Raw genomic sequence first — 69854 nt, 5'->3', positions numbered from 1 at the left:
AAGATACTGTACATCAAGGCTCTACATTGCACAAGGCGCCCACCACTATTCACACCATTGGAGCCTTTTTGAAAGCTGAGGCTCGAAACACTAATGCCCCCTAAAGCTACCATGCACTCTCCTTTCTTCATAGTCCCCACGTGGCTCTTGTGACAAAGAAAGTGGACCTAGCCATGATTCTTAACATGCAAAGCACCACAGCCGGGCATTCAAGGGATATCAACAGAACTGGGTCCCAGTTAGTTATAGACTAAACCAGTATATACAGTTATTTGTATTTAGTATAGTTAAGTGAACCATTTCCCATTGATTTGATTGTCTTCCTATCCATGCTCAGTGGCATTTAAAGGAAATTGTATATTGCCAAGGCAAATTATAGATGCATTTTTAGGATAACATAGGATGTACAAGATACAATGCATCTCACTTTTCAGTTCCTAGAAATAAATGTTATCAAATAGGCTATTATTCAACATATGGAATTTCTAAACAATTTTCACATTTTCTGTGTTTTGCATCTAGATGTTGTGAAAGCAACATGGGAAGCGGTAAGTGGGAAATCATTTATTCTTATGAAAGAACATGGAAGTAGCGTGGAGTTAAGATAAGTGAATTTATGTTTCTTGTGGATTTTAAAATATTCTCTCTCTCTGTGTGTGTGTGTGTCAATTTTTAAAACAGAATTTAAAATAAGGCAACAAAAATACATCGACACAAATATAACATACAAGAGCTGGGTTTTTCGCATGATTACACATATCTAGTCCCACCCCTTTTTTAAAAAAAAGTGGGTAGTATTATTGTTTGTTCCAGTTGCTACCCACAATTTGTAAGAAAGTCTCTGTTTGTGTTCTGTAGTAGCCTACTGGGGTTATTCTGTTATTACTAGACAGACCGCCCAACCTAGCAGGCATATTATTTAGCCACTGTCTTATGAATCCAGGCACTCACTGTGTGTTTTTTAAAAGTATTTATTTGCAAAACAACCGTTAAATGTGTCTACCATGAAACCCCTGGAGCTGCCCACTCGCAATCTGGCAGGATTAATCCTCTCTGTAGGGACTACCATGTCTGCAAATTTTGTTTCGCAGTTTGAAAAATTTGTACCTGTTCTAACCGTGGAATAATTTAAACTTTAAATGAATGAATGAATTTATTAATACGGTCACAGACCAGCATCAACACACACAATATCACAGATCATTAAAAAAAAAATCAGAAATACAGAGGACAATATGAATAGAACAAAATTAAATAATTAATTATTAGTGTGCCCCCTGTAATTAACATTTAGGGGTTTGGTCATTATGGGATACCACTTGCTTCCTGTGATTAATTGCAGACGCACAGAATTTGGCTACATTTAATGTAGTCTTGGGATTCTTGTCCTCTAGCAGTAGTTTTAAACTATGGTGTTCCGATTCTTTCCTGGACTTTTGCAAAATAGGTGTAATAAAAGTCAAACATATATCCTCATAAAGACGACAACGTAATAGTACATGTGAAGCAGTTTCAACTTCCAACGAGCCACAAGGGCAGACCCATGCTGTGTATGGTTTACCCTCAAATCTGCCCTGAAGTAAGGCAGAAGGGAGAACGTTGAATCTAGCGAGGGTAAAAGACCGTCTGTATTTGGGTACCTGAAGACCTGACAGATAGTTAGCTGGAGAGAAACCTCTCCCATGGTCCCTTATTGCTGGATGTTTGATCATTTCGCTCATGTGGCATTGTAATTCTACATCCCAGATACGCTGGTGAATTGTAGTCCTAGCTTTCTCGAAGCCTATCGCTATCAGGGTCTGCTGTGAGATCCCCAAGCCTTTAAGCTTTTCCAGCAGTGTAGCTTTCCATTTGGATTGGCAGGTATCTAATAAGGTTAAAGGTGCCAGCCCAACCGGGAAGAAAATAAGCTTTAGCCAATAATGGATCTTCAATATCCATATCTGAGTACCGATAGGAATTTGCCCAACCTCCAAACGGACCGCTATGTTGGATACGCAAGAGGGGATCCCCAGCAAGCAGCGGAAAAACTTAGTTTGGAATGCCTCTAAGAGAGTAAGGTTTTTAAAGCTGCAGATCTGGGATCCATATAACAATTGTGATAGTATTTTGGCAGCAAAGACCTGGGAGGCTGCCGGTATGTGTTGGCCCCCTTTCCCATAGAAGAATCTTATTAACGCTTTGGTAGATCTTTCTGCATTTGCAATAGTATTATTAATCTGAAAGCACCAGGAGCCCCTTTCCTGGAAGGTTACACCCAGGTATTTAAAGGTTCTATTAAGCTGTTCTATTAACCTGTTCTATTAAGCGATTGTCTATTCTCCATTTGTGCCTCCTCCTTTTTTTAGAGAACACCATGACTTTGGATTTGTTGTAGTTAATTGTTAGTTGTTCGATGCTGCAGTATTTGGTAAGAGATCTCAAAAGTTTTCTTAATCCAACACAAGAAAAGGAAATTAAAACTGTGTCATCCGCATATAAAAGGACCGGGAGGGGCGTACCAGCCAATTTGGGGGGATGGGCATTTTATTTTTCCATATTTCCTACTAGCGAGTTGATATAGAAGTTAAATAAAGTAGGCACAAGGACACACCCTTGCCTGACCCCCTTATGGATTTGGATTTCCTTGGATAGGTGGCCCTGTCGGTCACACCTTACCCGGATCCATGTATTTTCATAAAGACTGTGGATGAGATACAGTAGACGTTTGTTTATATTTGCGGTGCTTAGCTTTCCCCAAAGCCTGTCCCTCGGTATTAAATCAAAAGCAGATTTGAAATCTATAAAGGCCACGTATAGGGAACCTCCTTCTCTTGATGTATATTTCTCCGCAAGATGTTGGAGAACAAGGTCTTGGTCTAAGGTTGACCGATTTGCCCTAAAACCAGTCTGTGCTTCTGAAAGAATGTGGTCTTGTTCCAACAGTCCACTAATTTGTCGCATAAGTGGGCAGCGTACAATTTGCTAATGATACTTAGGAGGCTGATTGGCCTGTAATTAGCCGGGTCTGATCGGCTCCCTTTCTTGAATAAAGGGATGATGATTGCTAATCCCCAGTCCTCAGGGATAGTGGCCGATTGATCTATGCTGGTAAATAGGGCAACTAGCACAGGGGCCCACCATTCAACATTAGCCTTAAGGAGTTCCGGTGTAATGTTGTCTACGCCGGGTGCTTTTCCAGGTTTAAGGGATTGGATGAGCCTATAGATCTCTTCAGTTGGTACTGGGGGCCATTCGGCGCCAATATCACTCGGAGCTGGGGGCAGGGCCTGCAGATGTTGATTTGGTGTATATAAAGATAGAAAGTAAGCCTCCCAAATCCCAACTGGTATAGTATAATCAATTTCAATCAGGGAGTCTTGCCAGCTTTTCACGACTATTTTCCAAAAAGTGGCTGAGCCTTTCCTTCGAGAGGCCTCTAATAAACATTGCCACTCCCCCCTTTGGGCCTGAAGCTTTTTCTTTTTAATCAGATCTTTATATTTACGTTTGGCTTTGAACCATTCCGCAGGAAGCAAGAGTAAATTCGCTGATTTGTAATTCCTGTACTTATCCAGCAAAGAACGCTTTGTAGCAATACATTCCTGATCAAACCAGGGTTTGGATTTGTTGGGGAATAAAGGTTGGTGCGATGTCTTTTTTTGAATCAGGTGGGGTTGCAAAAGTGAGATCAGATCCAGGAACAAGATTATTCTAGATTCAGAACATGGTGAGTTTAAGAGATTATCTCTTCTCATGAGGAATATGTCCGAATATAGCCTTTCAGATGTTTCGGCATTCAGCTTTTCGGACCATCTAATACGTGAGTATCTCAACTCCATGTTGGAGGACCTGGGGTCTTCAAGTTTATCGTTGCAAAATAAGTCTTTTCTTGCATCCAGGAGAAGGCAGAGCGGTAAGTGATCACTATCAACCCTCTCCTCCACTTTGCACTCAAGGGCTCTATTTAGGAGATTAAATGATACCATAACATAGTCGATAGTGGAAGCTCCTGCATTAGATATAAAAGTAAATTCCCCACAAGTCTTCCCATTCTTGCGCCCATTTAGTATGACCAGGTCCAGCTTGTTAGAAAGACGCAATAGGCACAGACCTGCTTAATTACATCCCTTGTCTTTTGAGAATCTAGTGGGTATAAGGTGGTTTTCTTCCACGATGGGTGGCGAGTCGTGGAATTGTGCATATAGTGCTTCGTCAGACTGGCCAATTCTGGCATTAAGATCACCAGCCACTAGCACTGAAGCTGCAGGGGTTTGAGTCATCAAACCATCAATGTATGTTTCCAGCCCATGCCAGGTGTTTTTAATCAGCTGCTTGCCTCTTTGGGGGGGAAGATATACATTAATCAGTAGCAGGGTGAAGAATCTACTTTTCACTAGTAAGGCCATAGCCAGGTGTTTCAGTGTCTCTAACTTTACTAAGGACACCCTCAACCTTGTAGATATTAAAATGCCTAGGCCACCCTTGACTCTCCCCCCTTTAGTGCTTGGGGATCCTGTGAGGGACATTGAGGAAAAGCCGTTAACTTCTAGGTCCCCTGTGAGCCATGTCTCCTGTAAAAATACTATGTTGTAGCCTTGGATAAATTTAGCAAAGGATGGGTCAGCTGCCTTTTTTGCCATCCTGCGATATTCCATGATAAAAAGCTAAGGTTGGCTTTACCAAGAACCACTCCTTGTCAATTATCTTCCAAGGTACTGTTGGAGTTTACCATTCTACGTGGCAGCCGACGATCATCTTTACATGGAGAACTGCCCAGGTGTTCTATGGTGTCAGATGGTAAATATAGAGTACTCACATTGGTAGACACTGGGCCTTTGCTATACAAGGCCTCCTCCTGGGGGTATTCTACCTGGTTGTAGCCTAATTCTGCTTCATCTAAGTATCTCATTTTGGACCAGAAGCCTGGTGAGGTTTCCTTAGGCATGTTTTTCCTTATAGGGAGCGATGCATTGTTCTCCTTTGTAAGTTGTACTTTCTTGATGCAAAACTTTAAATGTGTTTTGCATGAAATCCCAGGCACTGATGAGCTATAATTTGACAGGTTTAAGCCCCCGCAATGGGGCCTTACCATGTCACCAAATCACTTGCCCCAAGTGGGAACTTGGGATGAATAGAGAACAACATTATCACACAATTCCCTGCTTGCCAGGACAATAAATCAGCATTTCCCTGTGCTTTAATGCACACCTTAATATAACACTTGTTGAATTGTCATTTGCATTCCTCATCTTTGCCTCTTTCTTAGGCATGTCATAATCAGAAAGGTCTTGCAGTCCAAAGGTTAAGTGGGGAGGACCTTTAAAACTGTTGTGTCCTTCGTCTTCAGGAATATTGCAAAGGGCATCCAAACCCTGCATGCATCTTCGAGAAACGTCCCCACTGTGGTTCTGATGGCAAGACCAATGGCAACAAGTGTGACTTCTGCAATGCATATATGTGAGTATATCAAAGAATCATGCAGTCTAAAGGGACCCCAAGAGTCATGTATTCAAACCTCCTGGAATGCAGGAATCCTTTCCCCCCTGATACATCTTTGTTGGAAGTTAAAAAGTACTTGATTATATTTGCACTAAGCATGGTGAGATGTAAATAAAAGAACGGAAAAGAAAAAGAGAATCAGCACCCATGTGGAAGGGAAAGTCAAGCGGGGGGGGGGACACCCCTCCCCTGGACAGTGCAGGAATCATTTTGCACAATGTGGTATTCTAACCCTTGGCCCTAATTTATGTGTTGCTTATGAGGCCCAAAGGAACATGGTGAGCAGAGCTAATCTGTAGGTAGCCCTGAATTTGAAGATGGAGTGGGTTGGGAGGGCTATTCACATGCACCACCCTCCTGAAACTCTTGCTGCTGCTGCTGCTGCTGCTGCTGCTGCTAAGAGTGATCCAGGGGGACCGGGAGGGGAAATGGGCTCTATCGCCATCCCACCAGGCCAGACTCAACGCAAAAGGTAGTAGGGTTGGCCCAGAAGAAATATAACAAAAGCCCTTCAGGGAATCAGGGGATAATAAGAACATTATTCTGAAGGTATCAAAGGCCTACACTAGGTGTTTCCTTAATGTGGATCTTGGAATTGCTCTAGGTAAATGTCTGAATATTTACCGCTAGAGAAGTTTGATACAGATGTACAGTGAAGGCTGGAGAAGGGGGATCTTCCACAAAGTGATAGACCTGAAAAGGGCATTGGTCCCTCTTGCTCAATATTGGCTAGGCTGTCAGAATGCAGTTTTTCAGGGTCTCAGACAGGATCTGTCCTCAGCCCTTTCCCATCCCCAAGACTGTCAGCAATGATGGCATAAGCTTTCCCACCTATATAGTATTTGTCTTTAAAGAGTTATAATGAAAGCTGCATCTTACGAATTCTCATATTTATTTACTTCTTTTTTTCTCATCAGCGAAAGTGGAAGCAAGCTGAAACTGAAATACTATGGAGAATGCAAAAAAGCTTAAGATGCACAAGACTATGAAACATCAAAAAAAGAAGTCCCATTTCTTTTTAAGCTCCACTCATTGCATCACTACAAAACAAATCCATTCTTCTCTTTGCTTATCCTCTGTGAGCCAGTGAATATCTCGCAACATCTTAATTTGGTTTATCAATAAATAAGCTCAGGAACATTATCAAACTCTCCATACATTTATTGGTGTATTATCTTTTCTTAAAATTATTATATGATTTGGACGAGAGATTGGTGTCGAAGTTTCTTACTAATAACGCACAATCAGGGAACTGAGTCAAACAATCAGTGGAATCTTCTCCCTTTTGAGTATGACATTTCTGAGTTCTGGCAATTGAGTTCTGCAGATTAAAAAAAACCGATCCCGCTGCTATAATACATTTCTTTTCTTTTCTATTGATTTTTAATAGGGGGAAAAAACAGAGAAATAAGAGAAAAGTACACATTGAAAATTCAGTTGCCATCATATGAATTGATATATGCCATTCAAGTGGGTACCCAGCTACAACATTGCGCCAGCAGAAGAAATAATGTTAATGCAATGGGATTTCTCTCCTCCTTGCTTTCCCCACCTTGCTGTCCCACTGTGTCGCCTATGTGGCTCTGCTGGATTTTGGAAATCCCTAGGCCAGGTTAGGCTATGCAGAGGAGGAGGAAGAGGAGGAGGAGGAGGAGGAGGAGGAGAGAAGGGGAGAAGGTTCTGCTGCCCAAGGGGAACATAAGAAGCAGCTGCTGGATCAGGCCAATGGCCCACCAGATCCATCATCCTGTTCTGCATATGCCCAGTTGCCAAGTTCATTCATCTCTGAGATGCAGCAGCCATCTTGTTTTTGTGAGAGAGAAAGGCAGAAGAGCTCCTCACTTTCACAGGTATTGTTCCACAAGGAAATCTCAACAGAGCAGAGAAAATAGTGTCCATCCTTCAGCCTTTTCCACTAGAAGGCAACTCAACTGCTCATCAGAATATACACTTATGGCAGGGAATGGCAGGAAGTACCCACATGTTGTGCAAACATCTGATAAAGTGTCAGGCTTCTATCCTATTCGCTCTTCCTTGAAAGAGAATCCTTACTTTATAAGGCTTAATGCTTAGGATCAGGAGAAGTGCCTCTGAGGGAAAAAGTGGGACATAGCTCTGCCAAGATTTGGAAACCTCCAAACTCTCTGAACCCAAGGTCCAGACTTTCTCCTGCCAGCTTCTTGTTTCCATTATTGGCCAAGATCTATCATGTAAAACACATACAAACATATAAGGGAAATTGGGCAGAGAACTGCTGGTCTGGTGAATAGAGAGGGGATGTTGGTGTGGACTATACATGGGTGGCTAATAAGCAAAGGCATAAGGGTTGGAGAGAGATGCTGCGGTGGTTAGGAAGGAGATGAGACAGAATTAATGCCTCACAATTGTAGGTGCGACTCCTTAGTTTTATAGTTTTGCTGAATGATGGTTGCATCATCCTTCTTTTTAGAAGTATCAAGATCTTTCCAAACCACATATAATGAATATTGTTACCAAAGTCGAGTGCCTGCCCATTTCTCTGCCAAGTGGTAGCAACACTTCTGTGGTTTTCAAATAATTAAAGATAATTGGTGCGTTTGACGTATATAACGTATTTGTATTGCTTTCTTGGACAACCTTTACAATACCTCTTTTATTTTATAGCTTACATGTTGAACCAGTAAGGCTCTTTCCATGGGTTTTCCTGATAGCTACCTCTAAACTCCCCACCCCCGTAATATTTATATCTGAAATCAGTGTTGGCTAGGAGTACATGTAATAAATTATTTTTTGGCAAATACTATATGACATGCAATTTATCACTGGAGTCTTTTTTTCAGCCTTGTTTTGGCTTATTGTCAAGACAAGCTACTTTGCATGCAACTTCCTAAGCTACTGGTTACCATATATCTCTTGCATGTCCCTAGTGTCTGCAGAGGAAGGGAACTGTTATGCATGGTATATTACATTGCTGCCCTCTGTAATGTCCTATTTACACATATAAATATTTCTTGAGACTGGGAGATTTCATCATTGGTGCCACAATGATGTCTATATATTTAGGGAAGGAGTCCAGACCTCACTGCAGCCAGTGAAATCTGAGAAGCATCTACTGCTTGGAAAAACACTAAGCGGCAGACAGAACTAAACTCACCAGCATCATCATGAAGCCAGGCAGCTTTCTCCTCCTCACTCTGACGGTCTTCTTTTTGTACTAAGATAAGTCATATTTCATATTGCAAAATGTCTCTTTCTCAGAGAGGTGTAGGGACCAAACAGTCCATAGACTATTCATGCCTTCAAATGAGTGTAGGAAGGCTCCACCTGTGGTGGCTAAATCCAGTTAAAATCTCCTTGCAAACAATGGTGTTCGCTGTCTGAAAGTGAAAGGAAGGAGGTCAAACATTGTGGTCAAACATAGGGACATGAAGGACAGGGACACACATCTCCCCAACACACACACACCTTTCTCTCCTTTCTCTCATTCTTTTGAACACTGAAACCTGTCTGTTCTCCAAGTTCCTCCTATATGAAATGATACATGGCAGGAAGAGCCAGAATGAATGTCTTCCTATGTGAGATTTACTCTATCAAATAAAGATACTCTACATCAAGGCTCTACATTTCTCAAGGCACCCACCACTATTCACACAATAGGAGCCTTTTTGAAAATGGAGGCTTGAGATATTAATGCCCCCTGAAGCTACCATGTACCCTCCTTTCTTCATGGTCTCCACGTGGCTTTTGTGACATAAAAAGTGGACCTAGCCATGATTCTATATTTTTTTTAAAGATATTTTATTAGAGTTTTCCAAGTTATAACAAGAAAAGTGAAAAAAAAAGAAAATACAAAAAAGAAAAACATACAAAATAAAAACAGTTAAAAACACATTAATTTTCATAACATATCTTCCATACACTTATTTTCCCAGACCTCCTCAAACCTCCCTTTTTTGTATTCCAGTTCAATTTGTCAGTTCAGCAAATCCTTACCTTCAAGTTTTTACCCTATTCTAATCTTTCATTACATTACCTTACTCTATTCTCCTCATTGTCCTATAAAAACCTTAACCTAAATCTTATTTTTAGTAACTTCTCTTAACCATTATATTCTTTCCTAATCCCTTAAACTTTTATACCAGAGCCAAGCAATTTCATTTCATCCATCCATCTAGTATTCATCAATTATGTAGAATAATCCTAATAACAAAAAATAGGAAGAAAAAAGAGAAAATCTTCATCCAACGTCCCATCCCCCAGGTCCCGGGTTCGTCAGTCCATTTGTCCATTAAACTGGCACATTAACCTGATGACCTAATATCCGAGGCTCTTAAATCTCTTCCACATCCCTTCCACTGTTTTTCTTCATATTTTCTTTTCACTCGTGTAATCTCCAATTTAATAATGCTTTTGCCTCCTTCCAACCAAAAGGTCCCTTTTCCACAGTCCAAACTGAGCTCCATGTAGTACTTAAAAGCATGTTTCAAAGCCCCTCCAGACTTTGGAATCCCCATATCTCCAAACCTCTCACAGTCCACTACCAGACTCGGAAAGTCCATATGTCCCTGCTCAGGGGGGTCCATCCAACCCCAATTTCCAGTTCGATCCAAACTTCTTCTTTCCGAGTCTGATTTTTTCGAAAGCCAGTTGCCAATTCCAAAGATTCATGTTCCTGCAGGGCCGCAACCTCCGTCTGTGGCTCCATTTCTGACTCCCCAGGTTCAGCAGAATCCTCTTCTTTCTTCTGTTCTAATAAGGCACAATCTTGGTATAAATCCTGGGTAAACTCCATACCTTTTTCTACTGCCTGTCCAAGATTTCCCACAGTCTGCTTAAGGTTCCCAACCAAGTCAGTCATCAAATTCATTCCCTCATGAAATTCTTCCAGTAGAGCATTTGTTTTGAGAAAAGCGCACAACAACATTTCTGAGTACATTGTCCTTCAAGGTCACCATTCAATTCCCACAGGTTATACTGTAACGGCTGGGAAATCCCTAGTTACAGTTTCACTATCTCCCCCTAGAGGGAAAACTTCTGTTACAAATCCAGCCCCAAAGTTTCTTTTACTTTTAAATACTTTGTCAATCGTTGTTAGTTTAAAGTTACAAAAAGAAACAGTGGAATCGCAGCTTTTTTTCTTCTTTTAGCTATCTGTCAAACAGCTTCTGTCGTGGTCAATGAGCTTCAAACGTCAGTCCTGACACCCCGCTCCCTGGGTCAGGACGGCAGAAAATTACTTTATTTTAAACTTACTTCTGCAGGATAAAACAGTCCAAAGAAAGCACCCCCTTCTTCTCCTGCTGCCGAAGGGGGGGTTCAGCTATTTTAGATGATGCTATTTTAGATGATGAAATCCACTCCTTTAAAATAGTTTTCAAAACTCTAGTTTACTTTGTCTTTGCTTTGTTCAGACTACAAAAAAAGGAAGGTTGACTTCCTGTTAGACCTTCCCGTTTCAGTACAGAATTGTAGTGCCTTTTTGAGTCCAATTCCTTTCTTTTCCCAGTTCCTTAAATTGTGGTTCGATTTTCCCGAGTTTAGGTACTCACAGTGGTTGTTTTTAAAGTCCAAATTGTCCAAGAAGAAGGCAGCGCTCTCCGGCAACGGCTGTGTGGCTTCGCTCCACGGAAATAGCGGTAGACTCTCAGCACCACACCACTTCCTCCTCTTCGCTTCGGGGCCCGTTATTGAGCTCCTTTGCGGGTTGGGGGGGCACTAAGGGTGCCCGCCGAGTCCCAGGGTCACAGGCTTCATCCGCCTGTGATTTCTAAAGAGTCCCCGCTTCGCCGTAGCGGGAAAGACCCGTTTCGTGCGGAGCTTGTCCCTCCGTTTCAGAGGGAGTCCGCCATTGCCGGAGGCGCCACCCCGGAAGTCGACCTAGCCATGATGATAAACACACAAAGCACCACAGCCAGGCATTCAAGGGAAATCAACAGAACTGGGTCCCAGTTAGATATGGACTAAACCAGTATATACAGTTATTTGTAATTATTATAGTTAACAGACTGAACCATTTCCCATTGATTTGCTTGTCTTCCTATCCATGCTCAGTGACATTTAAAGGAAATTGCATATTGCCAAGGCACTTTTAGGATAACATAGGATGTACAAGATACAGTGCATCCCATTTTTCGGTTACTAGAAATAAATGTTATCAAATGGACTATTATTCAACATATGGATTTGCTAAATCATTTTCACATTATCTATGTTTTGCATCTAGATGTTGTTGTGAAAGCAACATGGGAAGCGATAAGTGGGAAATCATTTATTCTTATGATAGAACATGGAAGTAGCATGGAGTTAAGATAAGTGAAATATATTTCTTGTGGAATTTTAAATTATTTTGTGTGTGTGTGTGTGTGAATTTTTAAAATAGAATTTATAATACAGACAACAAAAACACATCAACACAAATAAAACATACAAGTGCTGGATTTCCCCCATGATTTCACATCTCTAGTCCCATCCCTTTTTTAAAAAAAAGGCGGTGGAATTATTATTAGTTCCAGTTGCTACCCACAATTTGTAAGAATGTCTCACCTTGTGTTCTGTAGTAGCCTACTGGGGTTATTCTGTTATTACTAGACAGACCGCCCAACCTTGCAGGCATATTATTTAGCCACTGTCTTATGAATCCAGGCACACACTGTGTGTTTTTTTTTTTAAGCATTTATTTGCAAAAACAACTGTTAAATGTGTCTAGCATGAAACCCCTGGAGCTGCCCACTCATAATCTGGCAGGATTACCGTATTTTTCACCCTATAGGATGCAATTTTTCCCCTCCAAAAATGAAGGGGAAATCTGTGTGCGTCCTATGGGGCGAATGCAGGCTTTCGCTGAAGCTTGGAGTTCCCACAGGGCTCCCTAGGCTGTGGATAGCAGCCTGCTGCATGGAGCGTGGGGAGCGCTGAAGCAGAGCGCCCCGCACTTCGGGCAGACATCAGGCAGCCCCACAAGCTCAGGGGACAGCGGGGAGGCGCAGCGCCGCCATCCCGCTGGTCCCCCACCTGGTTTGGATTCTCCGAACTGGTTTTGGGGGGGAAATAAAGGGAATTTCCCCCCCTTTCTTTCCCCCCCCAAAAACTAGGTGCGTCCTATGGGCCAGTGCGTCCTATGGGACGAAAAATATGGTAATCTTCCCTGAAGGAGCTACCATGTCTGCAAATTTTGTTTGGCAGTGTGAAAAACTTTGTCCCTGTTCTAACCCTGCAGTATTTTAAACTTTAAAGGTGTCTTGCATGAAATCCCTGGCACCGACAATCTATAATTTGACAAGTTTAAGCACCCACAATGGGGCCTTACCATGTCACCGAATCACATGCCCCAAGAGGGAACTTGGGATGAATAGAGAACAACATTATCACACAATTCCCTGCTTGCCAGGACGATGAATCAGCATTTCCTGTGCTTGAATGCATAACTGAATATAACACTTGGTGTATTCCTCATTTGTGCCTCTTTCTTAGGCATGTCATAATCAGAAAGGCCTTGCAGTCCAAAGGTTAAGTGGGGAGGACCTCTAAAAGTGTTGTGTCCTTCATCTTCAGGAATATTGCAAAGGGCATCCAAACCCAGCATGCATCTTTGAGAAACGTCCCCACTGCGGTTCTGATGGCGAGACCTATGGCAACCAGTGTGACTTCTGCAATGCATATTTGTGAGTATATCATAGAATCATGCAGTCTAAAGGGACCCCGAGAGTCATGTAGTCCAACCTCCTGGAGTGCAGGAATCTTTTTTTCCCTCTCAGACATCTTTGTTGGAAGTTAAAAAGTACATGATTATATTTTCACTAAGCATGGTGAGATGTAAATAAATGAAATAAAAAGAAATTGAGAATCAGCACCCATGTAGAAGGGAAAGTCAAGCGGGGGACACCCCCCCCCCCGGGCAGTGCTGGAATCATTTTGCACAATGTGGGGTTCTAGCCCATGGCCCTGAGTTTTGTCTTGTTTATGAGGCCCAAAGGAATATGGTGAGCAGAGCTAATCTGTAGGTAGCCCTGAATTTGAAGATGAAGTGGCTTGGGAGGGCTATTCACATGCACCACCCTCCTGACACTCTTGTTGCTGCTGCTAAGAGTGATCCAGGGGGGTGGGGAGGGGAAATAGGCCCAAATGGCCCATCTGTTAGAATATTCCATTCCATCTTAAGAGGAACAGGCATGACTGTTGTGTGTCACATGCCTGTTTACACTCCAGCACAGCTTGCTGCGAACTTCCGTTTGTGTGTAGCTATCGCTTAAGCTGCTTGCTTTTGGACATGAAGGGGAGAAGACATGTTTTTCCTTTTGTCCTGATGTATGCTGAATAAACAGCTTACAAATATTCTTTACAAAGCCTCTCCCTCCCGCTTCTGTTGTGCGTTTACTCTGCTGAGTTGCGTGCCCAGCTTCTGAACTTCTGAACCTCTGGGTCACAGATTCATGCTGCACAAAGGACTGAAGTTTGACCGGCATGTTGGCCCGTGGGCTAGGGCCAGCTGGGTGCTTGCCAATTATCCCCGATTCCTTAGGAGCATCCCAACACTATTGCCATCCCACAAGGCGAGACACAACGCAAAAGGTAGTAGGGTTGGCCCAGAAGAAAAATAACAAAAATCCTCATCATTGGGTAATAAGAACATTATTCTGAAGGTAACAAAGGCCTACACTAGGTGTTTCCTTAATGTGGGTCTTGAAATTGCACTAGGTAAAAGTCTGAACATTTGCTGCTAGAGAGGTTTGACACAGATGTACGATAAAGGCGGGAGAAGGGGAATCTTCCATAAATGGTAGACCTGAAAAGAGCATTAGTCCCTCGTGATCAATATTGGCTAGGCTGACGGGAAGTAGTTTTCCAGGGTCTCTGACAGGATTCTTCCTCAGCCCTTTCCCGTCCCCAAGACACATAGCAATTATGGCATAAGCTTTCCCATCTATATAGTATTTTTCTTTAAGGAGTTATAATGAAAGCTGCAACTTATGAATTCTCATATTTATTTACTTCTTTTTTCCTCATCAGCAAAAGTGGAAGAAAGCTGAAACTGAAATACTATGGAAAATGCAAAAAAGCTTAAGATGCACAAGACTATGAAACATCTACAAAAGAAGTCCCATTTCTCTTTAAGCTTCACTCATCGCATCACCACAAAAAAAAAAATCCATTCTTCGCTTTGCTTATCTTCTGTGAGCCAGTGAATATCTCACAACACCTTGATTCGGTTTATCAATAAATAAGCTCAGCAACATTATCAAACTCTCCATACATTTATTTGTGTATTATCTATTCTTAAAAATATTATATGATTTGGGCAAGAGCTCAGTCTTGAAGTTTGTTACTAATAACGCACTATCAGGGAACTGAGTCAAACAATCAGCAGAATCTTCTCCCTTTCGAGTATGACATTTCTGACTTCTGGCAATTGAGTTCTGCAGATTAAAAAACCCAAAAAAACACACCTGTACACAGACAGGTGATTAGTTAGACACTGAGACTAGGACCCACCCCCTGTCATAATACCTTTCTTTTCTTTTGATTTTTAGTAGAAGAAAATAAAAAAGAGACAGAGAAATGCGAGAAAAGTACACATTGAAAATTCAGTTGCCATCATATGAATTGATATATGCCATTCAAGTGGGTACCCAGCTACATCATTGTGCCAGCAGAAGAATTAATGTTAATGCAATGGGATTTCTCTCCTCCTTGCTTTCCCCACCTGGGTGTCCCACTGTGTCGCCTATGTTGCTCTGCTGGATTTGGGAAATCTTTTAGGGCAGGTTAGGCTATGCAAAGGAGAAGAGAGAAGGGGAGAGCGTTCTGCTGCACAAGGGGAATGTAAGAAGCAGCTACTGGATCAGGCCAATGGGCCACCAGGTCCATCATCCTGTTCTGCATATGCCCAGTTGCCAAGTTCATTAGGACTTCTCTTAGAGGCAGCAGCCATCTTGTTTTTGTGAGAGAGAAAGGCAGAAGAGCTCCTCAATTTCACAGGTATTGTTCCACAAGGAAATCTCAACAGAGCAGAGAAAATAGTGTTCATCCTTCAGCCTTTTCCACTGGAAGGCAACTCAACTGCTCATCAGAATATCCGCTTATGGCAGGGAATGGCAGGAAGTACCCCCATGTTGTGATAACATCTGATAAAGTGTCAGGCTTCAATCCTATTCACTCTTCCTTGAAAGAGAATCCTTACTTCATAAGGCTTAATGCTGAGTAAAAATACATAGGAACAGAGGAAGCTCCTTTGAACGACAAAGTGGGGAATGGCTCTGCCAAGATTTGGAACCCTCCAAACTCTCCAGACCCAAGGTCCAGACTTTCTCTTGCCAGCTTCTTGTTTCCAAATTTGGCCAAGATATGGGATCATGCCTGTGTCTCTTCTGGCCCAGCATCCTGTTTTCACAGCTGACAACCAGATACCTATGGGATGCCTAGAAGCAGGACCTGAGGGCAAAAGCACTGGACCCACCTGCTGTTTTCCCAGTAACTTGTATTCAGAAGAAAATGGCCTCAAACAATGGAAATCCAAGATGCTCACGCCATACATTCATGGCTTGTTTTCTCCTATCACCAAATCTTGTTTTCTCTGTGCTTGTTTTCCACTTCTGTGGTTTTAATCAATTAAAGATAATAAGTGTTTGACGTATATAATGTGTTTGTATTACTTTCTGGGACAACAATACCTCTTTTATTTTATGGCTTACATGCTGAAGGAGTAAGGCTCCTTTGTTTTTCTTTATACTAAAACAATTGCCTATGATCAAAAGAATCCCAACATTTCTAAAACTGATTTGTTTGTACCTCATTTCTTGTGACCTGCAATGTCATCATCCCACTAGAAGGCCGTAATGTTGCCAAATGTTTATTGCATACACGTGGAATGTGCATTGAAAGGGAAACCATTAAAACTGGTACAAGACATTGCAGCCTTGTGTAATCACATTTGCATGTGTAAATATTTCTCAAAAATTGGGAGATTTCATCATCAAGGCTGCAGAAACTTCCATAAATACATGGAAGAGATACCAGACCTCATCCATAACCAGTGGAATCTGAAAAGCATCTACTGCTTGGAAAAGCACTAAGAGGCCAACAGATCCAAACCCACCAGCAAAATCATGAAGCCAAGCAGCTTTCTCCTCCTCACTCTGATGGTCTTCTTTTTGTACTCAGGTGAGTAATATTTCATATTGCAAAAGTTCTCTTTCTTGGAGAGGTGTAGGGACCAAACAGTCCATAGACTATTCGTGTCTTCAGATGAGTGTAAGAAGGTTTCACCTGTGTTGACTAAATCCAGTTAAAATCTCCCCGCAAACCATTGTGTTCGCTGTCTGAAAGTTTACGGAAGGAGGGGACATTGTTGTTAAGCATAGGGACACTGGAGGCAGGGACACACATCCCCCCAAAACACACACACACTTGAACCTTCCTACATTCTTTTGAACACTGAAACATGTCTGTTCTCAAAGTTCCTCCTATGTGAAATCATACATGCTAGAAAGAACCAGAATGAATGTCTTGCTATGTGAGATTTACTCTATCAAATAAAGGTACTCTCCATCAGGGCTCTACACTACACAAGGTGCCCACCACTATTCACACAATAGGAGCCTTTTTGAAAGCTGAGGCTCGAAACACTAATGCCCCCTGAAGCTACCATGTACCCTCCGTTCTTCATGGTCTCCACGTAGCTCTTCTGACATAAAAAGTGAACCTAGCTATGATTCTAAACACGCAAAGCACCACAGCCGGGCTTTCAAGGGAAATCAGCAGAACTGGGTCCCAGTTAGTTTATGGATTAAACCAGTATATACAGTTATTTGTATTTAGTGTAGTTAACGGACTGAACCATTTCCCATTGATTTGATTGTCTTCCTATCCATGCTCAGTGACATTTCAAGGAAATTGTATATTGCCAAGGCAAATTATAGATGCATTTTTAGGATAACATAGGATGTAAAAGATACAATGCATCTCACTTTTCAGTTCCTAGAAATTGTTGTTGTTTAGTCGTTTAGTCGTGTCCGACTCTTCGTGACCCCATGGACCAGAGCACGCCAGGCACTTCTCTCTTCCACTGCCTCCCGCAGTTTGGTCAAACTCATGCTGGTAGCTTCGAGAACACTATCCAACCATCTTGTCCTCTGTCGTCCCCTTCTCCTTGTGCCCTCAATCTTTCCCAACATCAGGGTCTTTTCCAGGGAGTCTTCTCTTCTCATGAGGTGGCCAATGTATTGGAGCCTCAGCTTCGCGATCTGTCCTTCCAGTGAGCACTCAGGGCTGATTTCCTTAAGAATGGATGCGTTTGATCTTCTTGCAGTCCATGGGACTCTCAAGAGTCTCCTCCAGCACCATAATTCAAAAGCATCAATTCTTCGGCAATCAGCCTTCTTTATGGTCCAGCTCTCACTTCCATACGTCACTACTGGGAAAACCATGGCTTTAACTATACGGACCTTTGTTGGCAAGGTGATGTCTCTGCTTTTTAAGATGCTGTCTAGGTTTACCATTGCCTTTCTCCCAAGGAGCAGGCGTCTTTTAATTTCGTGACTGTTGTCACCATCTGCAGTGATCATGGAGCCCAAGAAAGTAAAATCTCTCACTGCCTCCATTTCTTCCCCTTCTATTTGTCAGGAGGTGATGGGACCAGTGGCCATGATCTTCGTTTTTTTGATGTTGAGCTTCAGACCATATTTTGCGCTCTCCTCTTTCACCCTCATTAAAAGGTTCTTTAATTCCTCCTCACTTTCTGCCATCAAGGTTGTGTCATCTGCATATCTGAGGTTGTTGATATTTCTTCCGGTGATCTTAATTCCGGCTTGGGATTCATCCAGCCCAGCCTTTCGTATGATGAATTCTACATATAAGTTAAATAAGCAGGGGGACAATATACAGCCTTGCCATACTCCTTTCCCAATTTTGAACCAATCAGTTGTTCCGTATCCAGTTCTAACTGTAGCTTCTTGTCCCACATAGAGATTTCTCAGGAGACAGATGAGGTGATCAGGCACTCCCATTTCTTTAAGAACATGCCATAGTTTGCTGTGGTCGACACAGTCAAAGGCTTTTGCATAGTCAATGAAGCAGAAGTAGATGTCTTTCTGGAACTCTCTAGCTTTCTCCATAATCCAGCGCATGTTTGCGATTTGGTCTCTGGTTCCTCTGCCTCTTCTAAATCCAGCTTGCACTTCTGGGAGTTCTCGGTCCACATACTGCTTGAGTCTTTCTTGTAGAATTTTAAGCATAACCTTGCTAGCGTGTGAAATGAGTGCAATTGTGCGGTAGTTGGAGCATTCTTTGGCACTGCCCTTCTTTGGGATTGGGATGTAGACTGATCTTCTCCAGTCCTCTGGCCACTGCTGAGTTTTCCAAACTTGCTGGCATATTGAGTGTAGCACCTTAATAGCATCATCTTTTAAAATTTTAAATAGTTCAGCTGGAATACCATCACTTCCACTGGCCTTGTTGGTTGCAGCGCTTTCTAAGGCCCATTTGACTTCACTCTCCAGGATGTCTGGCTCAAGGTCAGCAACCACACTACCTGGGGTGTACGAGACATCCATATCTTTCTGGTATAATTCCTCTGTGTATTCTTGCCACCTCTTCTTGATGTCTTCTGCTTCTGTTAGGTCCTTACCACTTTTGTCCTTTATTATGGTAATCTTTGTACGAAATGTTCCTTTCATCTCTCCAATTTTCTTGAACAGATCTCTGGTTCTTCCCATTCTGTTGTTTTCCTCTATTTCTTTGCATTGCTCGTTTAAGAAGGCCTTCTTGTCTCTCCTTGCTATTTTTTTGAACTCTGCATTCAATTTCCTGTATCTTTCACTATCTCACTCGCATTTTGCTTGCCTTCTCTCCACCACTATTTGTAAGGCCTCGTTGGACAGCCACTTTGCTTTCTTGCATTTCCATTTCATTGGGATGGTTTTCGTTGCTGCCTCCTGTATAATGTTGCGAGTCTCCATCCATAGTTCTTCCGGCACTCTGTCCACCAAATCTAAATCCTTAAACCTGTTCCTCACTTCCACTGTGTATTCATAAGAGATTTGACTTAGATTGTATCTTACTGGCCCAGTGGTTTTTCCTACTTTCTTCAGTTTAAGCTTGAATTTTGCTATAAGAAGCTGATGATCTGAGCCACAGTCAGCTCCAGGTCTTGTTTTTGCTGACTGTATAGAGCTTCTCCATCTTTCCTGCAGAGAATATAATCAATCTGATTTCGATGCTGCCCATCTGGTGATGTACATGTGTAGAGTCGTCTCTTGTGTTGTTGGAAAAGAGTGTTTGTGATGACCAGCTTGTTCTCTTGGCAGAACTCTATTAGCCTTTGCCCTGCTTCATTTTGAACTCCAAGGCCAAACTTGCCAGTTGTTCCTTTTATCTCTTGACTCCCTACTTTAGCATTCCAATCCCCTATAATGAGAAGAACATCCTTCTTTGGTGTCAATTCTATAAGGTGTAAGTCTTCATAGAATTGGTCAATTTCAGTTTCTTCAGCACCAGTGGTTGGTGCATAAACTTGGATTGTTGTGATGTTAAAAGGTCTGCCTTGGCTTCGTATCGAGATCATTCTATCATTTTTGAGATTGCATCCCAATACTGATTTTGCCACTCTTTTGTTGACTATGAGGGCCACTTCTTTTCTTTTACGGGATTCTTGCCCACAGTAGTAGATATGATGGTCATCCAAACTGAATTCTCCCATTCCCGTCCATTTTAGTTCACTGATGCCAAGGATGTCAATATTTATTCTTGCCATCTCATTTTTGACCACATCCAACTTACCAAGGTTCATGGTTCTTACATTCCAGGTTCCTATGCAATATTTTTCTTTACAGCATTGGACTTTCCTTTCGCTTCCAGGCATATCCGCAACTGAGCGTCTTTTCGGCTTTGGCCCAGCCGCTTCATCAGCTCTGAATCTACTTGTACTTGTCCTCCGCTCTTCCTCAGTAGCATGTTGGACGCCTTCCGACCTGAGGGGCTTATCTTCCAGCGTCATAACTTTTATATGCCTTTTGTCTTTGTCCATGGAGTTTTCTTGGCAGGGATACTGGAGTGGCTTGCCGGTTCCTGCTCCAGGTGGATCACATTTGGTCAAAACTCTCCACTATGACCTGTCCATCTTGGGTGGCCCTGCACGGCATAGCTCATAGCTTCTCTGAGTTATTCAAGCTCCTTCGCCACAGCAAGGCAGTGATCCATGAAGGGGTAAATGTTATCAAATAGACTATTATTCAACATATGGAATTTCTAAATAATTTTCACATTTTCTGTGTTTTGCATCTAGATGTTGTTGTGAAAGCAACATGGGAAGCGGTAAGTGGGAAATCATTTATTCTTATGATAGAACGTGGAAGTACCGTGGAGTTAAGATAAGTGAAATTATTTTTCTTGTGGATTTTAAAATATTCTCTCTCCTCTCTCTCTCTCTCTGAACGTTTCTGTGTGTGTCAATTTTGAAAACAGAATTTAAAATACAGGCAACAAAAACACATTGGCACAAATATAACATACAAGAGTTGGGTTTTTCCCATGATTACACATATCTAGTCCCATCCCTTTTTAAAAAAAGTTGGTGGTATTATTATTAGTTCCAGTTGCTACCCACAATTTGTAAGAAAGTCTCAGCTTGTGTTCTGTAGTAGCCTACTGGGGTTATTCTGTTATTACTAGGCTGACCGCCCAACCTTGCAGGCATATTATTTAGCCACTGTCTTATGAATTCAGGCACTCACTGCGTGTTTTTAAAAAGTATTTATTTGCAAAAACAACCATTAAATGTGTCTAGCATGAAACCCCTGGAGCTGCTCACTCACAATTTGGCAGGATTAATCTTCCCTGAAGGGACTACCATGTCTGCAAATTTTGTTTCGCAGTTTGAAAAACTTTGTACCTGTTCTAACCCTGCAATATTTTAAACTTTAAAGGTGTTTTGCATGAAATCCCAGGCACTGATTATCTACAATTTGACAGGTTTAAGCCCCCGCAATGGGGCCTTACCATGTCACCAAATCATATGCCCCAAGTGGGAACTTGGGATGAATAGAGAACAACTTTATCACACAATTCACTCCTTGCCAAGACGATAAATCAGCATTTCTCTGTGCTTTAATGCACACCTTAATATAACACTTGTTGAATTGTCATTTGCATTCCTCATCTTTGCCTCTTTCTTAGGCATGTGATAATCAGAAAGGCTTTCCAGTCCAAAGGTTAAGTGGGGAGGACCTTTAAAACTGTTGTGTCCTTTGTCTTCAGGAATATTGCAAAGGGTATCTAAAACCAGGATGCACCTTGGAATACCATCCCCACTGTGGTTCTGATGGCAAGACCTATGGCAACCAGTGTGAATTCTGCAATGCATATATGTGAGTATATCAAAGAATCATGCAGTCTAAAGGGACCCCAAGAGTCATGTATTCCAACCTCCTGGAGTGCAGGAATCTTTTTTTCCCTCTCAGACATCTTTGTTGGAAGTTATAAAGTACATGATTATATTTGCACTAAGCATGGTGAGATGTAAATAAAAGAACGGAAAAGAAAAAGAGAATCAGCACCCATGTAGAAGGGAAAGTCAAGTGGGGGGACACCCCTCTCCTGAGTTTTGTCATGTTTATGAGGCCCAAAGGAACATGGTGAGCGGAGCTAATCTGTAGGTAGCCCTGATTTGAAGATGGAGTGGCTTGGGAGGGCTATTCACATGCACCACCCTCCTGACACTCTTGTTGCTGCTGCTAAGAGCGATCCAGGGGGATGGGGAGGGGAAATATCCCCAAACGGGCTCTATCTGTTAGAATATTCCATTCCACTTTAAGAGGAGCAGGCATGACTGTTGTGTGTCACATGCCTGTTTAAACTCCAGCACAACTTGCTGGGAACTTCTGTTTGTGTGTAGCTATTGCTTAAGCTGCTTGCTTTTGGACATGAAGGGGAGAAGACATGTTTTTCCTCTTGTCCTGATGTATGCTGAATAAACTGCTTGTAAATATGCTTTACACAGCCTCTCCCTGCCACTTCTGTTGTGTGTTTACTCTGCTGAGTTGTGTGTCCAGCTTCTGAACTTCTGAAGCTCTGGGTCGCAGATTCATGCTGCACAAAGGACTGGAGTTCGACCAGCATGTTGGCCCGTGGGTTGGGGACAGCTGGGGGCTTACCAATTGCCCTCAAATCCTTAGGAGCATCCCAACACTTATCCCATCCCACAATACCAGACATAACACAAAAGGTAGTAGGGTTGGCACAGAAGAAAAATAACAAAAATCCTCACCAGGGAATCAGGGGGTAATAAGAACATTATTCTGAAGGTAACAAAGGCCTACACTAGGTGTTTCCTTAATGTGGATCTTGAAATTGCACTAGGTAAAAGTCTGAACATTTGCTGCTAGAGAAGTTTGACACAGATGTACAGTGAAGGCTGGAGAAGGGGAATCTTCCCCAAAGTGATAGACCCGAAAAGGACATTGGTCCTTCTGGCTCAATATTGGCTAGGCTGACAGGAAGCTGTTTTCCCGGGTCTCAGACAGGATTCTTCCTCAGCCCTTTCCCGTCCCCAAGACACAGAGCAGTGATGGCATAAGCTTTCCCATCTATATAGTATTTCTCTTTAAGGAGTTATAATGAAAGCTGCAACTTATGAATTCTCATATTTATTTACTTCTTTTTTTCTCATCAGCAAAAGTGGAGGAAACCTGAAACTGAAATACTATGGAAAATGCAAAAAAGCTTAAGATGCACAAGATTATGAAATATCTACAAAAGAAGTCCCATTTCTCTTTAAGCTTCACTCATCGCATCACCACAAAAAAGAAATCCATTCTTCTCTTTGCTTATCCTCTGTGAGCCAGTGAATACCTTGCAACACCTTGATTCGGTTTATCAATAAATAAGCTCAGCAACATTATCAAACTCTCCATTCGTTTATTTGTGTATTATCTATTCTTAAAATTATTATATGATTTGGGCAAGAAATCGGTCTTGGAGTTTGTTACTAATAACGCACAATCAGGGAACTGAGTCAAACAATCAGCAGAACCTTCTCCCTTTCAACTATGACATTTCTGACTTCTGGCAATTGATTTCTGCAGATTAAAAAAACCCATACCCCTGCCATGATACATTTCTTTTTTTCCCCCTATTGATTTTTAATAGTAGAAAATTTTAAAAAACAGACAGAGAAATAAGAGAAAAGTACACATTGAAAATTCAGTTGCCATCATATGAATTGATATATGCCATTCAAGTGGGTACCCAGCTACATCATTGTGCCACCAGAAGAATTAATGTTAATGCAATGGGATTTCTCTCCTCCTTGCTTTCCCCACCTGGGTGTCCCACTGTGTCGCCTATGTTGCTCTGCTGGATTTGGAAAATCTCTAGGGCAGGTTAGGCTATGCAAAGGAGAAGAGAGAAGGGGAGAGCGTTCTGCTGCACAAGGGGAATGTAAGAAGCAGCTACTGGATCAGGCCAATGGGCCACCAGGTCCATCATCCTGTTCTGCATATGCCCAGTTGCCAAGTTCATTAGGACTTCTCTTAGAGGCAGCAGCCATCTTGTTTTTGTGAGAGAGAAAGGCAGAAGAGCTCCTCAATTTCACAGGTATTGTTCCACAAGGAAATCTCAACAGAGCAGAGAAAATAGTGTCCATCCTTCAGCCTTTTCCACTGGAAGGCAACTCAACTGCTCATCAGAGTATCTGCTTATGGCAGGGAATGGCAGGAAGTAGCCCCATGTTGTGCAAACATCTGATAAAGTGTCAGGCTTCAATCCAATTCACTCTTCCTTGAAAGCAAATCCTTACTTCATAAGGCTTAATCCTTAGGATCAGGAGAAGAGCCTCTGGGGGAAAATGTGGGACATAGCTCTGCCAAGATTTGGAAACCTCCAAACTTTCTGAACCCAGGGTCCAGACTTTCTTCTGTCAGCTTCTTGTTTCCACAATTGGCCAAGATGTATCATGTAAAAGACACCCAAACTTATGAGGGAAATTGGGCAGAGAACTGCTAGTCTGATGAATGGAGAGGGGATGTTGGTGTGGACTATACATGGGTGGCTAATAAGCGAAGGGATAAGTTGGAGAGAGATGTTGCAGTGATTAGGAGGGAAATGAGACAGAATTCACGCCTCACAATTGTAGGTGCCACTCCTTAGTTCTAAAGTTTTGCTGAATGATGGTTGCATCATCCTTCTTTTTAGAAGTATCAAGATCTTTCCAAACCACTATGATCTCAATAGAATGAATATTGCTACAAAAGTCGAATGCCTGCCCCTTTCTCTGCCAAGTGGTGGCAACAGGCCATGGGGTCCAGGCGCCCACACAGGGTCTCTGTTTCTTTGGAGAATTGAGGATGCGGAGGATACTGTCTTGGCTTTAAGAAATATGTTTTCTTAAGCTATGTACACCTTCAATCTGCATGGAGGGAGTCCAGATATTACAATTATGGGCATTTCAAGAGGGACTTGTACCCCACAGCAGCAAAGGCAGCCTTCAGCCAGTCTTCCCAAGATGGATCCCTGTTCTTTTTCCTGCTTCTTATTCCCCCCAGCATCCTTTACTTCCAGACTTCCTTTTCCTGTCACCTCAAACATACACTCCATCACCTTGTTAACATCCCCATCGTGGATTCCTCCTTGTTGGCCCTTTGTCATGTTAACAGGTTTTCTCTTCACTAAGCCAACCAGGCTGGTTTGCATATGAAAGTCCAGGAATTCTCTGTCTGGTAGATCAACTTGTATTTTAATCCATATCCCAATTAATCAAAATCCTAGCATATAGTCATTTCTAGGGTTTAAGGGTGTGTCCCCCTTAAATCTATGACAATATACTGCTTCAAAGAGAATTGGAAAATGATGAAGATGACCTTGAGATAATAATCTGAGCATCGGAAGAACACAAGAATACTCCTGCTGGATCATGCCCATGTCTCTTCTGTCCCAGCCTCCTGTTCTCACAGCTGACAACCAGATACCTATGGGATGCCTGTAAGCAGGACCTGAGGGCAAAAACACTGGACCCACCTTCTGTTTTCCAGTAATTTGTATTCAGAAGAAAATTGCCTCAAACAATGAAAATCCAAGATGCTCACGCCAAACATTGATGACTTGTTTTCTCTTATCAGCAAATCTTGTTTTCTCTGTGCTTGTTTTCCACTTCTGGGGTTTTCAAATAATTAAAGATAATAGGTGTGTTTGACGTATATAGCGTGTTTGTACTGCTTCCTTGGACGACCTTTACAATACCTGTTTTATTTTATAGCTTACAAGTTGAACGAGTTAGACTTGTTCCATAGGATTTCATGATAGCCACATCTAAACTCCCCACCCCTGCAATATATATATCTAAAATCAGTGTTGGCTAGGAGTCCGTGTAATAAATTATTTTTTGACAAATACTATATGACATGCAATTTATCACTTGCTTTGGCTTATGGTCAAGACAAGCTACTTTGCATGCAACTTCCTAAGTTACTGGTTACCACATACTCTTGCATGTCCCTTGTTTCTGCAGAGGAAGGGAACTGTTATGCATTGTACATCACATTGCTGCCCTCTGTAATGTCCTATTTCCACATGTAAATATTTCTTGAGACTGGGAGATTTCATCATTGGTGCCACAATGACGTCTATATATTTATAGCAGGAGTCCAGACCTCACTGCAGCCAGTGAAATCTGAGAAGCATCTACTGCTTGGAAAAACACTAAGAGGCAGACAGAACTAAACCCACCAGCATCATCATGAGGCCAGGCAGCTTTCTCCTCCTCACTCTGAAGGTCTTCTTTTTGTACTCAGGTAAGTCATATTTCATATTGCAAAATGTCTCTTTCTTGGAGAGGTGTAGGGACCAAACAGTCCATAGACTATTCATGCCTTCAAATGAGTGTAGGAAGGCTCCACCTGTGGTGGCCAAATCCAGTTAAAATCTCCTTGCAAACCATGGTGTTCGCTGTCTGAAAGCTAAAGGAAGGAGGGGACATTGTGGTCAATCATAGGGACACTAAGGACAGGGACACACATCTCCCCAACACACACACACCTTTCTCTCCTTTCTCTCATTCTTTTGAACACTGAAACATGTCTGTTCTCAAAGTTCCTCCTATGTGAAATTATACATGGGGGGAAGAGCAAGAATGAATGTCTTGCTATGTGAGATTTACTCTATCAAATAAAGGTACTCTACATCAGGGCTCTACACTACACAAGGCGCCCACCACTATTCACACCATAGGAGCCTTTTTGAAAGACGAGGCTCAAAACACTAATGTCCCCTGAAGCTACCATGCTCCCTCCTTTCTTCATGGTCTCCACGTGGCTCTTCTGACATAAAAAGTGGACCTAGCCATGATTCTAAACACGCAAAGCACCACAGCCAGGCATTCAAGGGAAATCAACAGAACTGGGTCCCAGTTAGTTATGGACTAAACCAGTATATACAGTTATTTGTATTTAGTGTAGTTAACGGACTGAACCATTTCCCATTGATTTGATTGTCTTCCTATCCATGCTCAGTGGCATTTAAAGGAAATTGCATGTTGCCAAGGCACTTTTAGGATAACATAGGATGTACAAGATACAATGCATCTCACTATTCAGTTCCTAGAAATAAATGTTATCAAATGGGCTATTATTCAACATACGGATTTGCTAAATCATTTTCACATTTTCTGTGTTTTGCATCTAGATGTTGTTGTTAAAGCATCCTTGGAAGAGGTAAGTGGGAAATCATTTATTCTTATGATAGAACATGGAAGTAGCATGGAGTTAAGATAAGTGAATTTATATTTCTTGTGGAATTTTAAAATATTCTCTGTGTGTTTCTGTGTGTGTGTGTGTCAATTTTTAAAACAGAATTTATAATACAGACAACAAAAACACATCGACACAAATATAACATACAAGAGCTGGGGTTTTCCTCAGGATTTCACATCTCTAGTCCCATTCCTTTTTTTAAAAAAGGCGGTGGAATTATTATTAGTTCCAGTTGCTACCCACAATTTGTAAGAAAGTCTCAGCTTGTGTTCTGTAGTAGCCTACTGGGGTTATTCTGTTATTACTATACAGACCGCCCAACCTTGCAGGCATATTATTTAGCCACTGTCTTATGAATTCAGGCACTCACTGTGTGTTTTTTAAAAGTATTTATTTGCAAAAACAACCGTTAAATGTGTCTAGCATGAAACCCCTGGAGCTGCCCACTCGCAACCTGGCAGGATTAATCTTCGCTGAAGGGACTACCATGTCTGCAAATTTTGTTTGGCAGTGTGAAAAACTTTGTACCTGTTCTACAGGTACCTGTGCAATATTTTAAACTTTAAGGTGTCTTGCATGAAATCCCTAGCACCGACGATCTACAATTTGACAGGTTTCAACCCCCTGAGTCGGAACTTAGGATGAATAGAGAACAACATTATCACACAATTCCCTGCTTGCCAGGACAATAAATCAGTATTTCCTGTGCTTGAATGCACACCTTAATACAACACTTGTTGAATTGTCATTTGCATTCCTCATCTTTGCCTCATTATTAATCATGTCATAATCAGAAAGGCCTTGCAGTCCAAAGGTTAAGTGGGGAGGACCTTTAAAAGTGTTGTGTCCTTCGTCTTCAGGAATATTGCAAAGGGCATCCAAACCCAGCATGCATCTTTGAGAAACGTCCCCACTGCGGTTCTGATGGCGAGACCTATGGCAACCAGTGTGACTTCTGCGATGCATATTTGTGAGTATATCATAGAATAATGCAGTCTAAAGGGACCCCGAGAGTCATGTAGTCCAACCTCCTGGAGTGCAGGAATCTTTTTTTTCCCTCTCAGACATATTTGTTGGAAGTTAAAAAGTAAATGATTATATTTGCACTCAGCATGGTGAGATGTAAATAAACGAAATAAAAAGAAATTGAGAATCAGCACCCATGTAGAAGGGAAAGTCAAGCGGGGGACACCCCCCCCCCCCGGGCAGTGCTGGAATCATTTTGCACAATGTGGGGTTCCATCCCATGGCCCTGAGTTTTGTCTTGTTTATGAGGCCCAAAGGAACATGGTGAGCGGAGCTAATCTGTAGGTAGCCCTAAATTTGAAGATGGAGTGGCTTGGGAGGGCTATTCACATGCACCACCCTCCTGACACTCTTGTTGCTGCTGCTAAGAGCGATCCAGGGGGATGGGGAGGGGAAATATCCCCAAATGGGCTCTATCTGTTAGAATATTGCATTCCACCTTAAGAGGAACAGGCATGACTGTTGTGTGTCACATGCCTGTTTACACTCCAGCACAACTTGCTGGGAACTTCCGTTTGTGTGTAGCTATTGCTTAAGCTGCTTGCTTTTCGACATGAAGGGGAGAAGACATGTTTTTCCTTTTGTCCTGATGTATGCTGAATAAACTGCTTGTAAATATGCTTTACACAGCCTCTCCCTGCCACTTCTGTTGTGTGTTTACTCTGCTGAGTTGTGTGTCCAGCTTCTGAACTTCTGAAGCTCTGGGTCGCAGATTCATGCTGCACAAAGGACTGGAGTTCGACTGGCATGTTGGCCCATGGGTTGGGGACAGCTGGGGGCTTACCAATTGCCCTCAATTCCTTAGGAGCATCCCAACACTATCCCATCCCACAACACCGACACAACACAAAAGGTAGTAGGGTTGGCTCAGAAGAAAAATAACAAAAATCCTCATCAGGGAATCAGGGAGTAATAAGAACATTATTCTGAGGGTAACAAAGGCCTACACTAGGTGTTTCCTTAATGTGGATCTTGAAATTGCACTAGGTAAAAGTCTGAACATTTGCTGCTAGAGAAGTTTGACACAGATGTACAGTGAAGGCTGGAGAAGGGGAATCTTCCCCCAAAGTGGTAGACCTGAAAAGTGCTTTGGTCCCTCTTGCTCAATATTGGCTAGGCTGACGGGAAGTAATTTTCCAGGGTCTCTGACCGGATTCTTCCTCAGCCCTTTGCCGGTCCCAAGACACATAGCAATTATGGCATAAGCTTTCCCACCTATATAGTATTTCTCTTTAAGGAGTTATAATGAAAGTTGCATCTTACAAATTCTCACATTTACTTACTTCTTTTTCTCTCATCAGCAAAAGTGGAGGAAAGCTGAAACTGGAATACTTCGGAAAATGCATAGCAGCTTAAGATGCACAAGACTATGAAACTTCTGCAAAGGAAGTCCCATTTCTATTCAAGCTTCACTCATTATTTCACTACAAAAAAAAATCGATTCTTCGCTTTGCTTATGCTCTGTGAGCCATTGAATATCTCGCAACATCTTAATTCAGTTTATCAATAAATAAGCTCCACAACATTATCAAGCTCTCCATACATTTATTTGTGTATTATCTATTCTATAAAATATTATATGATTTGGACGAGAGATTGGTGTTGAAGTTTCTTACTAATAACGCACAATCAAGGAAGTGAGTCAAACAATCAGCAGAATCTTCTCCCTTTTGAGTATGACATTTCTGAGTTCTGGCAATTGAGTTCTGCAGATTAAAAACTCCCCCCAAAACACCTGTACACAGCCAGGTGATTAGAGACTGAGACTAGGACCCACCCCCCTGACATGATACATTTCTTTTCTTTTCTATTGATTTTTAATAGAAGAAAATTTTAAAAAAACAGAGAGAGAAATAAGAGAAACGTACACATTGAAAATTCAGTTGCCATCATATGAATTAATGTTAATGAAATGGGATTTCTCTCCTCCTTGCTTTCCCCACCTGGGTGCATATGCCCAGTTGCCCAGTTCATTCAGGACATCTTTGAGAGGCAGCAGCCATCTTGTTTTAGTGAGAGAGAAAAGCAGAAGAGCTCCTCAATTTCACAGGTATTGTTCCACAAGGAAATCTCAACAGAGCAGAGAAAATAGTGTCCATCCTTCAGCCTTTGCCACTGGAAGGCAACTCAACTGCTCATCAGAATATCCGCTTATGGCAGGGAAAGGCAGGAAGTACCCCCATGTTGTGCAAACATCTGATAAAGTGTCAGGCTTCAATCCTATTCACTCTTCCTTGAAAGAGAATCCTTACTTCATAAGGCTTAATGCTGAGTAAAAATGCATAGGATCAGGGGAAGCTCCTTTGAGCGACAAAGTGGGACATAGCTCTGCCAAGATTTGGAACCCTCCAAACTCTCCAGACCCAAGGTCCAGACATTCTCCTGCCAGCTTATTGTTTCCAAAATTGGCCAAGATGTGGGATCATGCCCGTGTCTCTTCTGTCCCAGCATCCTGTTCTCACAGCTGACAACCAGATACGTATGAGATGCCTGCAAGCAGGACCTGAGGGCAAAAACACTGGACCCGCCTGCTGTTTTCCCAGTAACTTGTGTTCAGAAGAAAATGGCCTCAAACAATGGAAATCCAAGATGCTCACGCCATACATTCATGGCTTGTTTTCTCCTATCACCAAATCTTGTTTTCTCTGTTCTTGTTTTCCACTTCTGTGGTTTTAAACAATTGAAGATAATAAGTGTGTTTGACGTATATAATGTGTTTGTATTGCTTTCTGGGACAACAATACCTCTTTTATTTTATGACTTACATGCTGAACGAGTAAGGCTCCTTTGTTTTTCTTTGTGCTAAAATGATTGCCTTTGGTCAAAAGAATCCCAGAATTTCTAAAACTGTTTTGTTTGTACCTCATTTTTTGTGACCTGTAACAGCAATGTCATCATTGCATCAGAAGCCGTATTTCCTAAGGATCTGGTTGCCAAATATTTCGTGCACACACGGGGAATGTGCACTTAAGGGGAACCATTAAAACTGGCAGAAAACATTGCAGTCCTGTATAATCACATTTGCACGTGTAAATATTTCTCAGAAATTGGGAGATTTCATCATCAAGGCTGCAGAAACTTCCATAAATACATGGAAGAGATGCCATACCTCATCGTAACCAGTGGAATCTGAAAAGCATCTACTGCTTGGAAAAGCACTAAGAGACCAACAGATCCAAACCCACCAGCAAAATCATGAAGCCAAGCAGCTTTCTCCTCCTCACTCTGATGGTCTTCTTTTTGTACTCAGGTGAGTAATATTTCATATTGCAAAAGTTCTCTTTCTTGGAGAGGTGTAGGGACCAAACAGTCCATAGACTATTCATGTCTTCAGATGAGTGTAGGAAGGCTCCACCTGTGTTAATTAAATCCAGTTAAAATCTCCCTGAATACCTTGGTATTCAATGTCTGAAAGCTAAATGAAGGAGAGGACATTGGTCAAACATAGGGACACACATCCCCCCAAAACACACACACACACTTGAGCCTTTCCCATATTCATTTGAATACTGAAACATGTCTATTCTCAAGGTTCCTCCTACATGAAATGATAAATGTCAGGAAGAACCAGAATGAATGTCTTGCCATGTGAGATTCACAATCTGTCAGGGCTCTTCATTCCAGATAGTGCCCAGCACTTTCCACCCAATAGGAACCTCTTTGTGAGGTGAGACTTCAAACATTAATGCCCCCTAAAGCTACTACCACCACACACCATGCTTCCTTCACAATCTCTACATGGCTCTTGTAGATAAATAGTGGACTTGGGAACAATTCTAAACACACACGGCACCACAGCTGGGTATTCCGCTGAAATAAAAAAACTGGTACCCAGTTAGCTAGTAAATGAATCAGTATATTCAGTTATTCCTATTTAACTGATTACACCATTTTCCATTGATTTGATTATCTTCTAATCCATGCCCTGTGACATTTAAAGTAAATTGCATATTTCCAAGCCACATTATGGGTGTACTTTCAGGATAACAAAGGATGTAGAAGATACAATGCTCATTTTCTGTTCCTAGAAATAACTGTTCTAATTTGAACTGTTATTCAATATATGGATTTTCTTTATAACTTTACATTTTCTGTGTTTTGCTTCTAGATGTTGCTGTTAAAGCATTATGGGAAGTGGTAAGTGCAAAATATTATGATTGTGTTAGGAAAATATTCTTTAAGAAGCAGATAAAAGTTCCTTGAAGCTTTAAAGAGGGTTCCAGAATTTTGTTTAGTGTGTGCGAGTGGCACTCTAGGCTTGATTGTTGTCAGCTGGAGGTACAAATAAAAGGAGGAAGTTGAAGGTTGCAATTTCCACATGAGGAAAGCACACACACTGTCTGTGCTGGTCCCGGGGGCTAACCGAGAGGCAAGGTCCGAGTCCAGTCTGAGGTCAATGGTGCAAAATTACGGCAGTCCGTAGAAGTCGAAGCTGGGTGCAGGGCAGGGCATTGGGTGAGGTCAGGAGCTCCAGCAGGGAAGTTAGGCTGGTACTGACAACCAATGATGTTGCTCCCACAACTTGGGCCTGCGCTGGCTGGCTTTTATCTCCCCCGAGGCATAGGGCAGCCCCGATCCACAGGAGACTCGCCTCTCCTGGCCTGGAGGTGAGCATTCTTCCTGTGGGAACTTAGTTCCCTCCGCCTCTCTGCCCTGAGCCTCTGCAGCTCAGGACAGGCTGGAGGGTTACCAGACCCAGAGGCAACCTCAGCTTCCTCTGACAGGGCTGAGGGTGGAGCACCTGCAGGTCATGGGTCCTCCATCCCCTCAGGAGCCAGAGCAGACTCAGCTGGTGCCTGCACCTGAGGATCCAGCACAGGTGAGGACCCTTCAGGCTCATGCCCCAGCCCCAGCTCAGCTGGTTCTGGAAGCGGGGAATCCTGTGCAGGCTGGGATTCCTCAGGTTCAGGATCCAAATCCGAATCCCAGGCCATCACACTGTCAGTACGCATGCTGACAACAAGGTTGGAAGTAAGAAAATGTGTGCTGCTGATACTGTGAGTTTTGCTGTGTCAGGATTAATTACTGGACTGAGATTATACCGTGCTGGAGAGATAAAGAAGGAATGTAAATAGCTTGTATATAATAGTATCAGAAATGCTTGTGCAACCAGCCAAGCAATAAAGAAGCTCTTGACTGTGGATTTGAGTATGACTCCTGTTCTTGTCCTCTGCCTCCGGGGAAAACTCAGCTACAAACAGTAAGAAGTGGTTTACCGAGATGCCGCCACACAAGCAGAAAAGCGCAGCGGAAGTGTGTGGGCGGTAACCCCTAATAGATAGAACATGAAAGTGGCATGGAGTTAAGAAAAGTGAATTTATATTTACTGTAGATTTTTATTATATTTTCAAATGGAATTAAAAACACAGGCAACAGAAACATATATGCATATATATAACAAAAAAGAGCTCTCCCCCCCCCCACACTTTCACATTAGTTCCAGTTGCTATTAGTCCCAGCTTGTGTCCTGCAGTAGCCTAGTGGGGTTATTTTATTATTATTAGACAGACCACCCAAACTTGCAGGCATATTATTTAGCCACAGTCTTATGAAATCAGGAATAATAATATTCTTGAGAACTGGCAGGATTGGACTCTCACTGTGGATTTTTAAAGATGTATTTTAAAGCAACTGTAAAATGTGTTGAGTATGAAACCCCTGGATCTACCCACCTGTAATCTGCAAATTCCGTGTCACAATGTAAAAAAACTTTGTACCTGTTTTAACCCTGCAGCATTTTAAACTTTTAAAATGTCTTGTATGAAACCCCGGCATTGACCGTCTGTAATTCAACAGGTTTAATCCCCCATATAGGGGTTATAATGTAACCAAATCTCATGCCTTGACGATGAAAGTTTTGGCATTTTTATTTGGCAAAGCAAGTCTGTGATATTCTGGAGATTAATAAAAATCAGCTCTGGATCAGGTGGTTTGGGGTCCAAATCAGTCTGGAACAAAGCAGGCCTAATTTAGATAAATCAGAGCCACAATTTGAATGGGGTGGGGTCCATGCACTACCCCAGTAGAAAGCTGTGTGTGGCCACAGGGTGCCAGAGTTTCTGGTTCTTCTGGATACAAGGTCCTGTAAATCCCCAAGGCTCCTAAACACTGGACTGCTGTGTGGAGCTGGCGGAGTCCAAATGGCAAAAAATAATCCACGTTCCCTGCCAAGAGCTGGGAGAGCCTCAGATGGGAGTACCTTTCTGCCCCTTTCCAGCCTGTTAATAGTGGGAAGAGCAATACTAACTAAAGCAAAACAGAGCTGAAATTCTCTTCCTACAAACTGAATACAGGAATCACACACAAACACCCACACACATGTCATGTCTGGGAGCATCAACCCGTCTTTGGAAGCAGTGGTAACTCGGGTTGAATATGGAACAACATTATCATGCAGTTCACTGCTTGGCAGGATGATAAAGCAGCTTTTCCTCTGCTTGAATGCATATCTTAAATTAACACTTGGTGTATTTGTCATCTGTGCCTCATTATTAGGCAAGTCATAGTCAGAAAGGCCTTGCAATCCAGAGATCAAGGGGAGAGGAGCCCTTATTAAGTGCTGTGTCCTTTTTCTTCAGAAATATTGCCAAGGGTACCCAAAAGTCATATGCACTGAGGAGTACCGTGCCCACTGCGGTTCTGATGGCAAGACCTATAGCAACCGGTGTCACTTCTGCAATGAATATATGTGAGTATATCATTTTGTTGTCCTTTAGTCGTGTCCGACTCTTTGTGACCCCATAGACCAAGCACGCCAGGCACTCCATCTTTCCCAACATCAGGGTCTTTTCCAGGGAGTATTCTCTTCTCATGAAGTGGTCAAAGTATAGGAGCTTCAGCTTCAGGATCTGTCCTTCCAGTGAGCACTCAGGGCTGATTTCCTTCAGAATGGAGGGAACCATAGAATTGTAGAGTCGGAAGTGACCACAAAGATCATCTAGTTCAAACCCCTGCAATGCAGGAATTTTTAAAAAATTTTTGCACAATGTGTGTTATGTGTTGCATATGAGGCCCAAATGAACATGTGAGCAGAACTAATCTGTAGACCGCCTTGAATTTTAAACTCAAATGGGTTCACATGCACCACCCTCCTGACAGTACTGTTGTTGCTGCTGCTAAGTGGGATCCTGTGGGAGGAGAGGGCAGGGGAAAGATGCCCAAATCGGTTCTATGTTCTGTGACACAGATCAACAATGAAGGGTGGAGAAGACGGATCTTCCACCAAGCGGTGGAGCTGAAAGGAACACTGGTCCATCTTGTTCGATATTGTCTAGGCAAATGGCAGAAGCTCTCCAGCGACTCAGACATTATTCTTCCATAGCCCCTTCCCTCCCCAGTACTTAGGGCAATGATGAACTTAGTTTTCCCACCTATATAGTATTTATCTTTAATGAGTTATAAGGAAACTTACATGTTATGAATTCTCGTATTTATTTACTTCTTTTTTTCTCATCAGAATGCAGAAAAGAAAGCTGATACTAATGCACTTTGGAGAATGCAGAAAAGTTTAAGACGCACAAGACTATGGAACATCTGCAGAAGAAGTCCCATTTCTCTTCAAGCCTCACTCATTGCATCACCCCCCCCCCCAATTCCATTATTCTCTTTGGTTATGCTCTGTAAGCCAGTGAATACTTCGCAACATCTTAATTTAGTTCATCAATAAATAAGCTCAGCAACATTATCAAACTCCCCATACATTTACTTGTGTCTTATCTATTCTTAAACATATTAAGGACAGAATTTATATATGCCATCCAAGTTAGTATTCAGCTACATCCTTGCATTAGTGCAAGAATTAGTACATAACATACAATCAAGGAACTGAGTTTTAAACAATCAGCCTAATCTACTCCCTCTGGACTGTAACACTTCTGACTGCAGACAATGGATTTCTGCAGATTAAGAAAACCCCAAACCACCTGTTGACAGCCAGGTGATTAATTAGACATTGAGGCTAGAACCCATTACCCTGCCATGATACTTTTCTTTTCTATTGATTTTTAATGGAAGAAAATGAGAAAGAGAAGCAGAGAAATAAAAGTACACATAGAAAATCCAATTACCACCATATAAATTGATATATGCCACCCAAGGTGGTATTCAGCTACATCCTTGCACTAGCTCAAGAATTAATGTCATTGCAATGGGATTTCTCTCCTCCTTGTTTTCCCCACTTGGGGGTCCCACTGTGTATCCTTGATTTCTCTGGTGGATTTGGGAAATCCCCGAGGCAGGTTAGGCTGTGCAGAAGAGGACTGGACAATTTTTTTTCAAGAAGAGTCCATTTTTATTCATCCTATTGCTCCCATAAATGTAATATTAATAGCTTCAGTAGCTCTTCCCTAATCTGATTCGAGACCAGAGACTTGCATTGTATCACAAATTGGCCTGTATATAAATTGCCCTGCGATGCTTGCCCCTCCCCTGGGTGCACAGTATGTGCGCTGCTATGGGTGCCGGAGCAGCTAGCTCCACCTCTGCCTAGGACAACCAAACTAGGTGTCTCCAGGAGCACATCCGCCACGACCTGAAGCAGCTTGGCCAGGGAATCCTTGGTGCAGCAGGGAAGTCGGTACACCAAAAGGAATCCTGTATTGCCCCTATTGCCCAACTTTCAGAACATGCACTCAGAAAACTGGGTCTTCCCAATAGGACGCCCGTCCCTAATCCAATTCGAGATCAGTGACTTGCATTGTATCAAAAATTGGCCTGTATATGATTCTCGTTTTGAGCATGTGGGAATTGGGAGTCTGAAATCAGGAGACACTGTGGCCCCTTCAGAAGAAATTGCATTACCAAATTGCAGACATCTGCTTCTATAGGTTTTCATGCTAGCCACATCTAAACTCCCCACCCCCGAAATATGAATAAGAGAAATCTCTGTTGGCTAGAAGTCCATATAATTTAATTACATGTGGAAATAGGACATTACAGAGGGCAGCAATGTAATATACCATGCATAATAGTTCCCTTCCTGTGCAGAAACTAGTAGCTTGTCTTGACCATAAGCCAAAGCAAAGCTGAAAAAAGACTCCAGTGACAAATTGCATGTCATATAGTATTCACCAAAAAAATAACAATTTATTACATGTATTCTTAGCCAACACTGATTTCAGATATATATATATTTTCTGGGGGTGTGGAGTTTAGATGTGGCTATCATGAAAACCCATGGAACAAGCCTTTCTCGTTCAACGTGTAAGCTATAAAATAAAAGAGTTATTGTAAAGGTTGTCCAAGGAAGCAATACAAACATGTTATATACATCAAACACACTTATTATCTTTAATTATTTGAAAACCACAGAAGTGGAAAACAAGCACAGAGAAAACAAGATTTGGTGATAGGAGAAAACAAGTCATGAATGATGGCGTGAGCATCTTGGATTTCCATTGTTTGAGGCCATTTTCTTCTGAATACAAGTTACTGGGAAAACAGATGGTGGGTCCAGTGTTTTTGCCCTCAGGTCCTGTTTGCAGGCATCCCATAGGTATCTGGTTGTAAGCTGTGAGAACAGGATGCTGGGACAGAAGAGACATGGGCACGATCCACCAGCGCTATTTTTATGTTCTTCTGATGCGCAGAGTATTCACCCAAGGTCACCTTCCCCATTTTTCTGATTCTCTTTGAAATAGCATATTGCCATAGATTTAAAGGGGGATGCCCCCCAAAAAAACCCTAGAAATGAATATATGCTAGGATTTTGATTAATTGGGATATGGATTAAAATACAAGCTGCAGGGCTGTGCCAGACAGAGAATTCCTGAACTGGCTTATCCAAACCAGCCTGATTGGCTTAGTGAAGAGCAAACCTGTTAACATGACAAAAGGTGTTGATGGGCCACCATCACAATGGGGATGTTAACAAGGTGATGGAGTGTATGTTTGTGTATGTATGTGCTAGGAAGAAGTAGCAGGAAGAAGAACTGGGATCTATCTTGGGAAGACTGGCTGAAGGCTGCCTTCACTGCTGTGGGGTAGAAGCCCCTTTTGGAAGGACCTTAACTGTAAGAGCTGGACTCCCTCCATACAGATTGAAGGTTGTTGTTGTTGTTGTTTAGTCGTTTAGTCATGTCCGACTCTTCGTGACCCCATGGACCAGAGCACGCCAGGCACTCCTGTCTTCCATCGCCTCCCGCAGTTTGGTCAGGCTCATGTTTGTAGCTTCAAGAACACTGTCCACCCATCTTGTCCTCTGTCGTCCCCTTCTCCTTGTGCCCTCCATCTTTCCCAACACCAGGGTCTTTTCCAGGGAGTCTTCTCTTCTCATGAGGTGGCCAAAGTACTGGAGCCTCAGCTTCAGGATCTGTCCTTCCAGTGAGCACTCAGGGCTGATTTCCTTAAGAATGGATATGTTTGATCTTCTTGCAGTCCATGGGACTCTCAAGAGTCTCCTCCAGCACCATAATTCAAAAGCATCAATTCTTCGGCAATCACCCTTCTTGATGGTCCAGCTCTCACTTCCATACATCACTACTGGGAAAAGATTGAAGGTGCACATAGCTTAATAAAGCTTATTAAAGCCATGACAGTCTCAGTCGCATCCCCATTTCTCCAAAGAAACACAGACCCTGTGTGGGCACCTGGGACCCCATGGGATTTTGCCACCACTTGGCAGAGAGAGGGACAGGCACTCAACTTTTGTAACAATATCCATTCTATTGAGATAACAATGGTTTGGAAAGATCTTGATCCTTTTAAAAAGAAGGACAATGCAACCAGGGATCACACCTACAATCGTGAAGCGTGGATTCTGCCTCATCTCCTTCCTAACCACCCCAGCATCTCTCTCCAGCCCTTATTAGCCACCCATGTATAGTCCACACCTACATTGCCTCTCCACTAGCCTCTCCACTAGCAGTTCTCTGGCCAATGGTATCTGGAGGATACCATGGTTGATGGTATCAAGTTAAATGGTATCAAAGTTATATCAATTATGCTGCTGCTTTGGGCAATCTGCACCTATAACAGTGCGCATTTCTGATTTGTACTGGAGCTGCACCAAAGTTGCTTGTGCCGTGGAGCATTTCGGAAGGAAACACATTCTGTCTGGCCTTAGTAAAAAGTCTGTGGTAGCTGACCACTGCCAAGTTCTTTAGATATTCAGCTATGTGAAATGTCCCAACATACTGTAAATGCACATCCCTTGGTGAGCAGGATGGGTAGGGCCCACAGATCACCATAGTGATTTTAGTGATTTAAAGGCTATGTTGAAGCCCAAGTGTTGAAGATGAGATTGGGACAGCCCGTTGAGGAAGCTTTTTGGGTGTTGTTCTTGGACCAGCAACTGACATAATAGTTCTGAGCTAGAGGTTGGAGTAGTCCTGTGCCCAGTTTGAAAACATAGATCTTAAGCCAGTACAGATCAAGGGAAGTAATAGTACTACTCTTTTCTGCCTTGGACAGACCACACCTGGTATACTGTGTCCAATTCTGGGCACCCACAATTTAAAAAGGATATTGACGAACTGGAATGTGTGCAGAGGAGGGCAACCATGATGACCAAGAGTCTGGGAACTAAGCCTTATGAGGAACGGATGAAGGAGCTGGGCTTGTTTAGCCTGGAAAAGAGGAGACTGAGAAGAGATATGATAGTCATCTTCAAATGTCTCAATGGCTGTCACATGGAGGATGGAGCAAGCTTGTTTTCTCCTGCTCTGGAGGGTAGGACTTGAACCAATGGCTTCAAGTTACAAGAAAAGAGATTCTGACTAAACATCTGGAAGAACTTTCTGATAGTAAGAGCTGTTCGACAGTAGAAATAACTCAAATGGAAGGTGACAGACTCTCCATCCTTGGAGGCTTCTAAGCAGAAGTTAGATGCCTATCTGTTGTGGATGCTGCAGCTGAGATTCCTGCATTGCAGGGGGTTGGACTAGATGACCCTTGGGGTCCATTCCAATTCTACGATTCTAATTAGCTCTGCACCCCACACCCCTTATCATTATCAACACAAAGTATTCCGGCAACTGGGTGGGAATCAATGTTCATTGCACTCAGAGTGAATCCACTAAAGCTAATAGACCTAATTAACTTAGGTTCATAAATTCAATTTGGTTAGAAAAGATTGAATGGGATAGCTTGCCAATTCTATACTTACCGTCAAAATTAGCTCCCCTCCACCCACCCTCAACTCTCTCCAAGGGCAGCTGGTAGCTCTCATACCCTCCAACATTTCTCCAATGAAAATAGGGACATCCTAAGGGAAAGTGGGACATTCTGGGATCAAATCAGAAACCGGAACGGCTTCTCTAAATCAGGGACATCCCTGGAAAATAGGGACACTTGGAGGGTCTGAGCTCCTGGACCTGGCTATCTTCTCTATGTTCCTTCTCTCCATCTCTTACACATACACACAATCACTTGCACGGCAGGAAGAGAAGATGTGTGCAGTGGAAAAGATCAAACAGCCACACAGTGAAGCAGGGAGGCTGGTAACCAAACCACTGCCAGCTTATCTCCCAGTTTATGTTTGTGTCTTGCTCGATGGAGACATGGCGCCTGAGAGAAAAAACAGCAGCACAAAAGGATTAGAATCTTCCCTCTCATCCTCCATAGCACTTTCTATGTGAGATAGTTGCTTGGGTCAATTTTCAACTGTTTCCTCTCCTTGGAGACAGGGCGGGAATCTGCTGCCAGTGCTTTTTATGGCGCTGTGGGTTAGACCACAGAGCCTAGGACTTACCAATCAGAAGATCGGCGGTTCGAATCCCCACAACGGGGTGAGCTCCTGTTGCTCGGTCCTGCTCCTGCCAACCTAGCAGTTTGAAAGCACGTCAAAGTGCAAGTAGATAAACAGGTACCGCTCCAGCGGGGAAGGTAAATGGCATTTCTGTGCGCTGCTCTGGTTCGCCAGAAGTGGCTTAGTCATGCTGGCCACATGACCCAGAAGCTGTACACCAGCTCCCTCGGCCTATAAAGCGAGATGAGCGTCACAACCCCAGAGTCGGCCACGACTGGACCTAATGGTCAGGGGTCCCTTTACCTTTACCTAAGCAAAGGAGATGCACAGAAGCCCCCAGTTGTTAAAAATGCCTTGGCATTATTGTGGTTGACAGGCGAAGACTGGACCTTGGGCTTGGAGAGTTTGGAGGGTTCCAAATCTTGCCTGAGCCATGCCCCACTTTGCCCCTCAGAGGTAAAGGGCAGAAGTAAGAACTCGCTTTCAAGGAAGAGTGAATAGGATTGAAACCTGACACCTTTTTTGAAGTTTGCACAGCATGGGGGTACTTCCAGCCTTTCCTAACAAAAGTGGATATTCTGATGAGCAGTTGAGTTACCTTCCAATGCTTCCTCTCCATTCTTCTCCTAGCCCTCCAGTAGAAAAGGCTGAAAGACACCATTTTCTCTGCTCTGTTGAGATTTCCTTGTGGAACAATACCTGTGAAAGTGAGGAGCTCTTCTGCTTTTCTCCCTTACTAAAACAAGGTGGCTGCTCCCTCTCAGAGACGGGCATATACAGAACAGGATGATGGACCTAGTGGGTGATTGGTCTGATCCAGCAGCTGCTTCTTACATTCTCCTTGTGCAGCAGAAGTCTCCCCTTCCCTCTTTCTCCTCCGCATAAACTAATCTGCCCTGCGGATTCCTCAAATCCAGCGGAGTAACAAAGGCAACACAGTGGGACACTCAGGTGGGGAAAGTAAGGAGGAGAGAAATCCCATTGCATTAACATTAATTCTTCTGCTGGAGCAATGTTGTAGCTGGGTACCCACTTGAATGGCATATATCAATTCATATGATGGCAGCTGAATTTTCAATATGTACTTTTCTCTTATTTCTCTCTCTGTTTTTTATTTTCTTCTATTAAAAATCAATAGAAAAGAGAAGAAATGTATCATGGCAGGGGGATGGGTTATAGCCTCAGTGTCTAACTAATCACCTGGTGTTCTACAGGTTTTTGTTTGTTTTTTTGCTCTGCAGAAATCAATTGCCAGGACTCAGAAATGTCATACTCAAAAGGGAGAAGATTCTGCTGATTGTTTGACTCAGTTCCCCGATTGTGCGTTATTAGTAACAAACTTCAAGACTGATCTCTTGCCCAAATCATATAATATTTTTAAGAATAGATAATACACAAATAAATGCATGGAGAGTTTGATAATGTTGCTGAGCTTATTTATTGATAAACCGAATCAAGATGTTGTGAGATATTCACTGGCTCACAGAGGATAAGCAAAGAGAAGAATGGATTTCTTTTTTGTGGTGATGCGATGAGTGAAGCTTAAAGAGAAATGGGACTTCTTTTGCAGATGTTTCATAGTCTTGTGCATCTTAAACTTTTTTGCATTTTCCGAAGTATTTCAGTTTCAGCTTGCTTCCACTTTTGCTGATGAGAAAAAAAGAAGTAAATAAATATGAGAATTCATAAGTTGCAGCTTTCATGATAACTCCTTAAAGAGAAATACTATATAGATGGGAAAGCTTATGCCATCATTGCTCTGTGTCTTGGGGACGGGAAAGGGCTGAGGAAGAATCCTGTCTGAGACCCGGGAAAACAGCTTCCTGTCAGCCTAGCCAATATAGAGCAAGAGGGAACAATATTCTTTTCAGGTCTACCATTTGTAGAAGATTTCCCTTCTCCCGCCTTCATCGTACATCTGTGTCAAACTTCTCTAGCAGCAAATGTTCAGACTTTTACCAAGAGCAATTCCAAGATCAACATTAAGGAAACACCTAGTGTAGGCCTTTGTAATGTAGGCCTTCATAATAATGTTCTTACTATCCCCTAATTGTGGGAAGCTGGTGACGCTGTGGGTTAAACCACAGAGCCTAGGACTTGCCGATCAGAAGGTCAGCAGTTCAAATCTGTGCGATGGGGTGAGCTCCCGTTGCTCGGTCCCAGCTCCTGCCAACCTAGCAGCTCAAAAGCACGTCACAGTGCAAGTAGATAAATAGGTACCGCTCCGGCGGGAAGGTAAACGGTGTTTCCGTGTGCTGCTCTGGTGCACCAGAAGTGGCTTAGTCATGCTGGCCACATGACCCGGAAGCTGTATGCCGGCTCCCTCAGCCAATAAAGCGAGATGAGCACCACAACCCCAGAGTCGGTCACGACTGGACCTAATGGTCAGGGGTCCCTTTACCTTTATCCCCTAATTCCCTGATGGCTTTTTTGGTTATTTTTCTTCTGGGCCAACCCTACTACCTTTTGCGTTGAGTCTGGCCTGGTGGGATGGAGATAGAGCCCTTCTGGGCATATATCCCCTGCCCCCCCAACACTCTTAGCAGCAGCAACAAGAGTGTCAGGAGGGTGGTGCATTTGAATAGCCCTCCCAAGCCACTCCATCTTCAAATTCAGGGCTACCTACAGATTAGCTCTGCTCACCATGTTCCTTTGGGCCTCATAAGCAACACAAAACTCAGGGCCATGGCTTAGAACGCCACGTTGTGCAAAATGATTCCTGCACTGCCCAGGGGAGGGGTCCGTCCCCCGCTTGACTTTCCCTTCTACATGGGTGCTGATTCTCAATTTCTTTTTATTTCGTTTATTTATATCTCACCATGCTTAGTGAAAATATAATCATGTACTTTTTAACTTCCAACAAAGATGTATCAGGGGGGGAAAGGATTCCTGCATTCCAGGAGGTTGGAATACATGACTCTTGGGGTCCCTTCCGACTGCATGATTCTTTGATATACTCACATATATGCATTGCAGAAGAGACACCTGTTGCCATAGGTCTTGCCATCAGAACCGCAGTGGGCCAGGTACTCCAGGGTGCATGCTGGGTTTGGATACCCTTTGCAATATTTCTGAAGATGAAGGACACAACAGTTTTAAAGGTCCTCCCCACTTAACCTTTGGACTACAAGGTCTTTCTGATTATGACATGATTAATAATGAGGCAAAGATGAGGAATGCAAATGACAATTCAACACGTGTTGTATTAAGGTGTGCATTCAAGCACAGGAAATGCTGATTTATTGTCCTGGCAAGCAGGGAATTGTGTGATAATGTTGTTCTCTATTCATTCCAAGTTCCCACTAGGGGCATGTGATTTGGTGACATGGTAAGGCCCCATTTCGGGGGCTTAAACCTGTCAAATTATAGATCATCGGTGCCAGGGATTTCATGCAAGACAGTTTAAACTTTAAAATATTGCAGGGTTAGAACAGGTACAAAGTGTTTCACGCTGCGAAACAAAATTTGCAGACATGGTAGCCCCTTTAGAGAAGATTAATCCTGCCAAATTGTGAGTGGGCAGCTCTAGGGGTTTCATGCTAGACACATTTGATGGTTGTTTTTGCAAATAAATACTTTTTTAAAAAAAACACAGTGAGTGACTGGATTCTTAAGACAGTGGCTAAATAATATGCCTGCAAGGTTGGGCGGTCTGCCTAGTAATAACAGAATAACGCCACTTGGCTACTACAGAACGCAAGCTGAGACTTTCTTATAAATTGTGGGTAGCAACTGGAACTAATAATAATACCACCAACTTTTTTAAAAAAAATGGGTGGGACTAGAGATGTAAAATCCTGGGAAAACCCCAGCTCTTGTATGTTATATTTGTGTTGATGTTTTTTTGTTGCCTTATTTTAAATTCTATTTTAAAAATTGACACACACACGCACACACACACACACAGAGAGAGAGAGAGAGAGAGGAGAGAGAGAGAGGAGAGAGAGAGAGAGAGAGAGAGAGAGAGAGAGAGAGAGAGAGAGAGAGATAATATTTTAAAATTCCACAAGAAAAATATATTCACTTATCTTAACTCCGTGCTACGTCCATGTTCTTTCATAGGAATAAATGATTTCCACTTACCGCTTTCCATGTTGCTTTCACAACAACATCTAGATGCAAAACACAGAAAATGTGAAAATTGTTTAGAAATTCCATATGTTGAATAATAGCCTATTTGATAACATTTATTTCTAGGAACTGAAAAGTGAGATGCATTGTATCTTGTACATCCTATGTTATCCTAAAAATGCATCTATAATTTGCCTTGGCAATATACAATTTCCTTTAAATGCCACTGAGCATGGATAGGAAGACAATCAAATCAATGGGAAATGGTTCAGTTAACTATACTAAATACAAATAACTGTATATACTGGTTTAGTCCATAACTAACTGGGACCCAGTTTTGTTGATATCCCTTGAATGCCCGGCTGTGGTGCTTTGCATGTTAAGAATCATGGCTAGGTCCACTTTTTATGTCACAAGAGCCACGTGGAGACCATGAAGAAAGGAGAGTACATGGTAGCTTTAGGGGGCATTAGTGTTTCGAGCCTCAGTTTTCAAAAAGGCTCCTATTGTGTGAATAGTGGTGGGCGCCTTGTGCAATGTAGAGCCCTGATGTAGAGTATCTTTATTTGATAGAGTAAATCTCACATAGGAAGGCATTCATTCTGGTTCATCCTGGCATGTATAATTTCATATAGGAGGAACCTTGAGAACAGACATGTTTCAGTGTCCAAAAGAACGTGGGAAGGTTCAAGTGTGTGTGTGTTTGGGGGGATGTGTGTCCCTGCCCCCAGTGTCCCTATGCTTAACAACAATGTCCCCTCCTTCCGCAAGCTTTCAGACAGTGAACACCATGGTTTGCAAGGAGATTTTAACTGGGTTTTGTCAACACAGGTGGAGCCTTCCTACACTCATCTAAAGACATGAATAGTCCATGGATTCTTTGGTCCCTACAACTCTCCGAGAAAGAGAAATTTTGCAATATGAAATATGACTTACCTGAGTACAAAAAGAAGACCATCAGAGTGAGGAGGAGAAAGCTGCTTGGCTTCATGATTTTGCTGGTGGGTTGGGATCTGTCGGCCTCTTAGTGCTTTTCCAAGCAGTAGATGCTTTTCAGCTTCCACTGGTTATGGATGAGGTCTGGTATCTCTTCCATGTATTTATGGAAGTTTCTGCAGCCTTGATGATGAAATCTCCCAATTGTTGAGAAATATTTACACATGCAAATGTGATTACAGAGGACTGCATTGTCATGTACCAATTTTTATGGTTTCTCTTTCAATGCATATTCCACGTGTATGCAATAAACATTTGGCAACCAGTTCCTTAAGAAATACGGCTTCTGATGTGATGATAACATTTCTGTTGCAGGTCACAAGAAATGAGGTATACAGAAAATAGTTTTAGAAATTTTGGGATTCTTTTGATCATAGGCAATTGTTTTAGTACGAAGGAAAACAAAGGAGCTTTACTTGTTCAGCATGTAAAATAAAAGAGGTATTGTTGTCCTAGAAAGTAATACAAACACGTTATATACGTCAAACACACTTGTTATTTTTAATTTTATGGAAACCACAAAGTGGAAAACAAGCACAGAGAAAACAAGATTTGGTGATAGGAGAAAACAAGCCATGAATGTTTGGCGTGAGCTTCTTGGATTTCCATTGTTTGAGGCCATTTTCTTCTGAATAGAAGTTACTGGGAAAACAGAAGATGGGTCCAGTGTTTTTGCCCTCAGGTCCTGCTTGCAGGCATCCCATAGGTATCTGGTTGTCAGCTGTGAGAACAGGATCCTGGGACAGAAGAGACATGGGCATGATCCAGTAGGGATATTCTTAGGTTCTGATTAAACCACACTTCCGATGCTCAGAGTATTGCCCCAACAATATCTTCCCCATTTTAACTTGGAGATTCTCCTTGAAGTGGCATATTCATTCTATTGAAATCGCAGTGGCAAGGAAAATACTTGATACTTTTAAGGACAGACGTCACATTTCTCGGCTGTCTCACAATTGTAAATGGGACTCAACGGTTGCATTGGAGAGTGCTGGTTGCATTGCCTTCTTTTTAAAAGTGCCCTTCTTTTTGTACAATCTTTGCATCAGAACATAATAGTGCTTACTTCAGGTAAGCTCCAGTGGCTGCAGTGGCAGGAGGGCAGCCCCACAGCTCTGGCTCACCCAATGTGCCACATCTGGATGCTGAACTTTGACTTGGCCCCTCAGCCAGATCCAACAGGGCCTTTCTTCTCAAAACCTCCAGTTTTTGGCATGTCCAGAGCATGTATATGTTATGGTGTGTGCATTTGAGCCCGTGAGCAGAAGTGGAAAACAGAAGTGGCTGGCAGTGGGTCCAGCAGATATGGAGCTGTATTTACTTCAGCAGCAATGAAATGATATCTCCATTCTCTAGAAACCCACGTGATACATTGCAATAAAGTTACGGTAACTGAGAATGTTACTGTCTTTTAATTCATTTTTATTGGTTTACTTTGAAAATATCTGTTATATTTGCTATGATTTATGCTTGAGACAGTAAACTGTTCCACGTACTATTTGCTAACTGGCTGGTTGCCAAATGTTTCTTGAACTGTGCACTAAAAGGAAACTGTTGAAATTGGTACAGGACACTGCAGTCCTCTGTAATATTCCATTTCCATTTCTAAGCACTAAGAGGCTGACAAATCCACCATTACAATCATGAAGGTGCCTGGGTTTGCTTCTCTGGCGGTGGTCGGGCAAGTGAGGTGCCAGTAGGGGGTGAAGTCTGTTTCATTTCTCCAATCTGGGTGGGCTGACTCTGGGGGTTAGGCGATCTTGTAGGTAAACTGGTCCCAAGTTGTTAAGGGCTTTATACGCTAATAGGAACACCTTGAACTCTGCCTGGTACCCCATCCAGGATAGGCAATGGACCATTTTCTTGAACACGGGGACTACTTACCCAGACTGCATCCATCTTGCCAGGTTTCAAGCTCAGCTTGATTTTATTCATCCATTTCACCACTGCTTCCAGGCAATGGCCCAAGTACTGTACAGCCTCTCTGGATTCAGATGTTATGGCAAAGTAGAACTGAGTGTTGTCAGCATACTGATGGCACCTCACTCCGAAACTCCTATTGACCTCTCCCAATGGATTCATGTAGATATTAAATAGCATTGGAAATAAGCACTCCATAATGTAGCCACAAGATGCCCCCCCAAACAGTGTCCCAAAGCTTTTGCAAAGTTTTTTGCAGATACGGTCACTCTGATTCGGAAGGAGGTAGCCACAAGATGGCCCCCCAAACAGTGATCCACAGCTATTCTCAGGACTTGTCATGATACATTTATTTGCTTTTCTATTGATTTTTAATCGAAGCAAATTAAAAAAAACAACAGACAGAGTTATAAGAGAAAAATACTCATAGTACATCAATTGCCATTATATGAATTGATGTATGCCATTCAAGTGGGTACCCAGTTACACCATTGTGCCAGCAGAAGACTTAATGTTAATGCAATGGGATTTCTCTCCTGCTTGCTTTCCCTACCTGGGTGTCCCACTGTGTTGCCTATGTTGCTCTGGTGGATTTGGGGGATCCCTAGGGCAGGTTAGGCTATGCAGAGGACGAGAGAGAAGGGGAGACCATTCTGCTGCCCAAGGGGAACGTAAGAACGTAAGAGGATCAGGCCAATGGCCCATCAGGTCCATCATCCTGCATCCTCCTCCTTTTTAAAAGTATCAAGATCTTTCCAAACCACTGTGATCTCAATAGAATGAATATTGTTAGCAAAGTCGAGTGCCTGCCCCTCTCTCTGCCAAGTGGTGGCAAAAGCCCATGGGGTCCCAGGCACCCACACAGGGTCTGTGTTTCTTTGGAGAACTGAGGATGCGGCAGAGACTGTCATGGCTTTAATAAGCTTTATTAAGCTATGTGCACCTTCAATCTGGATGGAGGGAGTCCAGATCGTACAATTATGGGCATTTCAAGAGGCACTTGTACCCTACAGCAGCCAAGGCAGCCTTCAGACAGCCTTCAGACAGCCTTCCCAAGATGGATTCCAGCTCTTCCTCCTGCTTCTTCTTCCCAGCACCCTTTGCTTCCAGACTTCCTTTTCCTGTCACTTCAAACATACACTCCATCACCTTGTTAACATCCACATCGTGGATTCCAAGTTGGCCCATCAACACCTTTGTCATATTCATAGAAAATTCAATTACCCCAATATAAATTGATATATGCCACCCAGATTGGTATTCAACTACACCCTTGAATTAGCTCAAGAATTAATAAAAAATATCTGAAGAAGTGTGCATGCACACGAAAGTTTATACCAGAACAAACTTAGTTGGTCTATAAAGTGGTAGTGGACAATTTTTTATATTTATTTCAACTGCGTCAGACCAAAACGCCTACCTACCTGATTCAAAAATTAATGTTATTAATGTTATTAATTAATGTTATTGCAATGGGATTTCTCTCCTCCTTGTTTGTGATTCAAGGACCCGCCACCCGCTTGGGGTAAGAAAGACACACGGACACGGTATATTAGGTTATTGGGCTAAAAAAGGCCACAACTTTATTGATTACAGCATGTGAGAGGTATTGGCTTAGGCATTGGATAAAATTGGATCCAACGAAAACCAGCAGCGGAACAAAATGGAAGTGCTGCCGCAGCCACGTTTGAGCGGCAAAAGCCCGCCCCCCAAGCCTCCACCTGGTTGGTTGGTTGGCTGCCTGGGGGCATGGCGCAGCAGCCAGGCCAGCTGGGCAGGGGGCTGGAACGCCCCCTGCCAATGCGGGAAATGGCTCCTGCTCACAACTCCTCCCCTCTGTAAGGAGGAGAGGCTTTTCCCCACTTGGGTGTCCCACTGTGTATCCTTGATTTCTCTGGTGCATTTGGGAAATTCCCGAGGCAGGCTAGGCTGTGCAGAAGAAGACTGGACAATTTTTTTCAAGAAGAGTCCATTTTTATTCATCCTGTTGCTCTCATAAATGTAATATTAATAGCCTCAATAGCCCCTCCCTAATCCGACTTGAGACCAGTGACTTGCATTGTATCACAAATTGGCCTGTATATGATTCTCGTTTTGAGAATTTCGGAATTGGGAGTCTGAAATCTGGAGACAGCTGCTTCCATAGGTTTTCATGCTAGCCACATCTAAACTCCCCACCACCACCACTATATATGAAATCAGTGTTGGCTAGGTCCATGTAATAAATTGTTATTTTTTGACAAATACTATATGACATGCAATTTATCACTGGAGTCTTTTTCAGCCTTGCTTTGGCTTATGGTCAAGACAAGCTACTTTGCATGCAACTTCCTAAGCTACTGGTTTCCACGTATCTCTTGCATGTCCCTAGTTTCTGCAGAGGAAGGGAACTGTTATGCTTGTACATCACACCATATAGCAAGACACAAACATAAACTGGAAGATAAGCTGCCGGGGGGGGGGGGGGATTTGGTCACAAGCCTCTCTACCCCACCATGTGGCTGTTTGCTTCCATGGGAGGCAGTGATGTTTACCACCCTTCACGGCTTTAAAAGAGGGTTAGACAAATTCATGAAGGAGAAGACTATCAATGTGATGCTTATGCTCTACCTCCAAAGTCAGAGGCAGCAATGCTTCTGAATGCCAGTTGCTGGAAACCACAAGAGGAGAGTGTATTAACTTATGGTGTGTGTGTGGTTTGGGAGCTGCACGGTCAGGGGAAAAAACAATGCTGTCCAGGGTTGTAAAGACTGCAGAGAGAATAATTGGGTGCACTCCTCCCACCTTGGATCAAATCTATGCTTCCAGGTGCCATAAGAAAGCTGCAGAGATAGCGCAGGATAGTGCGCACCTCAGAAATGATTTCTTTCAGCTTCTGCCTTCTGGAAGAAGGTACAGGGTTATAAAGACTAGGACTAGCCGCCTGAGAAACAGTTTCTACCCAAATGCGATTTTGGTTTTAAATGTATTGTAAGGAGTCTGTATGGGAGTATACTGTATTTAAAAATGGGGTAAAAATAGGGGGCTAACCAGGTTGGGATGTCTGGGATAGCAGGCTTGTTGGGTTTTGAATGTCTTATGTAGATTTTTCAATTTCGTTGTTCTGTATGGGACAATGACAATAAAGATTACCGTATCGTACTGCTGCACTCAGGTCCTCCTTTGGGGATTCTCACATGAATTTGGCTGGCCACTGTGAAAACAGAATGCTGGACTAGATGGGCCATTGGCCTGATCCAGCAGGCTTTTCTTATGTTCTTATACCATTCTAAACAGTCTTGACTTTCCCCAAAAGAATCCTGGCAATTATAGCTTGTAAAGTAAGGGTGTTGAGAGATGTTAGGAAAGCCCTGTTCTGTCAAAAAGCAACAACATTATGGATAAAAATAAATGAATAAATAAATTTCTAGAGATTTGTAAAAAAAAACAAGTCTGGATCAGTCAGGGCCAAATAGGGCCTGGTTCAGGGTGACCGTCTGAAGACACAAATAAATTGGACCAATACTATGTGATATGCAATTTGTCGTTATAGTCCTTTTTCATCATGGGTTTGGCTTATGGTCAAGACAAGCTACTTCGTATGCTACTTCCTAAGGTACTGGTTACCATATCTCTTGCGCGTGCCTGGGTTCTGCACAGGAAAGGAACCATTATGCTTGGTACATCACATTGCAGCCCTTTGTAATATCCTATTTCCACATGTAAATATTTCTTGAGACTGGGAGTTTTCATCATCAGGGCCACAGAGACTTCTATATATTCAGGGCAGAGAGTCCAGACCTCACTGCAGCCAGTGAACTCTGAGAAGGATCTACCGCTCGGAAAAGCACTAAGAGGAAGACATAGTTAAATCCATCAGCACCATCATGAAGCCAGGCAGTTTTCTCCTCCTCACTCTGATGTTCTTCTTTTTGTACTCAGGTGAGTCGTATTTCACATTACAAAGGTTCCCTTTGGGGAAAAGATATTTCTACAAATGTTCCATTAGATACTCCATCTCAGAAAGGAACCCAAAATCCATGAATTGTCCAGGTGTTCCAAAAACTATATGAAGGCTCTTATTAGGTGGTCAACTGAATCTGATAAAATCTCCCTGAAAGCCTAAGTGCTTCATTTGTGAAAGCTTGTGGAAGAAGGAAGCATTGTTGTCACACACAGGAACATGGGAACAGAGAAGCACATCTCTCAAACAAACACACACACACACACAGAGAGAGAGAGAGAGAGAGAGTGTTGAACCCTCACATATTCTTGTGAATGCTCAGATGTAGCTATTCTCAAGGAAGCTTCTATATGAAATTAGTCAGTAGGAACGAGAAAGAATATCTTGTCATGTGAGATTTACTCTATCACCCTACTGAAAGCAACAGAATGGGCTTCAGTTCAGCTAGGAGTTGAATGGGTTTTCTTTATTAGTATCGTCAACTGATTAGCTAGTTTGATTTGATTTGATTCTCTTCCCATCAACTGATCAGGGACATTTAAATTCAGCTGCATATTGCCAAACCTCACTATAAACAAACTTTTAAGAGAACAAAGGAAATGTAAGATAAAATATATCTCATTTTTCAAATGTTTTCAAATGGAGAAGCAAGTCAGGCATTGAGTAAGCCTTTGTTTGGTTGGAGGGGAGGTTGTAGCCTCCACCTTCCCCTCCTCATTAAGGGTATCTTGTTCTCAAATGGACTATTATTCAACATGTAGATTTGCTTTGGAATTTTTACATTTTGTATGTTTTCATTCTAGCCGTTGTCACTGAAGCACGTTTTGAACGGGTGAGTGGCAGTCATTTATTCTTATTACAGAACATCCTAATAACTTGCTGTCAAGATGTGTAATATTGCTTTTTCCTGCAGCTCATGGTTAAACTATATAACTCGCTCCCACGGGAGGCAGTGATAGCCACACACACACACACCCTTGATGGCATTGAAAGGGATTAGACAAATTCATGGTGTAGTGGTTGGGAGCAGTGGACTCATAATCTGGTGAACCGGGTTCGCCTCTCCGCTCCTCCGCATGCAGCTGCTGGGTGACTATGGTCTAGTCACACTTCTTTGAAGTCTCTCAGCCCCACTCACCTCACAGAGTGTTAGTTGTGGGGGAGGAAGGGAAAGTAGAATGTTAGCCGCTTTGAGACTCCTTAAAGGGAGTGAAAGGCGGGATATCAAATCCAAACTCTTCTTCTTCTACTACTTTATTGGAGTTTACACAGATGGCTTTTGCACTGCCTCTCTCCTTGCCAGTCCTTCCACAGCATAGTTGGTTGCAATGTTTGCAGGACGCCTTTGAGTTCAGCAGATTTGCTTTGTGCAAAAATAAGACTGCGGCCCTGTCCCATTTTATCAGTACTCTTCATTTTGGGGGCGGGTGTGTTTGTGATTTCTTAAAAGAAGAAAAACCTGATGTGCAACTAAGACCTGATTGGTAAAAGCAACCACATGAGATTTGCCAGAAAATGGATAATACTGTAAAATTTACTCTCTCTGTAGAGATATTGTCGAGGATATCCAAAACCACAGTGCACTCTGGAATTCAATCCCCACTGTGGCTCTGATGGCATGTCATATGGCAACAAGTGTGCCTTCTGCAATGCGTATATGTGAGTACAGGTTTTGCTTATGAGGTGGAAATGTCTGCAAGCCGTGCATATTCTGTCAACTTAAGTTTCCATTCGTCTTTGGTTGGGACATTGCTTGTTTTCCATTTTTGGGCTAACAAAGCACAGGCTGCAGTAGTAGCATACATAAATAACATTTTTTGACACCTGGGAATATCATTCTGAATCATCCCCAACAGAAAGGACTCGGGGGGGTTGGGGTACTTTTAAATATCCCCCCCCCCCAATTCATTATGGATCATTTCCCAATACTCTTTTACCCTTTTACAAGTCCACCAACCTCCTCACCACTCTCTTTCCCCACCCCCAAGGAGCAGAGATGCCCCTGTCAGAAGGGTAATCGTGTTGAAGTGCCCCACCATGCCTATCACGACACAAAAGGTAGTAAGGTTGGCCCATAAGAAAAATAACACAAAGGTCCATCAGGGAATTAGGGGGTAATAAGAAAGTTATTGTGAAGGTAGGAAAGGCTTACACTAGGTGCTTCCCTAATGTGGATCTCAGAATTGCTCTGGTGAGAAGTCTTAACATATACTCTTACAGAAGCTTCTGACATGGATGAACAGTGAAAGCTAGAAAATGGGGGTGTTTTACCAAGCAGTGGTGCTGGAAAGAACATATGAACATAAGAATCTGCCTTATACAGAGTCAGGCCACTGGTCCATGCAGCTCAGTATTGTCTAGATTGATGGGTAGCGGCTATTGTGTTTATTAATATTGCTCTTTAGAAGCAATAGGTGAATAAAAACTGGTTCTTCTTGCCCAGTCTTCCTTGCCCAGTCAAAAAATATGTTTCTTAAGCTTTACTAACAGAACTTGTTCAAAACCAGACACAAAACAATAATGATACACCCAATAGTCGCATAATATCATGTGCTTGTTCCAACACAGGCCTAACATCTTAGAAATATGAAATAACTCTTCCCAGAGCTGGAAACAAAGCTCTTTCTCTCCACACAGACTCCATTAGCCTGGAGGCTATTTTCTCCTGGACAGGGAGTCATTAGTGGTCCTATTTCTTCAGCCCTTTTTCAGAAAAACAAAGACCAACTCACACACCTAAAATGGAGATCTGCAATTGAATACCCCATGTGATCATGATGAGTAGCAGAGATACATTCTCAGTTAATCATTTAAATGTTAGGCATTCTGTTGCTCTTTCTTAGCTTCCAATGCCATGTCTTGAGGGATACACATGCAGTTATTTTAAATCAATGTAGAATCAAGCAATTATACTTAACCCTATCTCTTCAGGTTATTGGACAGGATTCTTTCTCATCCATTTCCCTTCCCCGAGAAATAGAGCAATGATGAACTTACCTTTCTCACCAATACTATTTCTGTTTAATGAGTAATAATGAAGCTTGCATCTTCTGAATTCTCATCCTGAGTTCTTCGCATTGTCTTTCCCGCATCAGACAAAGTAGAAGACGTCTTAGACTGAGGAACCTTGGAGACTGCAGAAAATTTGACGACTAAAGAACATCTACAAAAGAAGGTCGATTTCTCATCATACCCTGTTCATGCCATCTCCAGGAAGAAATTCATTATTATTCCCTCTGCTTATGCTCTGTTCCGCTAGCCAGTGAATATCTTGCAACATCTTCATTTGATTTATCAATAAATAAGCTCAGCATTATAAACCTCTCCATACATTTATTTCTGTATTATCTACTTTTTAATTTATTATGTGATTTGGGTGAAAGAGAGATCTGGAATTTTGTTACTAATAATGCACAATGAAAGAACTAAGTCAAACAATCAGCAGAATCTACTCCCTTTGGACTGTAACACTTCTGACTTCAGGCAATTGATTTATGTAGATTAAAAAACCCCCAAAAAACCACCTGTAGCCAGATGATTTAGTTAGACATTGAAGCTAGAACCCATCACCCTGCCATGTTACTTTTTAAAAACTTTTTTATTGATTTCCAATAGAAGAAAAGGAGAGAAAAAAACAGACAGAAATGAGAGAAATGAGAGAAAAATACAAAAAACATCATTTAAATTGATATATAACAATATATATCTGTGTATTCAGCCACAGTCGTGCACTAGTGCAAGAATAAATATTATTGCAATGGGATTCCCTTCCTCTCTGCTTTCCCTACCTGTGCATCCCACTCTGTCCCCTAATTTCCTCTGGAGAATTGGAGAAATCCTCAGGACGGGTTAGGCTGTGCAGAAGAGGAGGCAAGGGGGAGGCCATTTTGCATGCTGCACAAGGAGAAAATAAGAACACACGAATATAAGAAGCGCCCCAGCTTCTCAACAGAATATCTGCTTATTGCAGGGAAAGGCTGGAACTCTCCCCATCCTGCACCAACTTCAGATACAGTGTCAGGCTGCGATCCTATGCAGAGTTGCTTGTGAGTGACTCCTTACTTCACAGGACTTACTGCTTAGTAAACATGCATAGGGTCAGGGGAAGCTGCGCTGAAGGGCAGAGTGGAGCCCTGCCAAGATTTGGAAGCTTCCAAACTCTCAAAACGCAAGGTCCAGTCTTTCTCCTGTCACCCACAATAATACCAGTATATTGCCACCTCTGTAGATTCTCACCTCTGTCTCCAAGGAGAAGGAACAGTTGAAAAGAGGCCCAAGCAATTATTGTACATAGAAAGGGCTATGGAAGGAGAGGGTGGCAGTGAAGATGCTACTCCCTTTGTGCCATTATCTTTCTCTCTCATAAGCAATGCTTCCATCGAGCAAGGCACAAGCATAAACTGGGAGATAAGCTGGGTGGGGGGAGAGATTTGGTCACAAACCTCTCTACCCCACCATGTGGCTGTTTGCTCCCACAGGAGGCACTGATGGCTACCACCCTCGATGGCTTTAAAAGGAGGTTAGACAAATTCATGAAGGAGACTATCAATGTGATGGCTATATGTTCTACCTCCAAAGTCAGAGGCAGCAATGCTTCTGAATACCAGTTGCTGGAAACCACAAGAGGGGAGAGTGCTTGCTGCTGCACTCAGGTCCTCCTTTGGGGATTCTCACACGCACCTGGTTGGCCACTGTGAAAACACGATGGGGAACTTACATGGGCCATTGGCTTGATCCAGCAGGCTCCTCACTACAAGAGGTAGCTTGTGTATGAAATTAGTGAAAGGGAACAGGAATGGAACATCTTGCCATGTGAAATTTATTCTATCAAACAGCTGGATATCCCACTAAAAGCAACAGAAGGGGCTTCAGTTTAGCTAGGAGTTGAATCAGTTTATACCTGTTTTCTCATTTAGTGTTGTCAATTGATTAACTGATTTGATTTGATTCTCTTCCTGTCAACTGATCAGGAACATTTAAATTCAGCTGCATATTGCCAAACCTCACTATAAATGCACTTTTAAGAGAAGTCCACTTACTGTACTTTTTCTGTTGGGCGGTGTTGCGGCCAGGCATTGGGCCCACTGGGGGTGAAAAGCGGCCCCCTCATTGTCGTTGCCCGGCCACGTTGCCGGCGCTGGACAGGGCCCCACCGAGGGATGGCCCCACTGTCTATTCAGCGCCGACAGAAAGCGTGGCCATAGGAAATTTAAACTGCAGCGTGGCCGGGGACCACCCTCTCATGTCCTTCGCCGGATTTTCTGGAAACTGATTTTCTAGGATCCATTTCAATCGGGGGTTAGGCCTGGTTTTGGCACAGAAACTGTTTTGGTTGTCCTGTGTGATGACCTCTGTCAAGAGAGAGACAAAGGGAACATGTCCCTGTTAATTTTTCTCAACCTCTCAGCGGCTTTCGATACCATCGGCCATGATATCCTTCTGGAGTGATTCTCCAAACTAGGGGTGGGTGGCACCGCTTTGCGGTAGTTCCAGTCCAACTTGGATGGTCGTTCCCAGAGGGTGTTACTTAGAGCAGTGTTTCCCAACCTTGTGCCTCCAGCTGTTTTTGGACTACAATTCCCATCATCCCTTGCCACTGGTCTTGCTAGTCAGGGATGATGGGAGTTGTAGTTCAAAAACAGCTGGAGGCACAAGGTTGGGAAACACTGACTTAGAGAATGCTTTTCAGCACCCTGGAATCTCCAATGTGGGGTTCCACAGGGCTCAATTCTATCCCCTATGTTGTTTAACATCTACATGAAACTGCTGGGTTGGGTTATCCGGAGGTTCGGGGTACATTATCAGTAGTATGCTGATGACACTCAGCTCTATTTCTCCTTTACATCTTCAGGTGAGGCAGTGGAATTGCTGGACCAGTGTCTTGCCTCAGTAGTGGACTGGATGAGAGCCAACAAACTGAAGCTCAATGCAGATGAGACTGAGACACTGTTAGTGGGTGGTTCCCTAGACCGGATGGCTGGGAGGTTGCCTGCTCTTGATAGGGTTACACTTCCTCTGAAGGAGTAGGTTTGTAGCTTGGAGGTACTCCTGGATCCTTTGCTGTCACTCGAGGGTCAGGTGGCCTCAGTGGCCCAGAGTGCCTTCCATCAGCTTTGGCTGGTGGCCCAGCCACACCCCTTTCTGGACAGGGATAGCCTAACTACTGTTGTTTATGCTCTGGTAACCACAAGGTTAGATTACTGCAATGCATTATACAGGGTGAGTCCTTTAAAAGAGGCCCCGTGGATACAAAGTACATATGTTCCATGGGGCCTCTTTTAAAAGACTCACCCTGTATAATAGGGCTGCCTCTGAAGACAGTTCGGAAACTTCAGCTAGCGGCCAGGTTGCTCACTGGAGCAAGATGGTTTGAGCATATTACACTGATCCTGGTCCAACTGCACTGGCTGCCAGTTAGTTTCCGGGCCCAATTTAAAGCACTGGTTTTAACCTATAAAGTCTTAAATAGCTCAGGACCATAATACCTCAAGGACCACCTCTTTCCATACGAACCTGTCTGGACCCTGAGATCCTCTTCTGAGGCCCTTCTTTGGGTGCCTCTGCTCTGGTACCCCAGCTGAGGAGCTCCTTCCCACTGAAGATACTGATGTTCCCCACTTTTATCTGTTTTTAGGACTCAAGTTAAAACTTATTTCTCCCTTACAGTGTTGGCTGCTTTAAGAATTAGTTTATTCTGCTGGTAGATTGTTGTTTTGTTATCTTTGTTGGGTTTCTGGTTTTTGTTTGATACCATTGTCTTGCATTTTAATGAACTGTTTGTGTAGCACCTGGAAAACATTTCAGCTGAACAGCAGGCTATATAAATACCATAAATCAAACTTTGATGTAATGAGAAATTTGGCTTGAAGCCCTCACTTCAAACCTTTCTAACATTGTAAGCTGCAACTAGTGGAATTCCCTCTTCTACATAACCATTTTTTATTATGGAAGCCCTAATAAAAGAAAGTTGCTGTGGATGATTTAACTATGCTGTGATGACGAAACCTTGGCAGATGCACAGTATGAGAAACTTCAAGCTGAACTCAGCCCCAAACCATATTTACTTTGGGGAATAGACCTACGGTATCTAGGATATAGCTGGGTTCAGCTTGAAGTTTCTTGTGCCTTGTAAATGGATAGATAAATCCAAAACTACCACCATGCAAAAGATAAAAATAAATGCGGCAACATATGCGCAAGCAAGAAGTACTCTAATATGTAAAGAGACAAAAAGATCAAGCCTAAGAATCCCAATAGGCTTGAAGGGGGAAAGTCCAAGAACCTAAACTTCCCCTTTTTAAAAGCTTCTAAGGAAGACAACTGTTTAAAATGTACAAGGTAAAGGCCCTAAGGATGTGGCTTATTCATTTATTCAGAGCCTGATCAGGCTTTTCACCTTTAGAAGTCACACCTCTGATGGCTTTTCTGCCCCACCAGCTCTCTCTTTCATATATATACCACATACAATAGTCTAGCAAGATAAACAGAGCCTTGCTCTCCCATTGTAGCACGTGTGCCAGCTTTACAAAGTCAGTGGAGAGAAGCGAAAGCTGTAACAGTAATTGAGGTTTACAGAAGTTTGCTCTGCCTGGACCGATTATACGATAAATATTGCAAGGGGGACATCTAGTGGCTATTACTGGTAGCATATGGTAGTATATCTGTGGCGGTCTATGCTGTGTCAGAAGAGGGGTAGTACCTCTCTGGTGGGGAACACGCCGTGCTCCTTCTGAGATAGTTTGTCCACCTTTGGTCTCCATCCTACAGTCAGCTCTCACTTGTGGCTCCTAGAAGCTGTCAGCATATGACAGTGGCCACACACTTTGACTGACCTGCTAAACCAGGTGAGAGTAGCCGATGGGCCTCAAATCCTCAGTGTGTTCGAAACTTCCCCTGCATGTGAAGACAGGCTCTGGCAGATTGAGCAGATGGGACCAATAGTGGGTCCAATTCTCAAGAAAGCAGTTCCTGCACGTGCTGTAAAGGGAAGCGAGGGGCAACTTGGCCAGTTTCCCAGCTTCTCGATCTGGCTCAGGAAATGCATGTGTGGCCTCAGTTTCTGTGCACACCTTCTAATGCAGTTCAATATACATGACAACTGCTTCAGTGTGCGTCTTGCCCCTGTCTTGCCCTAGTTTCCACCAGAGACTGCTTCCAGAATTATTGCACATAACCTCTTCAGCACTTAAATTGAGGTGCAGCTTCAGAGTCCTGGTCAGCAGGAAGTACTTTGCAGAGCTCATCCTGTCGAAGCCTAAGTGACATCTAAGGGCTATTGTCAAGAGACGTTAATATAAAACCTTGTACCTTTTCTGGTGCTCCTTTGAAGAAGGGGGGAAATGCAACTATAAATGGTAACTTGAACTGCTCCCCCTGCTGTACTATTGATATTCTTATTAGTAATAATCATCTGTGGCATTTTGTGCTAGGTTTCATTACGTTAATGTTAGCCATGTGAAACATTAATGTTTGCCATGTGAAATGTTTGAATGTAAAACATTAGCTTCCTGTAATTCAGTTACTAACAGTAACTTCCCCAAACAATGTATGAGTAAGTGCATCTCAAGCATAGCATGGCCCATAACGATTTTTCCTCCCCATGGGGTAAGCATTTGATGATACCAAAGAAGGGAAGAGATAAATTCACATTCCATTGTCATTATATGCTCAAACAGGTACAATGCCATCGTTAATATTAGCAAAAAGATTTCAGTACTTAGCTTGATGATAATGAGTTATTAACAGTTAATGGACTTTTAGGCTTCCTCCATGTGAATAGTTCACTTTTTGAATAATAAGAATTATATGTCACTGGGGGGGGGGGCAGGGGCAGGATTTTAGAGGTGCTTAGGTGGGGCTTGGCCAAAAAAAGGTTGGGAACCACTGATCTAGAATAAGTTGGCTAGATTTCGTTCCCATTTACGTGAATAGAACTTAAGTCACTGCTCACTGTTTTCATTGGTTTCAGGGGGCCATAAATCCAGTCAAAGGCAATTTGATGCTGGCTATTTTATTTTCAGCCCCTTTCCTAATAAACCCTAGAATTGCAAGAGCCTATTTCATTGCTGCTGCACCCTAAGCTGGCATTCTCAAATTGCCCCCCTTAAAAATCAAATTGCCCCTCTGAGGGGAACCACGGGTCTAGATCCAAGCAATGCTTTGTGTAAAATCCGTCACAACACTTCAAGGCCGTAGAGTTGGGAAAGGTGGCAAAAAAAGGCAACCAAAATGGAGCTCCTCCCCTTCACTTGTTGCTGCCTCTACACCTGTCCCCTCCTTGCAAACAAGCAATGGCAGCAGAAGGAGCAGCAGTCTCTGCTTGCCTTGCCTTCTCCCTCTAGGTGGCAGCACCAATTGGGCCCAGAGGAAGAGAGGGCAAGCAAGTGGGGAAGAAATGGAGAACAGGGACAGCAATTAGGAAACGGGGTGTGTGTGTGTGTGTTGAGGCCTACTGACGGCATCTTGACCAAGCACCCCCCCTGAACACAAAACAACTGGATCTGGCACTGATTTTGGCCACATCTGGAAAATACATTTAAAGCAGCATTATACCACTTTCACCTGGGACGCGGGTGGTGCTGTGGGTTAAACCACAGAACCTAGGGCTTGCTGATCAGGTCAGCAGTTCGAATCCCCACAACGGGGTGAGCTCCCATTGCTCGGTCCCAGCTCCTGCCAACTTAACAGTTCAAAAACATACCAGTGCAAGTAGATAAATAGGTACCGCTCTGGCGGGAAGGTAAACGGCGTTTCCGCGTGCTGCTCTGGTTCGCCAGAAGCGGCTTAGTCATGCTGGCCACATGACCCGGAAGCTGTACGCCGGCCCCCTCGGCCAATAAAGTGAGATGAGCGCCACAACCCCAGAGTCGGCCACAACTGGACCTAATGGTCAGCGGTCCCTTTACCTTTACCTATACCACTTTCACAGTCATGGCTTCCCCCAAACAATCCTGGAAATGTAGTTTGTTCAGATTGCGGAGAGTTGTTCAGAGGGCCCTATTCATTTTACAGTCACATTTTCTAGCCGAAGCTGCATGGGACACGATAACCTAGGAGCGACAGGATAGAACAAAAATTATCCACGGTGAAGAGAAAGCAAACTGATTTTCCCCTCCCATCTCATAAAAGTCAGGTGACTCAGGGATGCAACTACAGTGGTAGATGAGGAATGGGGGAACCTTCTGGGTGCTGCATGCCAGAGGTAGGTCGGGCTGGAGCCAGATTTGGAGGGGGGGGAGGAACAATGTAGCTGCCCAAAAGCCAGAGGATTCTATACCCAATTCCGGTGCTTTTTTTCTTAAAAAAATGTTTAGGGGTACTCTCATTTTGACTCAAGAAAACCACCATTTTATAGTTCAAATTGGGAAAGATAAATACAGTAAATGGACAAAAGTTCAAAGATTCGCAAAATGTTTAGGGGTATGCGTACCCCTGCGTCCCCGTTCCCCCCAGAAAAAAGCACTACCCGTTCTATACCAGAAGAGTCTATGATTCCAATTCCCTTCCAGCCCCTGCATTTCTACCAAGTTTTGCCATCTGCACAGGACTGTTAATTCAATGGGGTTTTGAGGTTGAAGAGGCTCCCTCCCCATAACTTTCTGTTTCATTGTTACGTTTCTATGGAACCGCAATCCAAATGCCTGGCTCACTCTTCAGTTTAATGAGACCACAGGCTGAAGCAACAGCAAAACAGTTTGTGCTTGCCAACATTGAAAGGAGAATAATGAGGGGGTGGGGAAGGGCTCTGTTTGCTTTTGGGGAGAATTGGCATTGGTCTTATCTCTTATCTGGGCCTTTATAGGGAAGGTTGCCAGAAATACAACTAAGAATTTTATTGAGCATTCTTTTTATTGACTGCTTCTTTTGTGCATGCAATCCTCATATGTAATTTGTCAGCAAGCCCTTTTATGTATATGCTGTTCTTTGTTGTGGAATACGGCCAAGGCAACGAGATCATTTACTTGCTCTCTGATAAGAAGCTAGTTGCCCCTTCACAGATAAGGAACCTTTGAATTTGCTCCACCTGCCCACAGCAGTATCAAATTTCCACATGTAAATATTGTTTGGAAAGGGGATATAGAGAGACCTCATATTCGATTTTTCCTCTGCCAGTGGAATCTGAGAAAAGTCTGCTTGGAGGTGCGAGATCAAGACGCATCATGAAGACATTGGGTTTTCTGCTTCTCATTCTGGCACTCTTTTTCCTGTACTCAGGTGAGTCACCTAACATACTGCCAAGGTACCTTTTAGAGAGACTTTCCTCTTGAAATTTGTGTCGCATTATACACTCACATCTCAGAAAGGGACACACACCAATTCCATGATTCCATGAGCTGGATGTAAGAGCCACAGGGAATTGTTGTCGTTTAGTTGTTTAGTCGTGTCCGACTCTTCGTGACCCCATGGACCAGAGCACGCCAGGCACTTCTGTCTTCCACTGCCTCCCGCAGTTTGGTCAAACTCATGCTGGTAGCTTCGAGAACACTGTCCAACTATCTCGTCCTCTGTCGTCCCCTTTTCCTTGTGCCCTCCATCTTTCCCAACATCAGAGTCTTTTCCAGGGAGTCTTCTCTTCTCATGAGGTGGCCAAAGTATTGGAGCCTCAGTTTCATGATCTGTCCTTCCAGTGAGCACTCAGGGCTGATTTCCTTAAGAATGGAGAGGTTTGATCTTCTTGCAGTCCATGGGAATACAAATGCTTAACATGTAGAATTTACTCTGCCACATGAAGAGGCTCAATGACAGCACAGCAAATTCCTGGGGGTACCTGGCACTGTTACCTGGTACTCTCCATGCCAATCCACATGATTGCAAACATTAAGGACCCCAGGAGCCGCCACACACACATTTTTGATGGCCTCTACAGGGCTGCCATAACACATGAAAGCAGAACTTATGTGGAGTTCTAAGAGGAAGTTCGACAGGATTGTGTTGGAAACCGATGGGATTTGAACAAATTTATGGGGGAAAGCTTTCATTTGTGTTGTCAACCAGATAATGAATCTTAATTTATTTGTTCATTTTCACTTCAACTATTAATCAGTTATGTTATTTGGCATATTCCATATCAAAATAGTAAAGGAAAGGTAAGAGGAAATGCACATCATTTTTCAGAGGTGAATAAAATGTCCCCCAATGGACTGCTGTTCAACAGGTGGCTTTGCTTTACAGCTTTTAAAATTGTTGTTTTGGTTCTAGATACTGTCGCTGAAGCAAGAAGACCCCAACTGCAGGTAAGAGCCAGCTATTTCTTCTGATTACACAATCAATATTGTGTAGCTGTAGAGGAGAATTAAAGCACGTAATAGTAAGTAAAGAACAATGAAAACAAAGTTTAGGATTAAACTAATTCTTGCGGTGCAGTGCTGTTGAATCTGAGAGGTTTACAGGGGGCAAATGTAAAGTTCTGGTCCTGTCTCATCAGCATATTCATTTCCATGAAGGAAATGTGCTCCTGAACGGAACAGGGATAAATAATTCGCTTAGAAATGGGAATGAAATGCATTAAGTAAGAATTGTGGCTCAAAAGCAGTCGGAACAACTCTACTATGAGCAAAGGATACAATATATGGAACTTTTTAGTTTGGAAAAATGGTGAGAAAGAGGGCACATGACAGAGGTGTATCAAATAACGCAGGGCATGGGAGAAGTGAATAGATAAATGTTTTCCCGCTATAACACTAGAATTTGGGGCATACAGTGAAGCTGAATTTTTGAAGATTCAGGAGAGACAAAAGAAAGGGTTTCTTCAGTGGTTGAACTATGGAACTGAATCCAACAAATGATAGTTATAGACACCAGCATAGGTGTTTTTACAAGAGCATTAAATAAAATTCATGAAGGATAAAGCTCCCAATGGCTACTAGCTATAATAGCTATGCACTCCGTAGGTGTAGTCAAGGCGGGACAGGAGAGAGCAGCTGTCCACCCCCTAAATCAAGTAAATAAAGAATAATATCTAACTAACCAACCAATCACATCGCAGATAGCTTGTTCTCCCCTCACTAACATAGGTAAAAAGGTAAAGGGTAAAGGACCCCTGGACGGTTAAGTCCTGTCAAAGGCAACTATAGGGTTGTGGCGCTCATCTCGCTTTCAGGCTGAGGGAGCTGGTGTTTGTCCACAGACAGCTTTCCAAGTCATGTGGCCGGCATGACTAAACCACTTCTGGCGCAATGAAACACTGTGACAGAAACCAGAGAGCACTGGTGTGCTTTCAAACTGCTAGGTTGGCAGGAGCTGGGACAGAGAAACGGGAGCTCACCCCGTCGCAGGGATTTGAAACACTGACCTTCTGATCGGCAAGCTCAAGAGGCTCATAAAGCCTGCGGCCACTAACATAAATCCTGGCTGTGTCCATGATGCACTACTGCATAGTATGGGGTGTAAGTGGGGTTGCCATATTTCAAGAAGTAAAAGCCCGGGCAAAAAGTTGGGGGAACTGGTTGAGCTTCCCAAAGTTGTTGAGCTTTTTGGGGGAAAGGGCTAGGACACATTGTGCTGCTTCTGGGGCAGTTTGTCCACCTTTGGGATCCCTACCCTGTACCCAGCTCTCATGACAGCAGACACACCCTGGAAACGGCTTCAACTACCGGCACACAGCTGTTGTTGCCACAGCAGCGGTGGGTGGTTTGTTCCTTGCAGGTTCCTTGGAGGCTGGATCTGTAGCCCCTGTGGAACCTGCCCACTGAGGTGGTCACCTCATGGGTGAGCTGGTCTTTATCACCCTGCCCCATCCAGCTAAGCTGTGGCAATGTTGGTATCATGCGGGAGCAGAGATGGGGAGAAATTCTATTCAGTTTGCATTTAAAGGCAAAACTGTCACATTGCACTTTCTGATGCAATGTGGGAACTGAAGCAAAGCTATTATTCAAAATTCACAAATACCGTATCTTTCCATGTAAAAAGTATGTTAGGAATTGTGGGTCGTCTTATACATGGATAGTGCATGGGGGGGGGCGTAGGATTGGTTGCTGCCACGAGCCGGAGATTGTCAACGGCATGTTATTGGTGGTTGCGGCAAGGGCTGGTGTTGATTGGCTGTCGCTGTGGCAATTGGGCAGGCAATTGGCGGCTTCTGCCAGCAAGGTGACAGACAATAGGTGGCTTTTGCGACGCGTGTGAGTGGCAGTGTAGGTCATGCAGGTGAGCTATTTTTGGCAATCCCACCTAAAAAAAAGCTCAACAACTATGGGCAATTCTCCCCCTCAAAATGTCAACAACATTGGGCAATCTCCCCTTCGTTTTCTTAAATATGAGTCCCCCAAAATAGGGGTTGTCTTATACATGGGAGCGTGGTATAAACGGAAAAATACGATATCCAAATTTTGCACTTCGTTCCTCCAGCCAACAGACATTTACAAAAATGTATATATTAAAAGGAAAGTGTGCTTAAAAAATAATATATGAGAGCCAGTGTGGTGTAGTGCTTAGAGTGTTGGACTACTATCTGGGAGACCAGAAGTCAATTCTGTGCTCAGCCATGAAGCTTACAGGGTGACCTTGGTTGTTGTGAGGCTAAAATGAGGGGGGAAGAACTTGAGCTCTTTGGGGCAAAAAGGTGGGGTCTAAATGTAATGAACAAATAATGAAATAACATACAAGAAACAAATTATACCGAGGGAAAGTGCTTGCAAAAACGTGTACAAAGTGTGTTCTCCTTCATGGAGAGCACGTGTTGCGGTGGGGGCCGCCAGGACATTGTGCGGAATGTCAGTCTGTCCCCCATGGTGGGGGCAGATAGTTGCAACAAATGCCTACGCAACCACTCACAAATTTGTATTTTAATAAAGTTGTGGCCAAAATTATGCCAAAAATCTTAAACAAAAATTTTTGTGTGATGTGTGAGTTATTGGGGTGGACCTGGGGACCTTGACACGCAATAGTAAAAAAAATAAAAAATGATTGGAATAAACCTGCCTCAAAATGGTAATAAACTTCCAGGAGAACATAAAGAGAGAGAAAACTTATGAATTGTAGCAGAAATATCTGAAGAACTGATTTTAAGATTGGAAAGCAGAAACAGAGAGGACTGAAATTAACAGACCCCCCCTCAATCCCTGGAAACAGATAAACAAAAAATAGATACAGATAAATAAAACGAACAATGTAAAGTTTATTCATTTATTTCATTTTACTTAAGGCATTTATACAGCTCCTAATTGTTTGCATCTCTGAGGAGTGCTTATAAAACAAGGCAAAAAAATCATGGAACAATGAAACAATTTAAAAATTATAATAAAACCAAACACTAGCTTAAGCTGCAACAGAGCACAGTTATATATTATACATATCCTCTGATGGGAAATAAAAGATAAGTATTTGGCTTGATGGCTTTAAACTAGTCAGGGTGTGCATCTGTGTGGGTATATAGGTATGGTCACATTTATTTCTTTAGTTTCAACATTCAAAATTACATTGAGTTGGCTTTGCAAGTAAGCCTGAGAACATCCCTCACTTTTTGAAAACCTTACTATATGTTTATCGTACATCTGCACCTGAAATTCTCCTTCTCTCTTGGCAGAATGGTAAGGCACAGCATAACAATGCTTGGCGAATGATCATGGGTATTCACTCACTGTGTATTTATGTATGTGCTTATATTTATAACGCTCAAAGAAGTCATTGTGTAGCTTAATGCTAAGTGGGCAAGGAAGCTTGAATAGGTGCTATTGCTCTCTCGCTCTCTGCAGGTTGATTGCCAAGGCTATCCGAGAAACTTCTGCACCCTGGAGTTGCAACGAATGTGTGGTTCTGATGGCCAGACATACAGCAATAAGTGCTTCTTCTGCAATGCCTTTGTGTGAGTACAGTTTTCCCATGATGATGAAAAGGATGTGCAGGATTTGTAGCCTATTTAAGAGAAACGCTGCCTTACAAAGGGCTGGATCCAATGTTTGTGCAAGTTTTCTGCTTGTGTAGTGGATCTTCCCCTCTCTCCTCTCTCCCAAACTCTGGCATGAGGAACCCCACACCTGTTGTAGGGGTTCCTCCAACCCTCTAAACGAAATTTGGAGTGGGTGGGAGGACACAAGGAGAGGAAAGGAAAGTTCCATGGCACAAGTGGAACTCCTTGCCTGAACAAAACAACCGCCAGATGCAATCCAAATAATTTTGTAACATGAAACTTGGAGAATGAAGCAATTTCATCCAGTGTTGTCACCAACAGGAAATGTAACTTAGGGCGGTAAGCAGTTGGGCTAGAACAAACACTTGGGGCTGCACAGTGGAATTTCTCATTCCCTTCTCCCACCTGAACATATTTAGGAGTTGCACATGGTGTAGGGGGAGAGGATAAACCCCAAAGTCCTTATACTAGTAGACCTGTCCAGTTGGAGGCCACCCTATGGTTGCCAATTTCAAGTGACCTCTCTTTTTCAGCTGATCCTACTCACTGGTACATTTCTTCTGTTTAATAATTTTGCATCTTGAGGACTCTCACACTCTGCTTTGTCTTACTCTCACCAGCAAAAGTCGTGGAAGGCTCTCCCTGATTAGATATGGACCATGCTATGGAGCTGCGAGTGTCTAAAGAACATCCACTAAAGAATGCCACCCTCAGTTCATGCCTTGCTCACCTTTTAGCATCACCACAAACAAAGCCACCCACTGTTTCCTCCTTGCATTTTCTGCTTTAGTAGCTGAAGAAAACATTGCATCATCTTGATTGGATTTATCAATAAATAAGCTAAGCAGCATTATCTATCTCAGAGTCTTCTTTCCCATTCTTACACCTCGTATATATTTGGGATCTGTGAAGAGAGAAAAAGTAGATGTTGTCATACCCACTAAGAGTGGAGCTACACAAACAGTAATATCATGAGTTACAGTTTATGCTTGACACTGTGGGTGGTGGGTTGCTACAAAATACTATACATAGGAAACCAGCATATCAGGCAGGGGCAAGCCTAAATTTGAATCCTTCTGTCTGATGTTCTATATTTCTAATTTCTCCACCCCACAGGGAAGCATTCAGTGATGTGATTCATGCACCAGCAACTTGAAGTGGTGCAGTCTTGCAAGAGCCACACCATTTCATTCTGCTGGCCACATAGCTTGTTCTTAACATCTCCTTTGAAGGACCTCATAGCTTTGCAACTAAACCTTTACCACAAAGTTTTACAATGTCTGTTTCTGGCCTGGTAGGTTAGATAGTTATCTGTCCCCATTTCCATGGGTCATCTTTGACAGGTAGATGGGACAACCCACCTGGCAATCACCTGACATCATGATTATCAGATCACGGAGGATGAGTTCATACCTGCTTTCTGCAGGGATCAGCTGAGCAATTGAGTTCCCCATGGATGCTTTCAGAGTGGTGTTGTTGTTAGCAGCAGCAGTATTCTCATGCACTATTTCCACTTTCAATGTCGAAAAGCTTTGAAAATATGAAAGAGATTTCATAAAAACCGAAAGCAGTTTGTTTTATGGGCCTTGTTGACATTCATAGCATTCTTGCTGCCGTCATGTTTCACATTTATTCTATGAAATATTCCCAGAAACGGAAGGCACTTTGTGAAATGGATGGAGCCTATATCCCATGTATTACAATGCAAAGCGTGTCATGAAAATAATAATAATAATCCAGGGCAGCTTTCTAATATAATACCTTTATTCTTCTGGGCTCAGGTGTGTCTCTGAAGCACATCTGACCAAGACACACTGACCTCATAACGAGGAGGCATGGAGGTTATTTTACAGAAATTACAGGTCAGCAAAAATAGATGGTTTGTTCTTCGATGGCTGGGAAGAAAAGATATGGAAACTATGCACCAGCACTGCTTTTTATGGCAAAGTAGAACTAATCAGGCATGGATTAATCATTTTACATTTAGGAATATGTCTATACCAGATCAATATATAGTATATCATCCTGGCCACTATTTCAGGTTTTGATTATTTTCCTCATCACAATTGCTTTCGGTAGGCACTGGGAGAATGATATTGGAACAGACATCTACACAGTTGGGTGTAGGGGTCAGCTGGGTACACTTGCCCCAGACCTCTGAGGGGCACCTTG

General features: G+C 42.9%; 6 protein-coding genes across 6 annotated transcripts; 5 read left to right on the top strand and 1 right to left on the bottom strand.

Annotated features, from left to right (window-relative positions):
• Positions 1 to 16496: 16496 nt before the first annotated feature.
• Positions 16497 to 23355, top strand: LOC114591412 (ovomucoid-like). Its single transcript, XM_077924638.1, has 4 exons — positions 16497 to 16617; positions 20738 to 20766; positions 21709 to 21818; positions 23123 to 23355. The coding sequence occupies exons 1-4, from the start codon at positions 16563 to 16565 to the stop codon at positions 23175 to 23177; spliced, it is 249 nt and encodes an 82-aa protein (XP_077780764.1). The 5' UTR covers positions 16497 to 16562; the 3' UTR covers positions 23178 to 23355.
• Positions 23356 to 25967: 2612 nt separating this feature from the next.
• On the top strand, positions 25968 to 29748 carry LOC144326981 (ovomucoid-like). The gene is made up of 4 exons (XM_077924637.1): positions 25968 to 26237; positions 27127 to 27155; positions 28055 to 28164; positions 29522 to 29748. The coding sequence occupies exons 1-4, from the start codon at positions 26183 to 26185 to the stop codon at positions 29574 to 29576; spliced, it is 249 nt and encodes an 82-aa protein (XP_077780763.1). The 5' UTR covers positions 25968 to 26182; the 3' UTR covers positions 29577 to 29748.
• A 1594-nt stretch (positions 29749 to 31342) lies between these two features.
• On the top strand, positions 31343 to 35918 carry LOC144326719 (ovomucoid-like). Its single transcript, XM_077923476.1, has 4 exons — positions 31343 to 31470; positions 32329 to 32357; positions 34799 to 34908; positions 35677 to 35918. The coding sequence occupies exons 1-4, from the start codon at positions 31416 to 31418 to the stop codon at positions 35729 to 35731; spliced, it is 249 nt and encodes an 82-aa protein (XP_077779602.1). The 5' UTR covers positions 31343 to 31415; the 3' UTR covers positions 35732 to 35918.
• Positions 35919 to 42327: 6409 nt separating this feature from the next.
• Positions 42328 to 46056, bottom strand: LOC114592750 (ovomucoid-like). The gene is made up of 4 exons (XM_028721033.2): positions 45913 to 46056; positions 44989 to 45017; positions 43867 to 43976; positions 42328 to 42552 (listed from the first exon to the last, which is right to left on the bottom strand). The coding sequence occupies exons 1-4, from the start codon at positions 45965 to 45967 to the stop codon at positions 42498 to 42500; spliced, it is 249 nt and encodes an 82-aa protein (XP_028576866.2). The 5' UTR covers positions 45968 to 46056; the 3' UTR covers positions 42328 to 42497.
• Positions 46057 to 51666: 5610 nt separating this feature from the next.
• Positions 51667 to 55155, top strand: LOC114592749 (ovomucoid-like). The gene is made up of 4 exons (XM_028721031.2): positions 51667 to 51813; positions 52639 to 52667; positions 53385 to 53494; positions 54931 to 55155. The coding sequence occupies exons 1-4, from the start codon at positions 51759 to 51761 to the stop codon at positions 54989 to 54991; spliced, it is 255 nt and encodes an 84-aa protein (XP_028576864.2). The 5' UTR covers positions 51667 to 51758; the 3' UTR covers positions 54992 to 55155.
• A 7723-nt stretch (positions 55156 to 62878) lies between these two features.
• Positions 62879 to 68532, top strand: LOC114591409 (ovomucoid-like). Its single transcript, XM_028718385.2, has 4 exons — positions 62879 to 63049; positions 64034 to 64068; positions 67528 to 67637; positions 68303 to 68532. Exons 1-4 carry the CDS (start codon positions 62995 to 62997, stop codon positions 68364 to 68366), a joined length of 264 nt encoding a protein of 87 aa, XP_028574218.1. The 5' UTR covers positions 62879 to 62994; the 3' UTR covers positions 68367 to 68532.
• Positions 68533 to 69854: the final 1322 nt, after the last annotated feature.

Source organism: Podarcis muralis, chromosome 2 (assembly GCF_964188315.1).
Source record: "Podarcis muralis chromosome 2, rPodMur119.hap1.1, whole genome shotgun sequence".
Classification (NCBI taxonomy): Eukaryota; Metazoa; Chordata; class Lepidosauria; order Squamata; family Lacertidae; genus Podarcis; species Podarcis muralis.
The sequence above is the reverse complement of the archived record's forward strand: the minus strand, read 5'-3'. Positions and strand labels throughout refer to the sequence as shown.

Excerpts from the sequence above, each read along its gene's own strand:
- LOC114591409 (XM_028718385.2), top strand. The coding sequence starts at position 62,995 with ATGAAGACATTGGGTTTTCTGCTTCTCATTCTGGCACTCTTTTTCCTG. Across the intron at positions 63,050-64,033 it reads ACTCTTTTTCCTGTACTCAG|ATACTGTCGCTGAAGCAAGA; the intron begins GTGAGTCACCTA and ends TTTTGGTTCTAG. Across the intron at positions 67,638-68,302 it reads TTCTTCTGCAATGCCTTTGT|CAAAAGTCGTGGAAGGCTCT; the intron begins GTGAGTACAGTT and ends TACTCTCACCAG.
- LOC144326719 (XM_077923476.1), top strand. The coding sequence starts at position 31,416 with ATGAAGCCAAGCAGCTTTCTCCTCCTCACTCTGATGGTCTTCTTTTTG. Across the intron at positions 31,471-32,328 it reads GGTCTTCTTTTTGTACTCAG|ATGTTGCTGTTAAAGCATTA; the intron begins GTGAGTAATATT and ends TTTTGCTTCTAG. Across the intron at positions 32,358-34,798 it reads TTAAAGCATTATGGGAAGTG|AAATATTGCCAAGGGTACCC; the intron begins GTAAGTGCAAAA and ends CTTTTTCTTCAG.
- LOC114592750 (XM_028721033.2), bottom strand. The coding sequence starts at position 45,967 with ATGAAGCCAAGCAGCTTTCTCCTCCTCACTCTGATGGTCTTCTTTTTG. Across the intron at positions 43,977-44,988 it reads TGAAAGCAACATGGAAAGCG|AAATATTGCAAAGGGTATCC; the intron begins GTAAGTGGAAAT and ends CTTCATCTTCAG. Across the intron at positions 42,553-43,866 it reads CTCTTCTGCAATGCATATAT|CAAAAGTGGAAGCAAGCTGA; the intron begins GTGAGTATATCA and ends TTTTCTCATCAG.
- LOC114592749 (XM_028721031.2), top strand. The coding sequence starts at position 51,759 with ATGAAGCCAGGCAGTTTTCTCCTCCTCACTCTGATGTTCTTCTTTTTG. Across the intron at positions 51,814-52,638 it reads GTTCTTCTTTTTGTACTCAG|CCGTTGTCACTGAAGCACGT; the intron begins GTGAGTCGTATT and ends TTTTCATTCTAG. Across the intron at positions 53,495-54,930 it reads GCCTTCTGCAATGCGTATAT|ACAAAGTAGAAGACGTCTTA; the intron begins GTGAGTACAGGT and ends TTCCCGCATCAG.
- LOC144326981 (XM_077924637.1), top strand. The coding sequence starts at position 26,183 with ATGAGGCCAGGCAGCTTTCTCCTCCTCACTCTGAAGGTCTTCTTTTTG. Across the intron at positions 27,156-28,054 it reads TTAAAGCATCCTTGGAAGAG|GAATATTGCAAAGGGCATCC; the intron begins GTAAGTGGGAAA and ends CTTCGTCTTCAG. Across the intron at positions 28,165-29,521 it reads GACTTCTGCGATGCATATTT|CAAAAGTGGAGGAAAGCTGA; the intron begins GTGAGTATATCA and ends TTCTCTCATCAG.
- LOC114591412 (XM_077924638.1), top strand. The coding sequence starts at position 16,563 with ATGAAGCCAAGCAGCTTTCTCCTCCTCACTCTGATGGTCTTCTTTTTG. Across the intron at positions 20,767-21,708 it reads TGAAAGCAACATGGGAAGCG|GAATATTGCAAAGGGTATCT; the intron begins GTAAGTGGGAAA and ends CTTTGTCTTCAG. Across the intron at positions 21,819-23,122 it reads GAATTCTGCAATGCATATAT|CAAAAGTGGAGGAAACCTGA; the intron begins GTGAGTATATCA and ends TTTTCTCATCAG.